The 72,089-nt window shown below is 39.7% G+C and overlaps 1 long non-coding RNA gene across 1 annotated transcript; it reads left to right on the top strand.

Annotated features, from left to right (window-relative positions):
• The first annotated feature begins 30,237 nt into the window (after window positions 1-30,237).
• Window positions 30,238-67,352, top strand: LOC130679853 (uncharacterized). Its single transcript, XR_008992817.1, has 3 exons — window positions 30,238-30,496; window positions 59,818-59,959; window positions 67,104-67,352. It is a non-coding gene; the product is annotated as an uncharacterized LOC130679853 (long non-coding RNA).
• The last annotated feature ends 4,737 nt before the right edge of the window (window positions 67,353-72,089 follow it).

Raw genomic sequence — 72,089 nt, 5'->3', positions numbered from 1 at the left:
CGCAAGAGAAATGAGATGAAGTCCGGAGGGAGATCACAGATGCCAGAAAGGAGATTGCAGAAATGAAACAAACTCTGGAAGGGTTTATAAGCAGAATGGATAGGATGCAAGAGGCCATTGATGGAATTGAAACCAGAGAACAGGAACACATAGAAGCTGACATAGAGAGAGATAAAAGGATCTCCAGGAATGAAACAATATTAAGAGAACTGTGTGACCAATCCAAAAGGAACAATATCTGTATTATAGGGGTTCCAGAAGAAGAAGAGAGAGGAAAAGAGATGGAAAGTATCTTAGAAGAAATAATTGCTGAAAACTTCCCCAAACTGGGGGAGGAAATAATCGAACAGACCACGGAAATACACAGAACCCCCAACAGAAAGGATCCAAGGAGGAAAACACCAAGAAACATAATAATTAAAATGGCAAAGATCAAGAACAAGGAAAGAGTTTTAAAGGCAGCTAGAGAGAAAAAGGTCACCTGTAAAGGAAAACCCATCAGGCTAACATCAGACTTCTTGACAGAAACCCTACAGGCCAGAAGAGAATGGCATGATATATTTAATACAATGAAACAGAAGGGCCTTGAACCAAGGATACTGTATCCAGCACGACTATCATTCAAATATGGCGGTGGGATTAAACAATTCCCCCACAAACAAAAGCTGAGGGAATTTGCTTTCCACAAACCACCTCTACAGAACATCTTACAGGGACTGCTCTAGATGGGAGCACTCCTAATAAGAGCACAGGACAAAACACCCAACATATGAAGAATGGAGGAGGAGGAATAAGAAGGGAGAGAAGAAAAGAATCTCCAGACAGTGTATATAACAGCTCAATAAGCGAGCTAAGTTAGGCAGTAAGATACTAAAGAGGCTAACCTTGAACCTTTGGTAACCACGAATTTAAAGCCTGCAATGGCAATAAGTACATATCTTTCAATAGTCACCCTAAATGTTAATGGGCTGAATACACCAATCAAAAGACATAGAGTAATAGAATGGATAAAAAAGCAAGACCCATCTATATGGTGCTTACAAGAAACTCACCTCAAACCCAAAGACATGTACAGACTAAAAGTCAAGGGATGGAAAAACATATTTCAAGCAAACAACAGCGAGAAGAAAGCAGGGGTTGCAGTACTAATATCAGACAAAATAGACTTCAAAACAAAGAAAGTAACAAGAGATAAAGAAGGACACTACTTAATGATAAAGGGCTCAGTCCAACAAGAGGATATAACCATTCTAAATATATATGCACCCAACACAGGAGCACCAGCATATGTGAAACAAATACTAACAGAACTAAAGGGGGAAATAGACTGCAATGCATTCATTCTAGGAGACTTCAACACACCACTCACCCCAAAGGATAGATCCACCGGGCAGAAAATAAGTAAGGACACGGAAGCACTGAGCAACACAGTAGAGCAGATGGACCTAATAGACATCTGTAGAACTCTACGTCCAAAAGCAACAGGATACACATTATTCTCAAGTACACATGGAACATTCTCCAGAATAGACCACATACTAGGCCATGAAAAGAACCTCAGTAAGTTCAAAAAGTTTGAAATTCTACCAACAAACTTTTCAGACCACAAAGGTATAAAACTAGAAATAAATTATACAAAGAAAACAAAAAGGCTCACAAACACATGGAGGCTTAACAGCATGCTCCTAAATAATCAATGGATCAACGACCAAATCACAATAGAGATCAAGCAATATATGGAAACAAATGACAACAACAACACTAAGCCCCTACTTCTGTGGGACACAGCAAAAGCAGTCTTAAGAGGAAGTATATAGCAATCCAAGCATATTTAAAAAAGGAGGAAAAATCCCAAATGAATGGTCTAATGTTACAATTATCGAAATTGGAAAAAGAAGAACAAATGAGCCCTAAGGTCAGCAGAAGGAGGGACATAATAAAGATCAGAGAAGAAATAAATAAAATTGAGAAGAATAAAACAATAGCAAAAATCAATGAAACCAAGAGCTGGTTCTTAGAGAAAATAAACAAAATAGATAAGCCTCTAGCCAGACTTATTAAGAAGAAAAGAGAGTCAACACAAATCAACAGTATCAGAAATGAGAAAGGAAAAATCACGACGGACCCCACAGAAATACAAAGAATTATTAGAGACTACTATGAAAACCTATATGCTAACAAGCTGGGAAACCTAGGAGAAATGGACAACTTCCTAGAAAAATACAACCTTCCAAGACTGACCCAGAAAGAAACAGAAAATCTAAACAGACCAATTACCAGCAACGAAATTGAAGCGGTAATCAAAAAACTACCAAAGAACAAAACCCCCGGCCCAGATGGATTTACCTCGGAATTTTATCAGACATACAGGGAAGACATAATACCCATTCTCCTTAAAGTTTTCCAAAAAATAGAGGAGGAGGGGATACTCCCAAACTCATTCTATGAAGCTAACATCACCCTAATACCAAAACCAGGCAAAGACCCCACCAAAAAAGAAAACTACAGACCAATATCCCTGATGAACGTAGACGCAAAAATACTCAATAAAATATTATCAAACTGAATTCAAAAGTATATCAAAAAGATAATACACCATGACCAAGTGGGATTCATCCCAGGGATGCAAGGATGGCACAACATTCGAAAGTCCATCAACATCACCCACCACATCAACAAAAAGAAAGACAAAAACCACATGATCATCTTCATAGATGCTGAAAAAGCTTTTGACAAAATTCAACATCCATTCATGATAAAAACTCTTAATAAAATGGGAATAAAGGGCAAGTACCTCAACATAATAAAGGCCATTTATGATAAACCCACAGCCAACATTATATTGAACAGCGAGAAGCTGAAAGCATTTCCTCTGAGATTGGGAACTAGACAGGGATACCCACTCTCCCCACTGTTGTTTAACATAGTACTGGAGGTCCTAGCCATGGCAATCAGACAAAACAAAGAAACACAAGGAATCCAGATTGGTAAAGAAGTAGTTAAACTGTCACTATTTGCAGTTGACATGATATTGTACATAAAAAACCCTAAAGACTCCACTCCAAAACTACTAGAACTGATATCAGAATACAGCAAAGTTGCAGGATACAAAATTAACACAGAGAAATCTGTAGCTTTCCTATACGCTAACAATGAACCAATAGAAAGAGAAATCAGGAAAACAGTTCCATTCACAAATGCATCAAAAAGAATAAAATACCTAGGAATAAACCTAACCAAAGAAGTGAAAGACTTATACTCTGAAAACTACAAGTCACTCTTAAGAGAAATTAAAGGGGACACTAACAGATGGAAACTCATCCCATGTTCGTGGCTAGGATGAATTAATATCGTCAAAATGGCCATCTTGCCTAAAGCAATATACAGATTTGATGCAATCCCTATGAAACTACCAGCAACATTCTTCAATGAAATGGAACAAATAATTCAAAAATTCATATGGAAACACCAAAGACCCCGAATAGCCAAAGCAATCCTGAGAAAGAAGAATAAAGTAGGGAGGATCTCACTCCCCAACTTCAAGCTCTACTATAAAGCCATAGTAATCAAGACAATTTGGTACTGGCACAAGAGCAGAGCCACAGACCAATGGAACAGACTAGAGAATCCAGACATTAACCCAGACATATATGGGCAATTAATATTTGATAAAGGAGCCATGGACATACAATGGCGAAATGACAGTCTCTTCAACAGATGGTGCTGGCAAAACTGGACAGCTACATGTAGAAGAATGAAACTGAATGATTGTCTAACCCCATATACAAAAGTAAACTCAAAATGGATCAAAGACCTGAATGTAAGTCATGAAACCATTAAACTCTTGGAAGAAAACGTAGGCAAAAACCTCTTAGACATAAACATGAGTGACCTCTTCTTGAACATATCTCCCCGGGCAAGGAAAACAACAGCAAAAATGAACAAGTGGGACTATATTAAGCTGAGAAGCTTCTGTACAGCAAAAGACACCATGAATAGAACAAAAAGGAACCCTACAGTATGGGAGAATATATTTGAAAATGACACATCCGATAAAGGCTTGACGTCCAGAATATATAGCGAGCTCACACGCCTCAACAAACAAAAAATAAATAACCCAATTAAAAAATGGGCAGAGGAACTGAACAGAAAGTTCTCCAAAAAAGAAATACAGATGGCCAACAGACACATGAAAAGATGCTCCACATCAGTAATTATCAGAGAAATGCAAATTAAAACTGGTATCACCTCACACCAGTAAGGATGGCTGCCATCCTAAAGACAAACAACAACAAATGTTGGCGAGGCTGTGCAGAAAGGGGAACCCTCCTACGCTGCTGGTGGGAATGTAAATTAGTTCAACCACTGTGGAAAGCAGTATGGAGGTACATCAAAATGCTCAAAACAGACCTACCATTTGACCCAGGAATTGCACTCCTAGGAATTTACCCTAAGAATGCAGCAATCAAGTATGAGAAAGATCAGTGCACCCCTATGTTTATCGCAGCACTATTTACAATAGCCAAGAATTGGAAGCAACCTAAATGTCCATCGATAGATGAATGGATAAAGAAGATGTGGTACATATTCACAATGGAATACTACTCAGCCATAAGAAAAGGGCAAATCCAACAATTTGCAGCAACATGGATGGAGCTGGAGGGTATTATGCTCAGTGAAACAAGCCAAGTGGAGAAAGAGAAATACCAAATGATTTCACTCATCTGTGGAATATAAGAACAAAGGAAAAACTGAAGGAACAAAACAGCAGCAGAACCACAGAACTCAAGAATGGACTAACAGGTACCAAAGGGAAAGGGACTGGGGAGGATGGGTGGGTAGGGAGGGATAAGGGGGGGAGAAGTAGGGGGTATTAAGATTAGCATGCATGGGGGGGGGTAGGAGAAAAGGGAGGGCTGTACAACACAGAGAAGGCAAGTAGTGATTCTACAACATTTTGCTATGCTGATGGACAGTGACTGTAAAGGGGTTTATAGGGGGGACCTGGTATAGGGGAGAGCCTAGTAAACATAATATTTGTCATGTAAGTGTAGATTAGTGATACCAAAAAAAAAAAAAAAAAAGAGCAGTTCCTGTGTGGTAACCTCCAATAAGTTCTACACAAGGATATAAAGGGCATATAAAAGTGTAGGCAAAGGGTCTGTTTGTGTTTATACAGAGGATCAAAGCCTAATTGGACTACCCCGAAAATGAACTAAGATATGATATGAAACAGAACTTCCAACATCAGCACTCTCTGGAAGACTCATGCCAGAAGATGATCATCAAAAAACCCCAACAAAGATCCACACACTGCTACAGCTGTAGATGCACTCATCCCACCAGTTCCTGGACTTGCCATGGGAATGAGGAAGGAGATATCCAAGCTGGCCTGTGCATACAGTAAAACAGCAAATTTGACTGGATCTATACTGTTGGAACTCAATCAAGAATTAGGAGAAGTGCAAATTGTAGTGCTCCAAAATCTTACAACTACAGACTATTTACTGTTAAAAGAACATAAGGGATGTGAACATTCCCCAGGAATGGGTTGTTTTAATTTGGCTGATTTCTCTCAGACTGTTCAAGTTCAGTTGGACAATATCCACCATGTCATAGATAAGTTTTCACAAATGCCTAAGGTGCCTAACTGGTTTTCTTGGCTTCACTGGAGATGGCTGGTAATTACAGATATGCTTTGGTTATGTAACTATACTCCTATTATATTAATGTGTGTGCACAATTTAAGTAGTAGCTTAAAACCTATACATGCTGATGTTACTCTACAAGAAGATATGTCAAAGAAATAATCAATCTTCCCATGTTTTCTTCCGCCTGCTACTTCTATAGCTTTTCTTCTTCCTTCCTAACTACAACCCTTAAATAGAATTCGTGCCTCATATCAAATTTACCTTGTATCATAATTCTTCCAAGTGGTAAAGATACCTCAAGACAAATGCTGGGCATAGAAGCCACAGGGCATAAATATGCAAAGAAGTAAAAAGCTAACCTTTTCAAACAGTAAGGCTTCTCTCTCACTTACCAACTTTACATTTCCCTGTATGGCCCCGGAAGATGACTGGTTAGCCAGAGACGGGTAAGATTCCTCAAGGGAGGAACAACCTACGACAGGCACAGTCGCAGGGGGGCCATCAGGTGAGAAAAAGGGGGATCAACAGAGGTGAGGCTTAGAACCTCACCGCCCCTGTTCTGAGAGAAATCTTCTGCATATGTGAATGTTTTATGGTCCTTGTCTAGCTTGGATTAACACATAGTCTACAGGCACACACCTGATCATCTACATTTGCTCTCTTACAACACTAAACTATGTTTTCTACCTTTATCTTGTATCTACCTACCACTTCAGCATTTTTTTAAAAATAATAATAATAAAGAGAGAAATGTGGTATCCACATATAAATCAAGTATAAAAATTAAATGAGTGTTCATTTTTGAACTGACTGTTTGTAGTTCATAATGCATGAGCAAAACCGAAGGTTTCTGTGATGGCTGCCCTTGTACTGTTCACCATGTAAGAACTTATTCACTATGTAAGAATTTGTTCCCCATGTAAGAACTTGTTTGTTATGCCTCAGAGGATTGGAGACTGACGAAAATTAGGCTTGGGGTGGATTAATGATTGTGCATTGAGCATTGACTCCCCTATACAGAATTTTATTGTTGTTAACAACCATTTGATCAATAAATATGAGAGATGCCCTCACAAACAAACAAACAAACAAAAAAGTACACACTTCCAATGGTAAAATAATAAGTAACCGGGATGTAATGTATAGCATAAGGAATATAGTCAAAATATTGTAAAAACTTGGTATGGTGATAGCTGGTACCTAGAATTGTCATGTATATAAATGTTGAATCACTATGTTATACACCTGAAACTAATGTAATGTAATACTGTGTGTCAACTACCCTTCAATAAAAAATAATTATCTACAAAAAAAAAAAAAAAAAAGAAGAATTACTAAGAAAGACAAATATGTTTCTCCCCAAAGAAAGCAGCTTGCAAAGTTTAGCCCTGCCCGAATCACCGGGGCAGGAGATTCCCATAGTGATGCTGTCTCCATTCAGAATGACGCAGGTGTCCAGGGATGGGTCAGTGCTCCCAAGCTGGGTTTCTATTCTCCTTCAATTCTTGAACACACACACACACACACACACACACATTGCGATAGAAGTCCCCCACACCCACCACTTCAGAGAACAAGTTTGAACTGTGCTAAAGTCTCCAATGGGTTCCTTCACTTGAAATTTTTGAAATGGCCATTCAAATCAGTTTTAGTATCGCTTCTCCTTTTAACTGTTTGTTGCTCGTAACTTGATTCAGGTCCTTCGGTTTCTCAGCTTGCAGGATCCAGGTGAGGGTCTTTTGGTCTGCTGGTATTTACTTTTTGGCAACAGGTTAAGGATGAGCTTTGCCTAGCACAGTCTGATTTTTCCTTATCTGCTTTCTCAGCTTGAGCTGGAGCCCTTATTTCTGTGATCTACTGAGACTTGTGAGTGATGCTCTTAGTCACAAGACACACCTTCCTCCGCCACAGCCCGCTTTTGCCCCCTTTGTCCTTCCCTCTTACACCTACTGCACCTCTTTTATCTCAGTTTCCAATATTCCTATAGGAGCTAAACAAACCCATTTTTCATATTCCATGCTACCTGTTTTCTCATTTCCTCTTCCAGCTATAGTAGATTTTGTTTCCTTTCTAAAATTACCTTCTACCAACTATATAGAACTTCCTCCCAAACATGGCTGTAAGCTGGTATCTCCCAGGAAGAAAAGAACCGCAGCTAATATTCCTGTAGTGACCTGAAGTTCACAAAACACTTTTATGAAGTTATTGAATGAACCTCTTTTAGCTCAGTTCACCCTTTTCCTTGGTGATTCCTCAGAATTTAAACACTCAGCACCATTGTAGCTTGCATTTGAGATATTATCTTGTGGGTTCTTTGTTATTTATTTCTATGTGTAAACTCAATCTCCCCACAGAATCGGTAAGTTTCTTGAGAACACAATTATTTCATTTATTTTAGAAATGCAAACATTTTCTACTCAGTTAAAATCATCTTCTTAATGGCGGTAGTGAAGGAAGGTCTAAACAGACAATGGTGAGGCAGGGACCCTGAAGAGGATGGTGTGACACAGAGCGTGCATGCCAGTCATGAGAAAGGGGTTTGGCTGGCCCGTGTGATCCTAGTTCAGAGAACTGCCCCTAAAACAGTGCCTTGCAGCCTGAGGCAAAAGGGGAAATCAGTCAGCTGTTCCTAGCTTTATTGAAAATTGTGTAGTTTGTTCATCATGGATTTTTTGCATTAATTTTAAATTTTACAACATTGTGCCAAAGTTATTACCTACCTTGATTACTGCATGTTTTGGCATCTGACCCCTCACCCTAGTGCTGACCTTATGCTGAAACCCTGTTATCAAACAAGGGAGTCTTTTGTTTGTGAATTTATGTGTCTTCTAAAACATAGAGATCCACTGATTTACAGCAGTAGCTATGGAAGTTCAGCAAGCATGACTCACTGAGAGGGCTGGCTAAAAAGGAGTGCTGGGCCCTGCGCCCTGACTCGGGCAAGGTTGGGCAAAGCTGAGAATTTGCATTTCCCAAGCCCTCTGAAGCTGATGGTGCTTTGTGGGCTATATGCCAGGAGCCACATCAGTATTCCTCTCTGCCCCAGATTGTTCAGGCATAGAGAAGGTGGGTACTCGAGGTGGGCACTTTATTTAATCTCTGAGTAACTTTTTATTTCCTTTTCTTTTGTATATGTGTGTGTGTAATAACAGTAATAACGTAGTAATGAACACAGTTATATCTAATTTTATATAAGACAAATCCCAACTTTAAGTTTTTGGCGACTTTTTTTTTCAGGGAAAAAGTTGTTTCTTAATTAGCTCTATAAAGGAACTTGATATATTTTTAAAGTGTTCAGTCTGATATGTTTTTAAAAATTAACAGACTTTATTTTTTAGAGCAGTTTTAGATTTCAAGAAAAACTGAGTGGAAAGCACAGAGTGCCCACAGACGACTCTCCCCAGCCCCCCAACACAGTTTTCCCTATTAACATCTTGCATTAATGTGGTGCATTTGTTGCAGTTGGTTATTTAATATTAAGATTGATGATGTCCATATGTCAATAATGTCCATAAGTTTACAGTAGGGCTTACATTTCATGGGCTTTGACAAACATATGATGTGTATCTGACATTACAGTATAGTACAGAATAGTTTCACTGCCTTAAACATCCCTTATGCTACACCTATTCATACCTTTTTCCTTACCTCCCTTTGGCAACCACTGATCATTTTTACTGTTTCAATAGTTTTGTCTTTTCCAGAATGTCACATAGTTGGGATTATACAGTGTCTTGCTGATGGGTTTCAGCCCCAGGCGAGTTCATTATGGATTCAGTGAGACCAAAGAACAGTAGAACGTTCTTGGGGTGAAAGGGTTATACCCAACTTTATTCCTACTGTAGCAGGTCAATCACTAGAATCCTGTCCACTCAGAGCGAGTCTGCACGCAGCAAGCTGGTCTCTGCCTCTGGGCTTCTCTGTCCCTGCAGCCGTCTCAGCCTCTGTCCTTGGTGCTGCCGCCACTTCAGGCTCTGCTCTCCTGCAGCTGTATGGCCAGGCTACCGTGTTGCACCCAGAGCACTGGGTGGAGCTCTTTATATAGATTCAACAACCATGTATTGCCCACAGGTGTGTAGTGAGCTAGCCGACCAGGGCCAGGTGAGAATCCTGGCCATAGGAACCTTCACTTTATCCACATACGGTATGTAGCTTTTTCAGATCGGCTTCTTTCACTTTAGCGATATTCATTTCTGATTCCTCCATGCCTTTTTGTGGCTTGATAGTTCATGTTTTTTTACTGTTGAAAACTATTCATTTTTGCATGTTACACGGTTTGCTTACCCACTCACTTACTGAAGAACTTCTTGGTTGCTTCCAAGTCTGGCCATTAGGAACAAAGCTGCTTTAAATATTTATGGGCAGGTGCTTATGTCAACCTGTTTTCAAATCATTTAGGTACATACTGAGGAGCTACAGTGAATTTTAAAACCTTCCAAGACTGTGATTTTGATAGAGAAATGGTGGGAGGACACAATGAAAGTTCTTGTGGCCAGGATTCTCACCTGGCCCTGGTTGGCTAGCTCACTGCACATGTGTGGGCAGTATGTTGTTATTGACTCTATATAAAGAGCACCGCCCAGTGCTCTGCAAGGCATGGTGGCAGGGCTTCAAGGCTGCAGGAGAGCAGAGCAGAGGCTGGAGTGGTGGCAGTGCTGAGGTCAGAGACCCAGAGGACGGCTGTGCAGGCAGAGAGGCCCAGGGGATGGCTGTGCGGGTAGTGAGGCCCAGAGGCAGAGACCAGCTTGCTGCATGCAGACTCGCTCTGAGTGGACAGGATTCTAGTGATTGATCTGCCACTGTGGGAATAAAGTTGGGTATAACCCTTTCACCCCAAGAACATTCTATTGTCATTTCTTTGGTCACATTGAATCCATAGTGAACTTGCTTGCCCAGGGCTGAAACCCATTGGCAAGACAGCACCTTAAACTGGGTACTACTATTGTAGTGACTACTGCTTCCGAGTTTTTTATGGAGTAAATGAGTTTATTCCATTGAAAGTACCCAGCATAATGCCTGGCAAATAGTAAGCATGCAGCAAAAGTGGGTGTCATCATCATGGACATCAGCGGTAGGTTCTAGGCCCTGTGCTGGGTCTGCACGGACTTTCTCTCTTATTCTGAAAGGACTTGCCAAGTTGGACTCCTTTTTCCTGCTCTACACATGGATACCTGAGGTTAGAGAGGTTAAGTGACATGTCTAATGTCATATAACCAGACAGTGACAGATCCAAGACAAAAACCCCGCTTTTCCAATGCCAGTGCTTTCAAAACGCTTCCATGGGAAGGGGAAGGCAGTTTACTAAAAATGGTAGATAGAAAGAAAGGATAATCCCAATAATTAAATAGACACTGGAATTTTTTTGAAAGGTATTTTGAAAAAATCCAAATCCAAATTAATTATATGAACCCTTGTAAAATATTATGCTGTAATTAATTACATGCTATAATCATAGATCTCAATATTGTAAATAGTTCATTACGCATATTTGTACAAATTACAAAATGAGTTGTAATTATTTCCATGATGTAAATAAATAACAAGTGACTAAACCTGCCTAAGAAATATAATGGAATGACTTTTCAAGTACGTTATTCTTATTAAAGTTACAGGAATTCTGCCTCACCCAAACAGTAGCATTCCAGTCATAGCCACACCTTTCTAAACTGCCCTGCCTGTCTCTACCATTTCATGAGATTAATACGCTCTTTTTCTATTTTGTCTCACGGTCCCAGGTACTCCACATTCAGTATAAAGCAGTGATTAAACACTTAGGCTCTAAGGACAGAAGGGTGTGGGTTCAAATCCTTTGTCCATCTTTTATTAGTGGCGTCTTAACATAGGACACATTACTGGTAGGCCTTGATTTTTCAGATGTGCAGTGGTGATACCTGGTACCTGACTAATGCATTTTGTGAAGATAAAGTAACACCATGTGTGATAAATACACACATGCACACACACACTGAGCACATGGTCTGGAACATAAAAAGGAACAAGTACATGTTGCTACAGTTGTTGGGGCTAGATTCAGTGCTCTCCAAATACTGAGTCAAAGAATCAGTTCATTGGGGAAGTGAGGGTGAATGTGTATGGAAACGAGGCACATTTCATATCATATTGCAGGGTAGACTGCAAATCATCTTCTTTTTTAAATTTATTAAACACTCATTAAAAATTTTGTGCTGTCCTGGAGAAATAAAAAAACAGTAAGACAGGTAACCTGCCCTCACAGAACTCACGTTCTGAGAGGGGGAAGATAGACGTTGAAGCATAAAAACTTATAAGCAATACTTTGAGTAAGGTACAGACACTGAGGTCCTGGACAGGTTTGGTCCCTAGCAGTAGTAAACCACGTAGGAGCAGTTAAACCTGCTCACAGACATCTGATAGAGATCTGCAGCTGAGTTCAGATCAAAGTACAATGAAGACCGAAGGACGCAGAGCCAGTATTCCACCTGCACAGAGCTGGTCAGTGTAGCTGCCAATCCAGCTGGGAATGTAGGTGCAAAGGCTGTAACACGGGATGCGCAGCTGGGGTCACAGCCAGGTTCATGAATTGGCAACTCTAATTTCAGTTATTGGTGTCAACTCAATAGAAACGAACACTGTTACCAGTATCAAAACTATGTTTTATGCCTCCAGGGTCACATCTTAAAACTCCATTAACCAAAAGAGCCAAATGACTCCTAGCTAACTTAAAAATTAACCTAATAAATCAGTGCAAAAATGGGAAGATGAGAACCACAGGCCAACTGTGAAAGATTCCTGTGGCTCTCAAGAGATGGTGAGATCCTTATTCAGATACAGAGACTCCTGTAAATTTCTTGCAAGCTGCTTTTCTGTCGGTGTCCCTTGGTTCCTACCAAATGTCCTGTCACAGTCTAGTCAAAAGTTTGCTGAATCTAAGTGAATTAAACTATTAGAGTTCAGAGACTTGCAAAATACTGAGTTGTCCCATAAAAATTAAAATACAAAATGCCTATGATACAGAAATAAGAATTAGTCTACGGCCATACCACCCTGAACGCGCCCGATCTCGTCAGAAATAAGAATTAATACCTGGGTAATTCAATATTTTTAAAGTACTGTAAATTAGCACTGCAGAAAGTCCCTTTGGCTAAGTGCTTGCTAATATATTCATTAACAATAAATACAGTTAATAAAGTGTAATAAATAATAGTATTTTTCCTTTTTATAGAAATAGAATGCTAACAACTCTCTGTAATGTTAAGTCTCTATCCATGGGGGAAATTGTTTAATTTTTTTCTTTCAGAAGTGATGAACAGCATATTGCTCAACTACTTACTCTCTTGACCAGTTCTGCTTAGTTTTACTATAACTTTGTGTTATTTTTTAATTTTTAGAATATAAAAATTATAAAAATTAATACTTGGCTGAAATAAATATATAAATTAAAAATGAAACTCTTTGCTTCCTTCACCTACTTCTCTTAATTTTGACTTTTTGGTGTATATCTTTCTAGTGGTCTTCTTATATATGTGTAAACCTACATCCATAATGCATACTTTTATATTTATGTAATATTTTAACACAAAACTGGCCATATTATGTATTTGTTTTCTGCAACCAAGAGGCCTTTTCCTAGGACTCTGTGTTCAGAAGTCCTAATGTAACTATACATTTATTTTTATGTTTATGTATTTATTATCTTCTCTATCAGACTGTAAGCTCCACAAGAGCAGTTATTCCCCAATATATACCCAGTACTTAACACATAGTTCTAGGTGCATAATAGTCCCTTGATCAATATTGATAGAATAAGTGAAGGAAAAACCTTTTCACCAATATCACATTGTGGACCTCACTCCGTGGGGGCCTGGAGCTCTCCGTCTGTCTTTCCTGCATCCTCCAAGATTCACTGCACGAACACATCACCATCTACTAGAGGATGTACCAATTCCCTGTTGGTGAGGGCCCACCTTCATTTTATTTTCTCATTTTAAGCTGGTCTTTTATAAAAATTAAGGTTTTGTCAAGGTATATGTCTTAGTCTGTTCAGGCTGCTACAAAATACCACCAGCCGGTTAACTTACAAACAACAGTTTATTTCTCACAGTTCCGGAATTCTAAGATCAGGGTGCCGGCCTGATCCGGTGAGGGCCCCCTTCAGGCTGCGGACTGCTCACTGTCCTCCCGCGGTGGAAGGGGCTGGTGGGCTGGTGGGGCCTCTGAGTAACAGCGCGGATCCCATTCACGAGGGCTCCACCCTCATGACCTACTCACTGCCCAAAGACCCCACCTCCTAATAGAATCACCTTTGGGGGGTAGAATTTCAACAAATGAATTCGGAGGGAATGCAAACATCCAGACCATCACAGTATAGTAACATTTTTCAAACCACAAGGAAAAAATATATAAAATGTCAGCTTTCCCTACCCCAATTCTCCAATTCCATTTCTCAAAGAGAGTTCTAGTACTTCTGATTTAGTTTTATATCTTCTGACACTTTCCTTTATAATTTAAATAAAATATTTATGATTTATAATTCATAACTCACAATTCGGATTGCACCATTTAATTCTAACTATGAAAGATGAGGAACTTAGTTCATATAGTACCTTAACCACAATGCTTTCAGTCACCTGTTTTTTAAAAAAGGTTTTATTCTTATTTTTCATGGTCAAAATTTATAACATTCACAATATGATCTTTAACTGTGTAATTGTACATTCCCTGGATTATCTTTAAATTGATTCTAAAAATTTTAAACTAAATAAAAATAATATTTACAGTATTAAAATACTGTCAGGCTTTCTTTTTGCTCTAAAAAAATAAAGAACTATAATGCTCTGAAATCTAACTACTGGGGAAAGAAGTACCCCTATTGCCAAAGACTAATGGATTTGCATCCCTAGTTTTTTTCTTTTCATAATACTCAGTTGTCATGGTTCCTTGTATGTCATGTCATATTCTCTCTTGCATTCCTTTTTTGTTTTGCTGAGCTTTTTCTAGAGAAATTGAAGATTTCTCATTCTTTAATCAGTTCTCCCATGCAGTCTTCCATTCCTCCGATCTTTCTGAGGAATTTACATATAATTTTGGTCAGGTCAGTATTATGTGTTTATGATTATGACCATGTAAACTTTATTCAAAGCTCTGCTGCACTCCTTTTTGCTCTCTGTGGAGTTCTTTTTTATTTTACTTTTTCAAATATATTTATCACTGATTTATATCTAAACTTTCTACTAATTTTTAAGTTATCCTTTTGATATATATTTGAGCACATGAGTTATGCAATCGACTTTGTCTTTTGGAAAATTCTTTACTGGATATTTCTGAATTTCTCTACTATGGACCTGTTTCTTCTAAGGGTTATTGCATCACTGTCATCCGAGGGTCTCATTTCACCTTTATTTTGGGAATTTTATTACCTCATTTGGGTTGAATTCCCTTTCCAGAATCTCATATTTTATTTCTTGTTTTGCTTACTCATTTTGGAGGAACACTTCCCTCGGCAGCTTCCTGAGACACAGTGCGTGGGCTAAAGTTATGACTCCTTATAATTCTGCAAACATCTCTATTTTATCCTCATATTTAATTGATGATTAACTGGTTTTGAAATGAGTTCTGTGTTGGAATCCATTTCCCTCAGCATTTTTGAAGGCATTGCTCCATTCTCTTCAAGTCTCCTGTTTTGCCTTTGAGAAGTCTGATGCAAATTCAGTTTTTTTTTTCCTTTTGCATACAACCTGTTTTTACCCTCTGAAAGTTTTTAAGATTTTCTTTTGGTTCCTAGGGTTCTAATAGTTGTCCAATATATATCTAATTATAAGAGCTCTTTATGCTCTGAATGCTTCTTTTATATATATATATTATTTATTTATTTATTTATTAAGGTATCACTGATATACAATCTTACAAAGATTTCACATGAACAGCATTGTGGTTACTTCATTGACCCATATTATTGACTTCCGTCCTGCCACGCAGTCACTGTCCATCTGTGTAGTAAGATGCCACAGAGTCACTACTTGTCTTCTCTGTGCTACACTGTCTTCCCCATGATCCCCTCACACCATGTGTGCCAATCATAATGCCCCTCAATCCCCTTCTCCCTTCCTCCCCACCCACCCTCCCCCACCCTCCCCCGCCTAACCCCTTTGGTAACTGTGAGTCCACTCTTGGGTTCTGTGAGTCTACTGCTGTTTTGTTCCTTCAGTTTTGCTTTGTTGTTATACTCCACAAATGACTGAAATCACTTTGTACTTGTCTTTTTCCACCTGACTTATTTCACTGAGCATAATACCCTCTAGTTCCATCCATGTTGTTGTAAATGGTAGGATTTCTTTTCTTCTTATGGCTGAATAATATTCCATTGTGTATATGTACCACATCTTCTTTATCCGTTCATCTACTAATGGACACTTAGGTTGCTTCCATATCTTGGCTATTGTAAACAGTGCTGTGATAAACATAGGGGTGCATATGTCTTTTTGAATCAAGGAGTTTGTTTTCTTTGGGTGAATTCCTAGGAGTGGAATTCCTGTTTTAAATGGTATGTCTATTTATAGTTTTTTGAGGAACCTCCATATTGCTTTTCACAATGGATGAACTAATTTACATTCCCACCAACAGTATAAGAGGGTTCCCCTTTCTCCACATCCTCCCCAGCATTTGTTGTTCCTTGGATTTTCAATGATGGCCATCCTAACTGGTGTTAGGTGATATCTCATTGTGGTTTTAATTTGCATTTCCATGATAATTAACAATATGGAGCATCTTTTCATGTATCTGCTGGCCATCTGAATTTCTCCCATAATCTGAGTATGTTCTCCCATAATGTAGGATGCCTTTTTGTTCTGCTGATGGTGTCCTTTGCTGTACAGAAGACTTTTAGTTTGATGTAGTCCCATTTGTTCATTTCTGCTTTTATTTCCCTTGCTCAAGGCGATGAGTTCAGAAAATTGCTCATATTTATATTCAAGAGATTTTTGCCTATGTTGTCTTCTAAGAGTTTTATGGTTTCATGACTTACATTCAGGACTTTGATCCATTTTGAGTTTACTTTTGTGTATGGAGTTAGACAATAATCCAGTTTCATTCTCTTACACATAGCTGTCCAGTTTTGCCAACACCAGCTGTTGAAGAGGCTGTCATTTCTCCATTATACATCCATATTGTATATTAAATTGACCATATATGCTTGGGTTTATATCTGGGCTCTCTATTCTGTTCCATTGATCTATGGGTCTGTTCTTGTGCCAGTACCAAATTGTCTTGATTACTGTGGCTTTGAAGTAGAGCTTGAAGTTGGGAGGGTAATCCCCCCAGCTTTATTCTTCCTTCTCAGGATTGCTTTGGCTATTTGGGGTCTTTTGTGGTTCCATATGATTTTTAGAACTATTTGTTCTAGTTTGTTGAAGAATGCTGTTGGTATTTTGACAGGGATTGCATTGAATCTGTAGATTGCTTTCGGCAGGATGGCCATTTTGACAATATTAATTCTTCCTATCAATGAGCATGGGATGTATTTCCATTTACTGGTGTCTTCTTCAATTTCTCCCAAGAGTAACTTGTAGTTTTCAGAGTATAGGTCTTTCACCTCCTTGGTTAGTTTTATTCCTAGTTTTATTCTTTTTGATGCAACTGTAAATGGAATTGTTTTCATGATTTCTCTTTCTGCTAGTTCATCATTAGTATATAGGAATGCAACAAATTTCTGTGTATTAATTTTGTATCCTAGAACTTTGCTGAATTCAGTTATTAGTTCTAGTACTTTTAGGATAGATTCTTTAGGGTTTTTTATGCATGATATCATTTCATCTGCCAACAGTGACAGTTTAATTTCTTCCTTAGCAACCTAGATGCCTTTTATTTCTTTGTGTTGTCTGATTGCCATTGCTAGGATGTCCAGTACTATGTTGAATAAAAGTGGGGAGAGTGGACATCCTTGTCTTATTCCCAATCTTAAAGGAAAAGCTTTCAGCTTTTCATTGTTAAGTATGATGTTGGCTGTGGGTTTGTCATATATGGCCTTTATTATGTTGATGTACTTGCCATCTATACCCATTTTGTTGAAGGTTTTTATCACGAATGGATGTTGAATTTTGTCAAATGCTTTTTCAGCATCTATGGAGATGAACATGTGATTTTTGTCCTTCTTTTTGCTGATGCGGTGTATGATGTTGATGGATTTTTGAATATTGTACCATCCTTGCATTCCTGAAATAAATCCTACTTGATCATGATGGATGATCTTCTTGATGTATTTTTAAATTCGGTTTGTTAATAATTTGTTGAGGATTTCTGCATATATGTTCATCAGGGATATTGGTCTGTAATTTTCTTTTTTTATGGCGTCTTTCCCTTGTTTTGGAATTAGAGTGATGCTGGACTCATAGAATGAGTTTGGAAGTGTTCCCTCCTCTTCTACTTTTTGGAAAACTTTTAGGAGGATGGGTATTAAGTTTTCTATAAATATTTGATAAATTCAGTGGTGAAGCAATCTCATCCAGTGGTTTTGTTCTTATGTAATTTTTTGATTACCAATTCAATTTCATTTCTGATAATTGGTCTGTTCAGATTTTCTGTTTCTTCTTGGGTCAGTCTTGGAAGGTTGTATTTTTCTAGAAAGTTGTCCATTTCTTCTAGGTAATCCAATTTGTTCACAAATAATTTTTCATAGTGTTTTCTAATAATTATTCATATTCTTTTTCATGTGCATTGTGATTTTTCCTTTCTCATTTCTGATTCTGTTTATGTGTGTAGATTCTCTTTTTCTTTTGATAAGTGTGGCTATGGGTTTATTAATTTTGTTTATTTTCTCAAAGAACCAGCTCCTGTTTTCATTGATTCTTTCTATTGTTTTATTCTTCTCAATTTTATTTATTTCTGCTCTGAACTTTTTATGTCCCCCCTTCTACTGACTTTGGGCCTCATTTATTCTTCTCTTTCTGTTTTCTTTAATTGTGAGTTTAGACTGTTTATATGGGATTGTTCTTTCTTGAGATAGGCCTGTATTGCAATATTCTTCCCTCTGAGTGCAGCCTTTACTCCATCCCACCGATTTTTCAGTGTTGAATTATTATTTTCATTTGTGTCCATATACTGCTTGATCTCTGTTTTTATTTGGTCATTGATCCATTGATTATTTAGGAGCATGTGGTTAAGCCCCCATGTGTTTGTGGGCTTTTTTGTTTACTTTGCATAATTTATTTCTAGTTTCATACCTTTGTGGTCTGAGAAGCTGGTTGGTACAATTTCAATCCTTCTCAATTTACTGAGGCTCTTTTAGTGTCCTAGTGTATGATCTATTCTTAAAAATGTTCCATGTGCACTTGAGAAGAATGTATATATGCTGCTTTTGGGTGTATAGTTCTGTAGATGTCTGTTAGCTCCATCTCTTCTAGTGTGTTGTTCAGTGCCTCTGTCTCCTTACTTATTTTCTGTTTGGTTCATCTGTTCTTTGGAGTGAGTGGTGTGTTCAAGTCCCCTAAAATGAATGCATTTTATTCTGTTTCCCCCTTTAATTCTGCTAGTATTTGTTTCATGTATGTAGGTGCTCCTGTGTTGGGTGCATATATATTTATAATGGTTAATTCTCTTATTGGATTGACCCCTTTATTACTATGTAATGTCCTTCTTTGTCTCGTGACTTTCTTTGTTTTGAAGTCTATTTTGTCTCATAAAAGTGCTGCAACTCCTTCTTTTTTCTCCCTATTATTTGCATGAAATATCTTTTTCTATCCCTTCACTTGTAGTCTGTGTATGTCTTTGGGTTTGAAGTGAGTCTCTTGTAGACAGCATATAGATGGGTCTTGTTTTTTTCCATTCTGTAACTCTGTTTCTTTTGATTGGTGCCTTCAGTCCATTTACATTTAGGGTGATTATCAATAGATATGTACTTATTGCCATAGCAGGCTTTAGATTTGTTACCAAAGGTTTGAGGATAGCTTCTTTACTATCTGTCTAACTTAACTCATTTAGTACATTATTTCAAACATAATCTAAAGGTTGTTTTTTTCCCTCTCTTCTTTTTCTTCCTCCTCCACTTTTTATATATTAGGTGTTATATTCTGTATTCTTTGTGTATCCCTTGACTGACTTTGTGGATAGTTTATTTAAACTTGCATTTTCTTAGTAATTAATTGGTCCACTACCTTTACTGTTGCTTTATTTTCTCTGGTGACAGCTATTTCGCCTTAGGAGCACTTCCAACTATAAATAGCAGTGCCTCCAAAATGCACCATAGAGGTGGTTTGTGGGTTGTAAATTCCCTCAACTTTTCCTTATCTGGAAGTTGTTTAATCCCTGCTTCAAATTTAAATAATAATCTTTCCGGGTAGAGTTTTCTTGGTTCAAGGCCCTTCTGTTTCATTGCGTTAAATATATCATGCCACTCCCTTCTGGCCTGTAAGGTTTCTTCTGGGAAGTCTGATGATAGCCTGGTGGGTTTTTCTTTGTATGTGATCTTTTTTCTCTCTCTGGCTGCTTTTAATACTCTGTCCTTGTCCTTGATCTTTGCCATTTTAATTATTATATGTCTTGGTGTTGTCCTCCTTGGGTCCTTTATGTTGGGGATCTGTGCACTTCTATGGCCTGAGAGAGTAATTTGTTCCCCACATTGGGGTAGTTTTTTGCAATTATTTACTCAAAGACACTTTCTATCCCTTTTTCTCACTCTTATTCTTTGATACCCCTATAATATGAATATTGTTCTGTTTGGATTAGTTACACAGTTGTTTTAATATTCTTTCATTCCTAGGGATCCATTTTTCTTCTTTCTGTGCCTCAGCTTCTTTGTATTCCTGTTCTCTAATTTCTATTTTATTTACCATCTCCTGTACCTCATCTAATCTGCTTTTAAATCCCTCCATTTTATGTTTCATTTCAGATACTGTATTTTTCTATCTCTTTCTTGAAGTTGTCCCTGAGATTTTGAATATTTTTTTGTAGCTCCATGAGCATGCTTATGATTTTTATTTGAAATCTTTATCAGGAAGATTGGTGATTTCAGTTTCAATTAACCTCTCTCTGGTGTTTGTGGGATATCGATTTTTACTAGGTTCTTTTGCCATTATATGTTTGTAATGATTACATGGAATAATAAGTTTGTATAGGTGGGATCCTCTAATGCCCTAAAGCTCTACTTTCTGGAGCTGCCCAGCACCAGTGGAGTGATGGTGGGGATTGCAGGTGCATAGCTCCCATCCCTGCCAGGAGGAAAGAGTTCTTTCCTGCTTCCTTGCTTCAATGCCTGCCTCCACTGCCAGGGCTAGTAGGCCAAGCATGCAGAGAGGAGCCTCTGTTTATGCCCCTGGTAGCTGCTGTAGGTGGGGCTGTCCTCCAGCTGGCCTGGCATGATGGCAGGTGCTGCAGGTCTGTGAGCAGGTGCTGGTTTGCAGGAAAGAGTGGCAGGCTGTGTATCATGGGGGAACTCAGTGCATGATGCCAACCAAGGGGATGGATTGCCTGAAGTTCCTGAAGGTTCCCAACTTGCTGGGCTGAGTGTGCTTGGATGATTTTGTCCACCTGTCCTTCCTCTTGAGCAGCTAGGTCTGTGTAATCCTTGCCCCTTTAGCAGCTCTCTTGCTGTTGGAAAGTCTTTCAAAAGCACCTGCCTTTGTTTTGTCCTGGAGCGGTTTGTTGTGGGTACCTGTTCTCCTCAAGGGGAGGGAACCTCAGTCTCTCTGAGTGTTCTGCCTGTCTTTGCTTTTCAGCCCCTCTAATCTCCAGGGCACCATGTAATGTGGGTTCCTGCTCCTGGAGCAGATCTCTAGGGCTGGGTGTTCAGCAGTCCTGGGCTTCAGATCCCTCCCCACTCTATTTCTGTTCCTCCCACTGATGAGCTGGGGTTGAGGGAGGGCTTGGGGTCCACTGAATCGTGAACCTTGCTACTTTACCCTTTTCTGAGATGTCTTCTCTTTCCCCCAGATGTAGGCAGTCTGCTGCAGTATTCTTTCTGGGCTCTCTTTCAGGATTAGTTGTATCTGCTGTTTTTTTGTATTATATGTGGTTTTGGGAGGAGGTTTCTGTCTCACTTCTCATGCCGCCATCTTTAAGCCTTCAAGGCAGCCTGAATGCTTCTTATTAAAAGTATCCTCGTCTTCTTTTAAGGTTATAATATGTTTTTTATTTCTCTGGGAATATTAGTGATAGCATTCTTAAAAGTTTCCTTTTAAATGGAGTTTCCTCCAACTTTCTTTATTCTGACTATGCCTTTGATCTTTCCTATTAGGCTTTCCTCAGATATATATTGGTCCTTGGTTTTATGCTCATTGAAGAATGTGGCACTAAAACACTGATGAGAATTTTTGTAAACATTGTTGGGGCTGTTAACTGTTGGCTGTCCAGCAGGGAGGTTGACCAGGCAGCTTAATTGGGGAATTCCTACTGTTAGTATTCTTAGTTCTGTTCTTTGGAGCTGTTCTTAATTCTCCAAGATGAATCTCCTTGTGTTCTGTCTGGTGGGTTAAAAACATCACTGAGAACATTCTGGGATCCAGCAGGCAACAGGCAGAGGTCTCAAGATTCTGTATGAACTTAAACTTTCATTTACTCCTGTGTTTTATTATGGTAACCCATGCCTTCGCTTTATCCTGTGTGCCCCAGGGCAGAGACTTTGTTTTAGTCTCATATATACTAAGTTAGTAACCATTTAACTTTCTGTTTCTAGCTTCCAAAGTTGTGTCATAATCATTGTTCTTTTTATACTTATTAGATTAATGTCTTTTATTTTAAAGGTTTTTAAGTTCATTCATATTTATTTTAATTAGTGATAAGTATAGATTTATTCTACCTGCTATCTTACTTTTTTTTCTAGTTGCCATATTTTAAAAACTTTTTTTCCTTTCTTTTTCTCTTTCTTGGATAGATAATTTCCCTATTCCATTTCCACCTCTATCATAAGGTTTTGAATATTTATAATCTTTACATTATATTTCTAATCTTTTGGTGGTTGTTTGGTCTTTAAATTTTAATAGTATTAAGCATAGTTTTCTCTTTAATAGTGGCATTATTAGGCACTTCTTTTTTTAATTAAAGTATCAGTGATAGGCAATCTTATATTGGTTTCAAATATACAACACAGTGGTTCAAAAGTTACCCATATTATTAAATCCTCACCCCCTCTAGTGTGGTTACTATCTATCAATATAGTAAGATATTACATAATCATTGACTACCTTCTCCATGCTGTACTGCTGTCTCTGTGACCAACTTATATTATGATTGAGAATTTTTGTGCCCCTTTGTCCCCTTCATCCTACCCCCTCCCTACCCTAATGCCCCCCTCTTGATAACCACTACTCAGTTCTTGGTGTTTATAAGTGTATGTTATTTTGTTCCTTCTGTTTTGTTTTGTTTTTATACTCCACAAATAAATGAAATCATATAAATATAGTTTTTTTATCAACATCATTAAATTAATTGCTTTCTATATAATTTCTCCAAAAAAGATAAGGACAGTAGAATGCTTATATATCTTGCTTCATTTCTGCCTAGCTATGTTGAGATTATCTGAGATTTTAATTTGGTTAGAAATATTTATATTCTTGACATATTATTTTATTTATATTTTTATATTTTGTATACTATATATATATAATCTATGTATATAATAGATATTATATTTTTTATATTATTATATTATTATATATACTATGATATGCATAATGATATAGTATGTGTATTACTAAAATATTGTTTATACTACTATTTTTGCTTATCATTGCTGTTTTGGGATTAGACTCTTGGATTTATATTTTGTTTGCTAATTTTTTGCTTTTTGGATTTTTGCTAAAATACAACTTAGAGGACACTGAGAGAGAGCTCATAAATTTAAAATGTTCTGAATCTTTGTGTGTTCAAAAATGTCTTTATTTTGATCTACTCGAGTGATAATTTGCTGGGCATAGAATTCTTGCTCAAAATAATTTTCCCACATGATTTTTAAGAGACAGCTCCAAGAAGACACTTTTGCATCTACTGTGAATGTTCAAAAAGCTTATGTCAGTCTAATTCTTGTTTCTTTATTTGGAATTGGGAAATTTTTCCTCTATGCAACAATTGAGATTTTGCCTTTATCTCTGAAGTTCTGAATATACACCAGAATGAGTCTTTTTTCACCCTGTTTGGCACTTTGTGGGTCCTCTGTGTGGGAGATACCTGTCTTTAGTTGTTGAAGATTTTCCTCCATTATTTACCTTGAAAATTTCTTCCCTTCTTTTCTGGGATAATAATTAGATAAATTAGATAAATATTAGAACCTCTGGTTCTAACCTCTGAGTCTCTTAACTTTTTTTTTTTGTAGTTGTACACTGAGGCTCTCGACGTGAGTGTGGAAGAATTCTTCAGTCTGATCATCTAGCTAATTAATTAGTTTTTCATTGTCCATTTCCTACTTCGCTTAACTTTTGAGTTTATTTTTCGATTTAAATAATCACATTTTTAATTTTCAAAATCTACACTTGCTTCACTTCATGTATAGCATATTTACTTTTATATTGAGGATGTTATTTATATCTGTCCTAAAGGTTTATTCTGTTTGTTCTATTTACTTAGAATGCAAATCCTTCTGTTTGTTGTCCGGTGATTTTCTGAATCAAATATTAGTGCCTCATGGTTCTGTGCTCTTTGGGTTGGGGCATCATCCCTACTGGCTGTCCATGCAGCCTGCTTTTGGGAGAGGATGTGTGTGTACTGTCTGATGAGGTGCACCCCCCAGTGGCTGGAAGAGGGGCAGAGATGCTTTTACCCAGAGGCTGTAGGCAGTTTTCTGGGTACAGTGGATATAGTTTCTCCTTCCTTCACCCAGGTCCTTGCTGGGTGTCACTGGCCCAAGTGCTTCATAGTTCTCAGAGGCCAGAACTTCGGTTGCTCATTAGCATAGCTCAAGGGCAGGGTGGGGCACAGTTCCCTTAGCTGCCTCAAGGCCCACTTCTCTCCCATCTGGGCTTTAAGCACCCTAGGCCTCCTTTTTATTTTCTGTAGTCCTTTTTGACATAAGCTTTGGTTTCCCCTCTTTTATCCCCTTTGATTTTGTCTTTCAGCAGTCTGGAAGTTTCAGGCATTATGAAGGCATTCCTTGCTTTTCACTGTAGAAAGGAATACTAAGAATATTTTGTTGCTGTTATTTCTGGGGATTGTGCAGGAAGGTAAGGTGGCAACTTTTGCTCAGAATGCCTTCCTAAATCTGAAGCCTCTCAATTTCACAAAGGAGGAGTATTCGATGGACCTGCAGCAGGGTAGTGTAGCATGGCTGTTAGAAACATGGTTTCTGGAGCCACACTGTTCCTGGGCTTAAATTCCTGCCCTATCACTTACTAGCCATGTGGCCGTAAACAAGTTCCTTACACTCTCTGTGCCTTCTTCTTTATTTACAATAAAGATAATACCAATACCTACTTCAGAGAGTTGTTATGAAGAATCAGTGAGTACCTGGCTTAAGTCCTGAATAAGTGTTAACCATTATAATTACAGAAATTGCAAGGGGCCAACTGACTCAGCTGTTCTGCATTCAGTTCTTTATTAATTACCTTGATGAGTGTCCCAGGTCACATTCCTGCGTTTTGTATTAGCTGACCTAGATTTTGCAGTTTCATGGAGTGCTATAGTTTTGAAGTGTGTTTATCCTTACTCTGTTTTCTTCGTTCATATGATCATATTTGCTTTTTTCCTGGTTTCTTGGGCTTTCTGTTGTGCTCGATTCCTTTCTTGACAGCATTGTTAATAGGTTCATTTAAAAAACTAGTAACTTTTCTATCATTTCAATAGGACACAGAGGAAGAAGGACAGGTTGATGCATGTGCTGGATCTTCTGGCTTGAATCTGAGTCCTGTCTTATGAATTCCTAAACTCTCTGGCTAACCCTGGGGTGTAATCTGTGGACCCTGGCATGAAACAGCATTTTATCCCTGCACGTTGCACTGAATCACAGTTTGTTTTTTCGTTTTTTTTTTCTGAGTTTTCGTGTATTTGTTTGTTTTAATTTGCTTGCATTTCAATGAGTCACAGTTTCTCCTTTCTGTGGCTAATCACACAACAGCATGGATATTTATGAAACTCAGCCACCCGTTCAGACCAGAATATTGGCACTTTCAGGTCTTTAGCCATAAGGCTGAGCAGCAGGTTCTGTTTCCAACTCAGCCCTCTTAGTGTCTCACAACCCCGCACATTCTGTTTCTCTACAGTTCACAACTAGGAAAACATGATTCTTTCAGGAAATTTTTTTTGCATTTCTCCAAGAGCAAACACAAACTATAGAACTAAATAAACCTCTTTAGTTTAAGCATTAAGATAGAAAAGGGCAAAAAAAAAGCTGACTAAAATTCAGATGAATTTGAATTTATTAGATTAGAGCCTCTCACTGATTTGAAAAGGCTTATTTTCCAAGAGACTGAAACAAGCTATGTTAATGGATAACACTGTGTGAAGGCAATAGTGCAGCTTGTGTATTATTAACACTTGCCTATTATAAACAGGGTTTGCATGAAAATGAATTTATGAGTAAAAATAGCCATATGTATTATTTAAAGAAGAGCTTCATTTGCAAAGTGCTGTGTAGTCACTTTCACTCAATAGTTAAAATGGTTTAACTGTGACGAGGAGTGGTGCTGGGGAAAATGTTGGAGCTACAGAAGATTAATACAAATACCCTTCTGTCTGCTTCCAACCAAATAAAGAGAGTCTTTCTCCTTTCTGAAATGTAGTAATCTTAGATTTAACTGTGTGGGCACGTTTATGTAAGTACAGATATCACAGATAGTCAATCTAAAGAGAAATACAAATAGCTACTGGAAAGCTATTATCCAGATCCTTAAAACTATGGTTTTAGACAGAACTTTCTTACAAAAGACATTGCTCTCACATCTGTAATTACTAAAGTATATAAATAGCCCCCAAATTAAAGCACAGCACTTTATTCCTTCCGCTTGAGAGGTTGAAGTAAACTCGACACCGGGGCAAGGCCTCGTCTCTGATACTCTCATGTCTCTGTGTCCACTTGGCTCAGTTTAGACCCAAAGGATTGTATCTATCTTTGTAGCTTTTTGAGTATGTCTGCAAGTAGGTGCTAACCATGAAATGAGTTTAGACCTGCAGAATATTGAATCTTACAGTTTTGCATTCTATGCCTAAATCAGAAATATTTATTTCCATTTATTTCACTCACCACCAAACCAAAACTAAGGATGCACTAACAAGTTAGGTTAAAATGAATCACACCATGAGCCTTCACTAATTAACTGAGCCAAGATAGTTTTAAAGATCACAAGGATTTGAAATGAAGTTAGGGGGCAGATCCCTCAGCCCAGGGCAAAATACCTTTGAAAGCTAAATCAGGTAAAGGGAGAAATAAAGTGGGAGAAACCTGTTTATTGCTCACAAGCAGTCGTCCACTTCTGCTCCCCTGTGTCTCTGCAACTGGACTGCAAAAAAGGAGTCCACCTAACCTCTCTGGTCCAGATATTCCCTCAGTCCCCCTTGTAATTAATTACCTATTGATATGGAGATGGACTACTTCTCTCCACCCCTTAGAAACACCTGCTGATATGGAGATGCACTAAGGCCAGGGGAGAGATTCTGGAAATATTGAGTGCAATTTTACCCACATCTGTTTAGTTGAGACTTCTCAATAGGTGGTGACTCCATTGACAGTCAGCATCCTGATTTTCCCTGTATTACATGTATGTTCATTTGGCTGATGAAAGATCAGGAGCATGAGGGTATAGCAGATTGTTCTTGGTGGCTTTCCTACCCTAGAATGGGAAGGCTTATTTAGAACAGAAGTTTTCAAACCATCCTAGAGATTTCTGGAGGTTATCTGGGGCCTTTGGGGATGTAGAAGAGATTAGTTGTAAAAGAGAAGGCAAGCTGGTTGGAGGTCAGACCCTACTCTGTTCCAAACTCACACATCTTCACTATTAATAAATACAGGCTTTACTGATTTTATAGAGAAGTGCTTCAACGTAAAATTTCAGTTCAGTAAAGACTGTCCTCCTTAAAACAAAATAAACAGATAAACCCTCCTCATGTTTGGAAACTGGTGCTTTTGAACAAAACAGGTGATTATTTATGAGAATGAAATTGTGTCTGAGAATTTTGAGGTCTTCTGAAGGAAAGATCAGTCAGATGGCTTGAAAACCTGCTATTCTCTGAATGCTACTCTAGGGACTTAGGTTGGGTGAGGGCTGCAAGGGCATTGGAAACCTTCAAGGATTGGACATTTCTAGCTTCAGGTTCAATTCAGATTCAGATTCAACCAACATTTGCATAACTCTTATTGAAAGTCTAACTCCATAGTGTAAGTTTTTATCTATCTTATCTTGCCCATTCCTTACAGAACTTTTGGAAATATATATTATTATCCCCACATTGTTATTGAAGAAAGAAAAGCTCATGAAGGATAAATGTTTTGTGCAAAAGCACACAGCACATATTAAGCTTTAAACTCATCTCCTCATAGCTTTCTAGTAAAACATGATTTAGGTGTTAGACTCTAAAACTCTGAGAATTTACACATTACATACTACTTCCATATTTGCACTTTGTGATTAAAATTATATTATTATACTTCAGCAGGTGAATGGATAAATAAAATGTGGCATATCCAGAATATGGAATATCATTTAGTGGTGAAAAATATGAGCTATAAACTCATGAAAATACATGGAGGAACCTTAAATGCATATCACTAATAAGCCAATCTAAAAAGGTTACATATTTTATGATTCCAACTATATGACATTCTGGAAAAGGCAAAACTGTAACGACACTAAAAAGATCAGTGGTTGCTAGGGTTTAGGGCAGGGGCAGGGAGTGGGAGGGATCAAGAGACATAGCAGAGAGGATTGATGGTGCAGTGTGAATACCCAGTATGATGCTTGTAAGGTTGGAGGCACCGGAGGGAGGGGTGAGCACGTCCGACACTGATGGCATGCCAAAGTCCCCGGCTGCTGCCCCCTCCCAACCTGAAAAATGTGCCTTAGGCTAGCCAGTCCTTGCACTGCTGTAAATCTAAGCTCTGCCTCCCCCTACCTTCTTTAAAAACTCGCTGCCTGCCTTGCTGAGCGTGACTTCCCCGGCCGGTGACTAGTCAGACTGGGGAACATCGCCCAAGATTGCGCTCAAATAAACTGCTTAGCTCTTTGTTGTCTCTTGTCACCTGCTTATTTCAGTTAGAATTTATCTTTCAATGTTGTAATGGTAGACACTGTAATTATACATTTGGCCAAACTCATAGAATTTACAACGCTTAAGTAAACTATAATGTAAACTATGGACTTTGGGTGACCACAATGAGTCAGAATAGGTTCATTAATTATAACAAATGTTACAGTTCTTGTGGGGGATGTTGATAATGCAGGAGGTTGTGCATGTGTGCAGGCAAGGGGTATACAGGAAATCTCTGTACCTTCTGCTCAATTTTGCTGTAAACCTAAAACTGCTCTAAAAAATTAAAGTCTTAATTTTTTAAAGTATATTTAATACTAAATACTGAAATTATATTTAGTATAGGAAATAAAATTCTAGTTTGGGTGAAATCACTCATTTATACAGTGATTCCCTGGAGATGACTTTGCAGTTCCCAGGCCTTTCTATACTTAAAATAAAGCTTTTAAGAGGTGGGCAAGTTTAGAAAGTCAGTATAAGGACCCCCAGGTTCGTGAACTCATGGATCAAGGAAACTTGCAGCCCACCCCCAAACCTCCATTTGGAGGGTTTTCAAATGAGCCCAATATTAATAAAATGCATTTTAAAGGGCTATTAATTTTAGCCTGAAAGAAATTATCCACCTCATTTGCAAGCTGGTTGTAATGAAAGGTAGATTTTATTTATGAATGTTTATTTAGGTTCTAGTAGAGTTTTCTGACATCTCAATAAGATTATATTTGATAATGTCTTAGGGGTGTATGTGTATTTCCTCAAATTCTAAGATAACAATTATCCAAACTTTACCCATAAAAGTTCTTTTCTTATACATCAAACAAATTATGATGCTTTTCAGTATTATTGTGTGTTCTTGCTTTCTAAAAAATTTGTATTCTTATTTTGTGTTTATAAAACACTAAGCACAAGCTGGCTTGTTAAATATAAGAACTATAGCAAATATTCCTTTGAAGAAATAAAAACACTGAGTCAGCAATGCTGCAGCCAAGGTGGAGGCTGGGTTTGCTTTTCCTCTCCTTTCACATCATTGAATGGCCTCTGCTTTGTTCTTGAATGTCCCCTGAATGTCACTGGAGATTTTCCATAAGTAAGCTACCTACAATTTTCTTAGGCAAAAAATTTCATAGTTTAATATAAAATATATGCATATGTATATGTTCATACATTCTTGTGTAAAGCTGTGAATCATCCCAGTCAGACCATAATTTCCTGCCCACTGTGAGATGATGAGAATTATGTCAGTTCTTGGCCACCAAAGCCAGAAAATAAAGCAAGTCTCATAGAGTCATCCTCTGTGTTACTAAGAAATATATTTCTTGGGTTAGTGAAAAGTGTCCAGGCAATCCAGTACCCTGAGTTCAAGGTCTAGCTCTGTTTTTTATTAATTGAATGGCCTTGGGCAATCCCATCCTCTCTTTATGTCTTGGTTTCCTGTTACGGAAAGAGAGGCCTCCTACCAACAGCTGCTGCTTAAGGGGAATTTTTACCATAGCAGCTGCAGTGGAAATGCTCTAATACATTAGATCATTTAATCTTCCCAACAGTTTTTTGAGGCAAGTATTCTTATCTGACCTCTGTAGTTCTCCAACCTTGCCCAAGGGCACATGGGGAGAGCCTGCATGAGCTGCAGACGCAGACGCCCCTCTCTGGGCTCCCGAGCCCCTGCATCAGGGCAGCTGTAAGACTGCCTTGCCAACTGGAAAATGTTATCATAGGTAAGACATTTTCTTTCGGAAAAAGGGAGAAAGAGAACAAGGAAGGTGGAGGGGAGCAGAGAGGACAGGGGACAAGAGAAGGAATCCGGGAGCAGGACTAGAGCAGGGCCTCTCGTTTCTGTGTTCACGCCCTGCTCACAAACTTGAGGGAGGTGTGGGTGCTGGGCGATGCCCACACTTAGGTGTGTGCCCATGTTCACAGTGTGTTAGGATAGTTTCCTCCAGCACCCCCTGGGCACCTCGGTGGGCAGTTAGCCTCTGTGGGAAGTATACTAAACTCTTCCAGTTAATCCGGATCCCAAGCTGCTGGGCCCCCCCTGCCAGACTTTCGTGAAGGTGTTACTCTTACTTCCTCAGAGAGTCCAGTTGAATAAACAAGACCCTTGGAAAAGGAAACATTGACAAATCTCCTGCCTGCAAAGGAAACCCGTTCATCAGAGCCCCATGTGGGAGGAGACGAGGGGCCATGCCCGAGAGCTCCATGCCTGGCGCGCTGTGGGACATTCACACAGTGGATTATTTCCAGTACCTCTAGCTCTCCCAAGATATTTGAAGTTCTAGTGTATGGTCAGTTTGTTGTAAATTGGCCACCTTGGCCAAAAATTCTGAAGATTCTTGCAGATTACTCTATTAAAATTTTCTTGTGATCTGCTTAAATGTTCTTTGCCTTTATCCATTAAAAAGACCCCTACCTAAGTGTTTTCTCTGCTTTACTTCTCACTCCAAAAGGAAGTGGCCCCTTGAAGAGTGATTTCCATTTATAGAAGGGGGTGGATTTTTGTTTCTTTCCATTGCAGTTCAGGACCACATCAGTAATCAAGCCTTAACAAGCTGAGTAAGCAATTGTTAACAACTGGGTATTTTCTGTGCACATGGAGGACCTAACTGAATTGCAGCATTTTACAGAGACTAGGAAGTTATCTGATAATAACAACTAATAACTGATACTTATATAATAGTATTGAATTTATAAAACATTTTTACAAGTCTCATGTATTTTTGCTTCCAGAATTTGATATGATTTTAAAAATAGCTAACATTCCGTGAGTCTTATTATGTGTCAGTTATATTAAACCCATTCCATGTGTTATTTCATGAATCCCCAAGGCAAACTTATGCTTCCTTCATTTCATAGATGAGGAAACCGAAGCTCAGAGGAGTTAATAACTCACCCAGTCAGTCATCAGTGCATGTGGCTTGCTGTTTCTTCACACCCACACTGCCTGCAGAATTCTCTTGTTGAATCATTACCCGCGAGACTAATTCCCACCTCTATATGATATTAGGGTTGCCTTGAGGGCAGTGAAGAGTGACAGGCGTCCTTTGCCTGTTTCACCATGTGTTCTGTGAACAGTCAGTTCTGCAGGGTGCCAGGTGTTGTTTGGAAAAAGGCTTTGTGGTCAAGAGAGTTGTTGAATTATTGTATTAAACGAAAGCAAACAAGCATTTTGCTTTTTAAAAAACTTGCTTCTCATGAGAACTCGGGCTTCCTCAAACAATTTGGGCAAATGTAAACTTGGTTTATTCCCCAAAAAGAAAGAGGCTCTAAAGGCAGAGCTACAAGGTGAGTCACTTTGGTCTCCCAGAGTCGGATTCCTTTTTCTATCCTAAAAGATACTTGGAAAAACATGGAAATGAAAGTGGTTTCACTTAAAGAGAGTTAGTTTAAAAAGGTTGCTGCGCAGAACCGTGGGCGCGTACTGAAAGCCTGAGCCAGACACTGCTGCCGTTCCCGCTCCAGCACTGGCCCCAGGGCCCCGGCCAGAGCTCTCTGCTGCCCAGCCCTCCTGGAACCAGCTGGGGGCGCGATGTGGGACGCGGAAGGTCGAGGGCTTTGGGATCCAGGCCCATCTCTACCGCCCTCCCTACAATGACTTTAGGTATGTTATTTACCCTCTGTGCTTCCATTTCAGTATCTATAAAATAGGAATAATAATATTTCATATAGTGTTTGTGCAAATTAAGATTATATAAATAAGGCAGCTAGAATGAAGTCTGGCACACCGGGCAGGTCATCAATAAGGGTAGCTGTTCTGCCAAGCTAGAAATAGGGCCTTCAAAATAAAAGCTGATCTTTGCTAAGGCCTTGGCCCTGGCATACAAAAGGTTTTAGTGAATATTTGCTTTGCTGGCTCCTGCTTGCCTGCAGTGTACATGGAGTAGCATTCAGCAGTATTTTATATTAGCCACAAATCTCCATATTTTCCCTTAGCCAATAAATTTAAAAATGTAATGTATTTCTCCCCCCCCCAGCAGTAGGCTCACAGTGGGAAGTCCTATGGGAATCCTTCTGTATGTCCTTAGCATTACAGTGTATTCAAGGGAGTGTAAGAGGAATATGAAGTAGAACAATCCTACAGCACCACACCATTTGTAAGCACTTTTCATTCTCAGAGCCACACACTACTGGTCCCTTCTACGGAGGTGAAATCTCTCTCCCATGGAGCCTCATCCTACTCAGGGTCTTTAAGGAAAGGCACTGAGCCCTCTCAGGATATACCTTCCCATCTCTGACAACTGGCATGCTCTCCCCACTTGCAGCCAGAGCAAGAAAAGACACCTGGTTATTAGAATGTTTCCTAGCTAACCACCCTACCTCCTGCACTTACACCTTTTATACCTGTTGCCATATTGGAGGCACTTTTCTAGGACAAAGAAAAGCTCTGGCTCTTCTGGATCCCCGTGGCCCACTGAAAGAAAGCAAATCCTCGGCAGAGTCTGCGCAGTTTAGTCACAGCCTTTCAGATTACTCCCTCGGGCCCGCTTCCCCTCCCCTCCTCAGCCTTACCTACCACAGTAGACTCATTTCCCCTCTGAATATGGCATATATTTTTATGTATTAGTGTTTTCTTCAGGCTGCATTCTCTGACAAGATTATTTTATTCCCCTTTTCTTCCAGGCATGCTCCTCTTCATTCAGAAAGCTCAGCTCAAAATTCTCATCCTCCAACTCTTGCAGGCAGTTATTTGTGTCTTCCTTGTATATCACCATAGCATATGAGCACATCACAGCAGGATGTTATAGAACTTATAACACCCTAACTCAGTGATTTGGTTTGTGATTGGTCTATCCCACTAACTGTGAGCACCTGGAAGGTATGGGCAAAGACTTACTCATCTTTGTACCCCAAGCACTTAGTGCAGCGTCTGGGACAACTTGGTAGATGCTTCATAATTACTTGGTGAATGAACGAATGAAGGGTGGAGGACTGAAAGCATCCTTCAACATCATTAACTGACCAATTCAGCAGGGGCTGGTCGGAGTCAGCAGAGGCTGATTTGAGACTTGCATGTTCTGAGTGGAATCTCTAACGGTAGATAATTGCTTCCCAGATCTAGCAATACCAGGAGAATTTGTGGGTAGAAGTAAGAAATGAAGGGAGAGGTGATTATGTCCTGTACCATATCTTTGCTGGCTGGGAGGACGAGGAGGAGGGCCAGATGCTACCATGAGGATGTGTACAGAGTGGTGGCCACAGGAGTATTGAAGCTTTTTGAGAATTAAGACTTTGGGGCTCTCTTATGCTGCACAACCTAGCCTTGCAAATTTCTGAGGACTTGGAAAGTAAGTGAGCCCCCAAAAGATGAGCCAGACAATCAGAGCAGAAAGCTCACTGACATGGAGAGGAAGTTACAGGATTCCCTGCGAGAGGGCCAGCCTCCCTGGGTCGGCGCACCGTGGATCTGCACATTCACCCCAGCAAGTGATCCTGGAATTTGAAACAGCTCCAGCTGCCGCAGAACAAAGCAGGTTTTGAGGGACCCAAGGGCACCTGAAGAAATGAGGAGAAAGCAATTTCATGGGAAGTATGTAAACAGACTTTCTCATTTGATGAATAGGCATGTCTCCAAGTGGTCAGGCAGGGGGATTTGTTACCTTGGGGGACGCTGTGGAATTTTCTTTCCTGGGGATTTTAACAGCAAGTTACATTTTTATCTGTCTAGAATTGTTCAGTTGTGCACCATCCTGGAAGCGGAGACGGAGTGGCAACTAGGAGAGATTAGCCTCCCCTTAATCATAGAAGCTGCTGTCGAGGTCTGAGGGGAACTGGGCATGGTCTATAGATATATTTTTACCACAGGCAAGTTTTCCTTTCGTTAGACATAGAGAAGCGAATCATGTTCTATGATGACTCAGAGTTCTTGGGATTTGGCACCTTAAATAAGCTCCTTAATCAGTATCCAGAATAGTATGAGTTACGGAAGATGAATAGATAGATACAAACCAAAGAAGTTGCTTTAGCTCATCCTGTAGACTAAAAAGAGCTTTTAAAAAGGTTAAATTGGTAAGATTATAAACAGGTTGTTAAAATAAGTAACTATATATTTAATGTGAGAGGCAGCATGGAGCCAGACTTTAAGGTTCAAATCTTAACTCATTCATTAGCTGTTTGATCTTGGGCAGGTTTCTTAACTTCTCTGTGCCTCAGTTTCCTCTTCTATAAGAAGGAGAAAACAGTAGTTCCTACTTCATATGGATATAATGGATATAAGTTTTATGCCTTAGTATAATGCCTGGCATATAAATAGTATGAAATAAAGTAAAACATGTTACATGCTGTTGTTTGCAAAAATATTCATATATACTACCCCTCTAGTGTTTTTCCCCTCTTTTTTATTGAGATATAATTGACACACATCACTGTGTAAGTTTAAGATATACAACCATTTGATGGTTTGACTTACAAATATTGTGAAATGATTGTAGCAGTAAGTTCAGTTAGTATCCATCATCTCATATAGATATGATAGAAAGAAAAAGAAAAAAAAGAAAAAATATTTCCTTGTGATAGGAACTCTTAAAGATTTTCTCCCAACAACTTTCCTATATGACATGGTAGTGTTAAATACAGTCAACCTATTATATCCCAGTACTTAAAACTGGAAGTTTGGACCTTTTGATCCCCTTCCTCCAAGCCCCCCTCCCTCACTACCTGCTTCTGGTGATCTCAGTGGGATCTCTTATTCCATGAGTTTGTTTTACATTCCACATATAAGTGAGATCATACAGTATTTGTCTTTCTCTGTCTGACTTATTTCACTTAGAATAATGCCTTCAGGGTCCATCTATGTTGTTTAAATGTCAGGATTTTCTCATTTTTTATGACTGAATAATATTCCATTGAATGTATATACCACCACTTCTTTATCCATTCATCCATGGATGGACATTTAGGTTGTTTTGATGTCTTGGCTGTTATAAATAATGCTGCAGTGAACATCTGGGAACAGACATCTTTTAGAGTTAGGGTTTTGGTTTCCTTTGGATATATTCCCAAAAGTGGAATTGCTGGATGATATGGTAGTTTTATTTTTAAATTTTTACTGTTTTCCATAGTGGCTGCAGCATTTACATTTCCACTACTAGTGTACAAGGGTTCCCTTTTTTCCACATCCTCACCAGCATTTGTTACCTTTTGCCTTTTGAGGATGGCCATTCTAACACATGTGTACCTCTATGTTTGTGTGGCCAAATTCAATTTGAGTATATTAAAAGTATGGAAATGATTATCTTATATTCCTACACTGAGTAAAAAAGTCATCAGCCATGACTAAGTGATTTGTCAAATTTTTGTAAGCATAACTGGTAAGCATTTGTTAAAAAAAAATCCAACATCTTCAAATGAAGCTTCATATCCCATTCCTTCCCTTGTTGCCTTATGAACTTCAGTCTGATTGGGCTGTTATTTTCCAGGTGGCATCATACCCTTTTCTTTCTTCAATTCTTTTTTTCAGTTTATTCTACCTTGGAATCCCTTCTTCTCCTAACATATTTCTCTGCTTATTAAAATCTCACCTATCCTTCAAGATCCCCTCAAATCTTCCTCTTCCTCCATGTAGCCTTCCCAGATCTCTCCAAGGAAGCAGTTTCCTCTTCCTCCACATCTAATCATCTTTTTATATATTTTTAGGGAAATAAAATATATTTCTTTCTATATTATCTTACAGTTTATTTCTGCATTTGTCTAATTTTTCCTAGTAAAGGGCAGAAGCCTGTGCACTTGGGCCCAAATATAATACTGTATCATTCTGGTCAGTATATTTTGACACTGGACATTGACCAAGTAGGATATAGTCTAGGTTAGTGTCCTGGGGCAATAAAGGGCCTATCTCTTCATTGGATAGAAGGAAATTTCTGGAAGTTGGAAATGTACAGCCTCAGTGAAGAAGGCTATTGGTGCCTTCAAATATTTGAAAAGCCATCATGGTAATGATGAGGGGATACACTCTGAGATGCTCTAGAGGACAAAGCTGGAACCGGTGCGTGGAAATCACCAGGAAGCGGACTCAGCCCAGGGCTGGAGCTCTCTGCCAACTCCTGCTCTTCATCCATGGGAGGGGCTGCCTTGAGCAGTGGGAAGCTCCCCAAGGGGAGGTTTTTGAACTGAGGCTGGACAATCTCCTGGCTCTGGGAGTACTGTGTGGCAGGTTAGGTGTCATGACCTCCAGGGCCTCTTCTACCCCTAAGATTAATTGATTTTATGGAAATCTGTGTCTGTGCAAAGGGTGGTAGGATAAATATCCTGCCTTGTACTGCATTTTGGATGCTGGCTAAGTTAGGGATAAAGAAGTCAGTGGCTTATTTCTTTGCCGTTCACACAGAAAGGAATATAAGCTTTCATTCAGGGATTTTATAAAATCCTTTCTAGTTTGATTTTCTTGTCTCATGGCTTAAATACAAGGTGGCACTAGCCAGATTTTCTACTTGGTGGCAGGCTAAACTGTGTTGCCGCAAATTATTTCCTGTGAATCTTGTTTTCAGTTCATATTTATAGGTTTTCCTTCATACTAAGAATGCTTTCTAAGGCTTGAAAATTAGTGCAAAGATGCTCAGGCTCTGCCTGTGGCGGGAGGACAGAATTGTTTGTAATCTTGTTCTCACCAGAATTGCCCGAGTGACTCTAATGGTTTTCACGCACTTTCTACTCTCCTACAGATAAGACGTTGCCAGCTGGCTCCCGTGCTGTTAATGTATTCATGTGTATTTTGTTTAAGACTAAAAGGAGTGCAGTGTGTTAGCTGAAGTTGTCTCTTCATTTCCTCGTCCTCGTCTCCCAGACAGCACAAGTCCTTCCTGCCATTGATAAGGACTGGGATTTGCACTTTCAGAGTAATTAGCAGGTAATTCTGTTGCATTTTTTTCAGTACTGCTTGCAGCTTACTGTCACACCATCAGATGCAGAGCTTGTGTTTCTACCTGATATTGACTAAATCATGTACATCCGGAACTCATGAGTCCCACTATAACCTTACTGCCGGGCAGTTTGTACTAGACATCTTCCCATTAGCTAGGTTATTGGAAAAGTGGGAAGCATTTCCTAAATCTGATTTAAAAGAAAACCATGTCCCACTCTATCACCAGCTCTGCACTATCTCTGGGCTCCCTCTTGAGTGAGTACAAAAACAGTAAGAATATTGCGGAAATGCTGGGGGCCTCAGGACAGTCGGAAACAGGAATCGGCTTTAATTAAATTTAAACACAAGCAGTCTGTTGGCAGAAGGGTGTTGCCCTTGCTTTTCACCTGCAGCCATCGCAGCAGAGCAGACCGACCGCCCCGCTGCCCTTAATCCAGGACAAGCTTTGTTGCTAGCTATGTTCTGATTTAATTGAACTGAATGACCCAAAATGACATTCAGTGCATTTAAGTAACAATGGGGGATATTATATATATTAATAATATTTGTATTAATTTATAGTATATTTAGAAGCTGTTCTCCTTAAAATAATAATTACTGAATTTTATGAAAACAGCTGTTGAACAAACAAAAACACCTCAAGCTATAAACACAGAAGGGAAAGCCGAGGGACCAAGAGCCTGTGGAACCGCCCACCGATCACGGCTCTCTGTTCTCTGCTCTTCTTGGGAGTGTTTTTTTTTTTCTCAAATTCACTCACAGCAAAAATAGGAAGAAAGGATGTTTTTTCCCCCCATCTCCTGCTTAAATTAGTGAACAAAAGTTGCTGCAAGAAACAGGCTTAATTACCTAGTTCTTCCTCAGGATCAGGAGCTAGCCATATAGCTCCTGCTTTCTGCACTTACATTTTGTGCTGTACTCAGTGTTTTATTTTGGATGTGATTGATTTAAATACCCCCAGACAGAGCAGAAAGATAATTTCCCCAGGAGGTCTCCAAGCTATTAGGATATTATTATAGAAACAGTCTGTCAGCACTGACATTCTCACACATCAAAATTTATTTATATAGAAGATGAACTATATAAAATCATCCTGATTGCTTGTCCCCACTAACTTAGCCATTGTCTGATTTGGATTTTGGTGCCATTTGTACAATTATTTATTCCAATAAATTAAAACTGGTAGGTTTCTCCTCGCTTATACATTATATTTGCAGCGTGTGCTAATGCGGTCTGCATACAGAGAGCCTGAAGAGTCTTGCTCAGCTTCTGCAATGTGATCAGAAGTGCCATTAGTTTTATAAGTGTTGGATCATGTTACCTGAACTTCGCTTAGATTTTTATGAACAAAGTTGGAAGCTCAGCATCACCAACTTAAATTCTTGGAGGTCAGGGCTCTCATCCACATGGTGTCAGTGAGTGTTTGGGAGGCAGGTTATCATCTTTGCAATAAAATTTATAAGGCTTTAGAAACTCTTGGTTTAACTATTAAGCTCAGATTTATATACTTACTAAATCATAATGGCTTTCCCAGTGTCAATGTGGTTTTAATATCTCTAACTAAGGGAAAAATTCAAAATGATACTTTGGAAGTGAAAGCTGGAGCAGATAAGGGCAGGTGAATTAGGATTTCTACCATCTGGTTTACAAAATCTAAGATGTTTCTTAAAAAGGATGATGTCACTATTCCTTGTTTGCTGAAATATGTTTTTTTCCCCAGTGACTTCTCTTAGCATTTTTAGCATGGTACTGCATTTTTGGCAATGGATATTCTGCTTTGTGAAAGTTAAGCTTTTGGCAGACTGTACAGTAAACAGAAAGAGGGGCTCTCAGGGAGAGAATACTTCCCACTGGAATTACTGGCATACTTAGAACTCTGTAACAGTACCACTCTTTGTGGTTGACATTGACATAACAGCACAAATAGCTAAATATGTCATACACAATAGTTGGATCAATTTTTCCAATGATCAACTTAAAATACATGAAAGAGAGTTTTTCTGACCCCCATTTCTAAGATGCATATCATCTGTCAGGAAGTTGACACCATCCAGGCCTCATTTAATCCATTTATCCTATGAGTTTTTGCTGAGAAACTGTCAGCAGTTGCCAAGTGTCACTTTTGCACTCAAAGTCTGAATTACTTATTGCTTGAGGTGGGGTGGGTGGTTTTGGGAACAAAGGATGTCAAGATTAAGACCTTTCATTCTTTGTCGAGTGTGAACACCATGTACCTTGTAGGTACAAGAAATAATACTAGACATGTGCACAGAGAATGGCTCAGAGAATGTTAGGGGGAGTATATGAGACTGAGAAGGAAAACCTAAGGGATGGTGGAGAAGAGGACACAGGATACTACAGGTGGGGACAAGCAAAGGAAGGCAGGGGCAAATCCAGGATAGAGCTGCCAAGGTTTAAGCAGCAGGAGATCTCGGCCCTTGTTTGTTCTCAGAGAGAACCACCCTGCAAGCGGTGATGTTGGCAGTGTTTGTCTCCGGTGTCCAGACCGGCCATTTCCATGCCCTTTCCTTTCTTTGGACTGGGATTCCTCCCTCTGGCGGGCTGTTCCTGGTGTCCCAGTCCAGTGCTGTCAGCCCTCCTCTGCCCCCGCAGCCTTCCTCACATCCCCTGGGGGAGGAGGGGGAGCAGTGAGGAGAGGGACCAGCCTCCAGCCCCACACTTGTTTTTCAGAGGAGTTCCTTTCATACATGTTCTCTCTCCTCCCTCCTTCTTCCCCACCCCTTTTTGTTATGTTACCCTGTTTTGTGAGGAGATTTGGAGATTCACAAATTCTCCAGGAAGCCCTTTCTTGTACCTCTCAGAAGTCCCCCTGTATTATCAGGGCTCTCAAGAGAATAAAACTAATAGGATATAATTAATTAATTAATTATAGGAATGGGCTCATGTAATTATAGAGGCCAAGAAGTCCCATGATTTGCTGATTGTAAGCTGGAGAAGTTGGGAATCCTGGAAACCCACCCTGAGTCAGGAAGCCTGAAAACTAGAAGCCCCGTTGTCCGCGGGCTGGAGGGGATGGTGTCCCAGGTCAAGCAACGGGAGTGAATGGCCCCTCCCTCTGCTTTTTGTTCTGTCAAGGCTCTCACTGGATAGATGATACCTGAATTGGTGAGGGCAGTCTTTTTTACTCTGTCCACCATTTCGAATGCTGATCTCTGTGGAAACACTCTCACAGACACATCCAGAAATAATGTTTTCCAGTTATCTGGGCAGCCTAGTCAAGGTGACACATAAAATTAACCATCACACCATCCTTCCCCTTGAGGTTGAACTCTTTCCTTCAGGGTTTCTTTGATGGGCCTTGTACTTCTTTGATGACTCCAGCAAATTTTTATAGTTCCCTTGTCTAATATCACTTTTGTACATAGTCATCAAGGACTGCAACCTTAGTCTCTTTCCCCACACTTTATCTGGGCAATCTTTACTACACCGACCATGTTTAGATGTTTTTCTCTTTGGTGAAGATTTCCCTGATACATATCCAACTCCTAGTTCTCTGCTAAACTTAGACCTGTGTTTCATGTTGCTGAGCAGATATACAACAGGCGAATAAATTTGGAAAATTCCAAAACTAAACTCTCCAGCTCCCCACCAAAAACTATTTTACCCTAATTCAGTGGCCAGAATCAATTTCTCAGGAACCGGGTAGTCATTCTGGATTCTTCCCTAGATTCTTCTATTCTGGCAATATCTCACTTCTGTTAATTCTAGCACTGCCATGGTTTGAATGTTTGTGTCCACCCAAAATCCATACCTTGAAATCCCCAATGGGATGGTATTAAGAGGTGGGGTTTGGGAGAGGTGATTAGATCATGAGGGAGAAGCTCTCATTAATGGGATTAGTGCCCCTAAAAAGAGACCCCAGAGGACTTAGCGTGCAGCATAGTGACTATAGTTAAAAATACCTTATTGTACATTTGAAAGTTGCTAAGAGTTCTCATCACAAGAAAAAAATTTGTAACTATGTGAGGCGATGGATGCTAATTTGACCTATTGTGGTGATCTTTTGCAATATTACATATACTGAATCATTGTGTTGTACACCTGAAACTAATACAATATTATATGTCAGTTATATCTCAATGAAACTGGATTGAATTCAGAAAAAGGTAAAAGACTGAAATAGAAAAAGAACTCTACTGTTTAAGTTAATATTACATAGATGATGAAGTTAATATTGCCTTATACCACTAATGCCTAATACCATTAAGATAAATTGGATCTTTACATATTTTGAATAAATGTATTTATAATAAAGGCTTAGTAAGCTATTACATTTATATAAAAAACTGAGCTAAAATCAACAAAATTTTATAAATATCATTAACTTTTCACATTAATAATTGTTTTTACAACATATAATTGAGCAATGCTTCAAAAGCAATGTCTTAGTTGAAACTACTAAAGGCAAAGGAATTTAACAAATAAATGAAATAGTCCATTTATTAACACAAGATGAATTTTTCAGGAAAATATTGCTATATTCGGGATCAGTCTGCTCTACACTATTGTGGGGAAATTTTTTGTCCCTTCATTTATTTTCCCTTTGCTTTCAATTTTTCTGGCAGCAAAACACTGTTCAGAAGCTCACTATCAGGAAATATTTATTTCTGATCTTTTTCTTCCCTGAATCAAGAAGAGCTTATATGTTCCTCTCTGACATTTCCTTCTCTTAAAGCTCTATTTGTAGCCTCAATTTCCTTACATTTGAATCAGTTTTTCTAAGGCAGAAGTATATATTTTTCATTTCTACACACATGCAGTCCTTTTCCAATATATGAAGAAGCTCTTTCATTTCATTAACATTTTGGTTGATATAAGGAAACTCTTAATCACTAGCTTTTTTGTTATGAAATTTACAAATTTTTCTCCCTCAGATTCTCCCACTGTGTTAAAGGATAGTGGGTCTCTACCTTTATTCTGAAATAATTTAGTATAGTACATTGTTTGTAATAATTCTAACATTGTTTAACTAAGAAGGCTTGGTTGGTACCATCATTAAAATATGAAAAGTGATGTTTACAGGTAGCTGCCCTGTAATGGCTTCGATATTCATTTAGTCTTGATATTTTAACATTTTAAATATGCCTTTTAAGGTATTTCTTTTATTCAGCTTTAAATTATTTTTTGTATTGATAAAGGTATAAAGCATTTTCTCTTAATTTAAGTAATATACCTCTTGTTAAATGAGTATTGCTAAAGCAGTTGTAATCTCCTGCCATCTCAGAGTTATGGAAAGGAAAACTATTCTAACAGTTTTTGCAGAGAGAAGAATATTTTCAAATAGGCCAAATTAATTTCAGAATGGAAATCAGCTACTACAAACATTTAAACATTCAATATTGCTTTTCAGAAATCTGATGAAACCTCAGCAGAGGGGTTTCTCTTTAAACCTCTTCTATTTAAAAAGTTGGGATATTTTAAATTCTTCTCTAATAATTGGTGGTACTAAATTTTTTTTAATGAAAGGAACATCTAGTGAGGCTTGCTTAAGATATGTTAAAGATATGCATCTGGTTTTTGCAAAATCTACATCACACAATTACATAAAAATGCTATTGTAGAAGATGCATATTCCTGCAATTCAGTTGGCCTGACCCTTAAAAGCTTCAGGGCTCACTCATTACCAGGAATTTGGCTGAACCAAACTTTAACTGCTTACTTACACCAGGGAGTACATTGGTAAGAGCTAAAACTTTCCTTGTGGAAATGCTTATAATGTTCTTCCTAGGAGTTCCAAGCATGGCCAGATGTGTCTTTCCTCAAATCTTTAGAATATCTGTAGAGATGCCTTATTTTATGGTGATACAATATCACTGCAGGGAAACATTTTAAGCTTTGGATTCACAAAAGAGAGAAGATGTAATTTATAGCTCAGACAGGGTGGGGCTTGGGATATGACCAAATGAATGTTAAACAGAAAAGGAAGGCAAGTGTGTCGAAAAGTGTTGTTAACATTATTTTTATGATTATTTTTACATCAACTTCGGATTTCTTCCCTAAAACTTACTCCTCTCTTCCCTACTCCCACTGATGGACTCCATCTCACTAACACATACATACGTACAACCTTGTTTGAGTTACCACTGAGTCTTCTTTCTTTCACATCTCACATCTAATCCACCAACAAATCCTATTGCAGTACCTTCAAAATATATCATGAATTATCCATTCCTTACCTCTTCCATCTCCACCTTCCTCGTCACCATAATTGTTTCACCAGGACGACTGCAGTGGCCTCCTAATCAGTATTTCCTATTCCGGCTCTTCCCACTTCCTAGCTTTCTTGTGCCACCCAGCAGCCAGAGTGATTCTTTTAAATGGAAATCAGATCATTTCACTCTCCTGCTGAAACCTACCACACCTTCCCATATTTAGTACAAGGCTCCACATCAGTGGCTCTCAAACATGTCTCCACATGAGAATCACCTGGGGAATACTGATGAAATGGGGATCACTGCAAGCCAACTGAAATCAGATCTCTGGGGTTAGGACCTGGACATCGGTGAATTTTAAAAACTCCCCAGATGTTTCAGAGGCATGAGGAGGGTTGGGAGTCTTCTCTGACTGTCTCCCCATCACCCTCCCCTTTGCTCCCTCCAAGGCAATCCCACTATACTGACTTCCTTGTTGCTCCTCAATCTTACTAAAGAGACTCATGACGAGGGCCTGTGTACCTGCTGCTCTTCACTCCAGCGAGCTGCGCAGCTCATTCCCTCCGTTCAGATCTCTACTCCTACACCACCTTCTCAAAGAGTCCGTTCCTGACCATCCTGTCTAAAACAGATGAACAGAACTCAGCTTACTCTGTCTTATTGCCCTCTTTACTTTTCTTAAGGGAGGTTTCAATATTGTATTACAAACTTTTTTCCTTCTGTCTCACCACTAGAACATGAAATCCAGGATGCCAGGGAATTTGTCTAATTTCTTCATTGCTATATTTCAAGTTTGTAGAACAGTTTCTAGCACATAGACATTATAGGAGCTTGATAAATATTTATTTATTATTTTTACTTTTATGTTCTACTTTTTTTAGTTTGGTGAGTGGCAGGAAGGATGTCACTGACCAGGGATCTGTGGCTTGAGAATCTGACCTTGCCTCCTTCTGTCTTCCTGCTTCATTTTGACCTTTCTCTGGAATTTCCCAATGTCCCTTTGGCTGTGGAGCCAAGCTTCCCCAGACCTGTGTGAGGGAGACGGGGGTAGGAGTTAGACCACAGGAAGGACTCGGGACAAAAGCCCTATAGTTTTAAATCCTGTTGTTGCCCAATTATTTCAAGATTCTGTTCAAAATGCAAGGGAAGTAAAATGGAAATTAGTTGTGTTTGCTTATAATGAGGTATAATTGACAGAACATTTTATTAGTTTCAGGTGTACAACATGATGATTCCATATGTGATATTGTAAAAGACTAGTTAACATTCATCACATCACAGTTACAGTATTTTTTTTCTTATGAGTGCTTTTAAGATTTACATTCTTAGCAACTTTCAAATATACCGAACAATGTTAGTCATCATGCTGTTAATTATATCCCCAGGATTTACTTTACAACTGGAAGTTTGTTTCTTCTGTATCTATTAGTTCTTCTTTTTTTTAGATTTCACATATATGAGACCATACAGCATTTTTCTTTTACTGACTTATTTCACTTAGTATAATGCCCTCAAGTTCCATCCATGTTGTCACAAATGGCAGGATTTCCTTCATTTTTATGGCTGAATAATATTCTATTATAAATACACTCCACAGCTCTATCCATTCACTGCTAGGTGGACACTTAGGTTATATGCATGTCTTGGCAATTGTAAATAATGCTGCAGTGAACAGGAGGGTGCATATATCTTCTTGCATTAGTGTTTTCATTTCCTTCAGATAAATATCTAGAAGTGGAATTGCATCATATGGTAGTTCTATTTTTAATTTTTTTGTGGAACCTCTGTATTGTTTTCCATAGTGGCTATACCAATTTACATTCCCTCCAAGAGTGCATAAAGGTTCCCTTTTCTCCACATCCTCACCAACACTAATGTTTAATCTTTTAGGATAACAGCTATTCTAACAGGTGTGAAAGGATCATGAGATTTTGGTTTGCATTCTGCTGGTGATTAGTGACATTGAGCACCTTTTCATGCTCCTGTTGGCTATCTGTATGTCACTGGAAAAATGTTTATTCAGACCCACTGCCCATTTTAAAATAAGATTATTTGTTGTTTTTGCTATTAAGTTGTATAAGTTCTATATATATTTTGGATATTAACCACATATCTGATAGGTGGTGTGGAAATATTTTCTCCCCTTTGGTAGATTGCTTCTTGTCTGCTAATTCTAATATCTGTGTCAATTTTGGGTCAGTTTCATTTGCCTGATTTATCAAGTACTCATAGTGGATTGTATTTTTCTGTTTCTTTTCCTGCCTTATAACTTTTGATTAGATGCTAGACAGTAAATTTTGCCTTGTTAAGTTCTGGATATTTTTGTTTTCCTATGAATATTTTTAATTACTATTATTTCTTAAAATTTTGGTATTATTAATGTACAATTGCATGAGCAACATTATGGTTACTAGACTCCCTCCATTATCAAGTCCTCACCACACACCCCATTACAGTCACTGTCCATCAGCGTAGTAAGATGCTTTAGAATCACTACTTGTCTTCTCTGTGTTGCACTGCCCTCCCATGTCCTCGACGTCCACACCATGTGTGCTAATCGTAATGCCCCCTTTCCCCCTTATCTCTCCCTTCCCACCCATCCTCCCCAGACCCTCTCCCTTTGGTAACTGTTAGTCCATTCTTGGGTTCTGTGAGTCTGCTGCTGTTTTGTTCCTTCAGTTTATTCTTTGTTCTTATACTTCATATATGAGTGAAATCATTAGATACTTGTCTTTCTCTGCCTTATTTCATTGAGCATAATACTCTCTAGCTCCATCCATATTGATGCAAATGGTTAGGATTTGTTTTCTTCTTATGGCTGAATAATATTCCCTTGTGTATATGTACCATCTCTTCTTTATCCATTCATTTACTGATGGACACTTAGTTTGCTTCCATTTCTTGGCTATTGTAAGTAGTGCTGCAATAAACATAGGGGTGCATATGTCTTTTTCAAACTGGAGTGCTGCATTCTTAGGGTAAATTCCTAGGAGTGGAATTACTGGGTCAAATGGTATTCTATTTTGAGTTTTTTGAGGAACCTCCATACTGGTTTTCACAATGGTTGAACTAATTTACATTCCCACCAGCAGTGTAAGAGGGTTCCCCTTTCTCCACATCCTTGCCAACATTTGTTGTTGTTTGTCTTTTGGATGGTGGCCATCCTGACTGATGTGAGGTGATATCTCATTGTGGTTTTAATTTGCATTTCTCTGATGATTAGCAATGTGGAGCATCTTTTCATGTGCCTGTTGGCCATCTGAATTTCTTCTTTGGTGAAGTGTCTGTTCAGATCCTCTGCCCATTTTTTAATTGGATTATTTGCTTTTTGTTTGTTGAGGTGCATGAACTCTTTATATATTTTGGACATCAACCCCTTATCGGATATGTCATTTATGAATATATTCTCCTATACTGTAGGATGCCTTTTTGTTCTATTGATGGTGTCCTTTGCTGTACAGAAGTTTTTCAGCTTGATATAGTCCCACTTGTTCATTTTTGCCTTTGTTTCCCTTGCCCGGGAGATGTGTTCATGAAGAAGTTGCTCATGTTTATGTCCAAGAGATTTTTGCCTATGTTTTCTTCTAAGAGTTTTATGATTTCATAACTTACATTCAGGTCTTTGATCCATTTCGAATTTATTCTTCTGTATGGGGTTAGACAGTGATCCAGTTTCATTCTCTTACGTGTAGCTGTCCAGTTTTGCCAGCACCAGCTGTGGAAGAGGCTGTCATTTCCCCATTGTACGTCCATGGCTCCTTTATCGTATATTTATTGACTATATATGTTTGGGTTAATATCTGGACTCTTTATTCTGTTCCACTGGTCTGTGGGTCTGTTTTTGTGTCAGTACCAAATTGTCTTGATTACTGTGGCTTTGTAGTAAAGCTTGAAGTTGAGAAATGAGATTCCCCCTGCTTTATTCTTCCTTTTCAGGATTGCTTTGGCTATTCGGCATCTATTGTGGTTCCATATGAATTTTGGAACTATTTGTTCCACTTCATTGAAGAATGCTGTTGGTACTTTGATAGGGATTGCATTGAATAATCTGTATATTGCGTTAGGCAGTATGGCCATTTTGATAATATTAATTCTTCCTAGCCAAGAACATGGGATGAATTTCCATTTATTAGTGTCATCTTTAATTTCTCTTAAGAGTGTCTTATAATTTTCAGGGTATAGGTCTTCACTTTCTTGGTTAGGTTTATTCCTAGGTATTTTATTCTTTTTGATGCAATTGTAAATGGAATTGTTTTCCTGATTTCTCTTTCTGCTAGTTCATTGTTAGTGCATAGGAAAGCCTCAGATTTCTGTGTATTAATTTTGTATCCTGCAACTTTGCTGAATTCAGATATTATTTCTACTAGTTTTGGAGTGGAGTCTTTAGGATTTTTTATGTACAATAGAATGTCATCTGCAAATAGTAAGAGTTTGACTTCTTCCTTACCAATCTGGATGCCCTTTATTTCTTTGTTTTGTCTAATTGCCGTGGCTAGGACCTCCAGTACTATGTTGAATAAAAGTGGGGAGAGTGGGCATCCCTGTCTTGTTCCCAACCTTAGGTTAAAAGCTTTCAGCTTCTTGCTGTTAAGTATGATATTGGCTGTGGGTTTCTCATATATGGCCTTTATCATTTTGAGGTACTTGCCCTCTATACCCATTTTGTTCAGAGTTTTTATCAAGAATGGATGTTGAATTTTGTCGAATGCTTTTTCAGTATCTATGGAGATGATCATGTGGTTTTTGTCCTTCTTTTTGTTGATGTGGTGGATGATGTTGATGGATTTTCAAATGTTGTACCATCCTTGCATCCCTGAGATGAATCCCACTTGATCATGGTGTATGATCCTCTTGATGTATTTTTGAATTCAGTTTGCTAATATTTTGTTGAGTGTTTTTGCATCTATGTTCATCAGGGATATTGGTCTGTAATTTTCTTTTTTGGTGGGGTCTTTGCTTGGTTTTGGTATTAGAGTGATGCTGGACTCATAGAATGAGTTTGGGAGTATTCCCTCCTCTTCTATTTTTTGGAAAACTTTAAGGAGAATGGGTATTATGTCTTCTCTAAATGCCTGATTAAACTCAGCAGTGAATCCTTGTGGCCCAGGGGATTTGTTCTTGGGTAGTTTTTTCATTACCGATTCAATTTCAGTGCTGGTAATTGGTTTGTTTAGATTTTCTGTTTCTTCCTTGGTCAGTCTTGGAAGGTTATATTTTTCTAGAAAGTTGTCCATTTCTTCAGGTTATCTAGCTTGGTAGCATATAGCGTTTCATAGTATTCTCTAATAATTCTTTGTATTTCTGTGGTGGCTGTCATGATTTTTCCTTTCTCATTTCTGATTCTGTGAATGTGTATAGATTCTCTTTTTCTCTTAATAAGTCTGGCTAGGGGTTTATCTATTTGTTTATTTTCTCAAAGAACCATCTCTTGGTTTCATTGATTTTTTTTTATTGTTTTATTCTTCTCAGTTTTATTTCTTTGATCTTTATTATGTCTCTCCTTCTGCTGACTTTGGGCCTCATTTGTTCTTCTTTTTCCAGTTTCAATAATTGTGACTTTAGACTATTCATTTACAATTGTTCTTCCTTCTTTAAATAGGCCTGGATTGCTATATACTTTCCTCTTAGAACTCTCCCAGAGAGGTTGGGGCTTTGTGCTGTTGTTTTCATTTGTCTCCATAAATTGCTTGATCTCTGTTTTAATTTGGTCATTGATCCATTAGTTATTTAGGAGCATGTTGTTAAGCCTCCATGTATGTGTGAGCCTTTTTGGTTTCTTTGTACAATTTATTTCTAGTTTTATACCTTTGTGATCTGAGAAGTTGGTTGGTAGGATTTCAATCTTTTTGAATTTACTGAGGCTCTTTTTGTGGCCTAGTATGTGGTCTATTCTGGAGAATGTTTCATGTGCACTTGAGAAGAATGTGTATCCTTCTGCTTTTGAGTGTAGAGTTTTGTAGATGTCTGTTAGGTCCATCTGTTCTAGTGTGTTGTTCAGTGCCTCCATGTCCTTACTTATTTTCTGTCTGGTTGATCTGTCTTTTGAAGTGAGTGGTGTGTTGAAGTCTCCTAAAATGAATGCATTGCTTGCTATTTCCTCCTTTAATTCTGCTAGTATTTGTTTCACATATGTAGGTGCTCCTGTGTTGAGTGCATAGATATTTATAATGGTTATATCCTCTTGTTGGACTGACCCCTTTATCATTATGTAATGTTGTTCTTTATCTCTTGTTACACTCTTTGTTTTGAAGTCTATTTTGTCTGATACAAGTAGTGCAACACCTGCTTTTTTTCTCCCTATTGTTTCAATGAAATAGCTTTTCCCATCCCTTTTCTTTTAATCTGTGTATGTCTTTGGGTTTGAGGTGAGTCTCTTGTAATCAGCACATAGATGGGTCTTGGTTTTTTATCCAATCTATTACTCTGTGTCTTTTGATTGGTACATTCAGTCCATTTACATTTAGGGTGATTATTGATGGATATATACTTCTTGCTATTGCAGGCTTTGGATTTGTCATTACCAAAGGTTCAAGGGTAGCTTCTTTACTATCTAACCATCTAACTTTAACTCTCTTATTATGCTATTATAAACACAGTCTGATGCTTCTTTATTTCTCTCCCTTCTTATTCTTCCTCCTCCACTCTTTATATGTTAGGTGTTTTATTCTGTACTCTTTCGTGTTTCCCTTAACTGCTTTTGTTGATAGCTGACCTTATTTTTTGCCTTTAGTTAGTATTTGGTTGCTCTGCTTTCTGTGTTGTGATTTTATTTTCTCTGGTGACATGTATTTGGCTTTAGGAGTACTTCCATCTAGAGCTGTCCCTTTAAAATACCCTGTAGAGGTGGTTTGTGGGAGGCAAATCCCCTCAACTTTTGCTTGTCTGGGAATTGTTTAATCCCTCCTTCAAATTTAAATGATAATCGTGCTGGTTACAATATTCTTGGTTCAAGGCCCTTCTGTTTCATTGCATTAAATATATCATGCCATTCTCTTCTGGCCTGTAAGGCTTCTGTTGAGAAGTCTGATGATAGCCTGATGGGTTTCCCTTTGTATGTCATCTTTTTTCTCTCTCTGGCTGCCTTTAATACCCTGTCCTTGTCTTTGATCTTTGCTATTTTAATTATTATATGTCTTGGTGTTGTCCTCCTTGGGTCCCTTGTGATGGGAGATCTGTGGGCTTCCATGGTCTGAGAGACTATTTCCTTCCCCAACTTGGGGAAGTTTTCAGCAATTATTTCTTCAAGGACACTTTCTATCCCCTTTTCTCTCTTCTTCTTCTGGTATCCCTGTTATGCAAATATTGTTCCATTTGGATTGGTCACACAGTTATCTGAATATTCTTTCATTCCTAGAGATCGTTTTATCTCTCTCTGACTCAGCTTCTCTGTGTTCCTGTTCTCTGATTTCTATTCCATTAACAGTCTCTTGCACCTCATCCAGTCTGCTCTTCAGTCCTTCTGTTGATGGTTTCATTTCTATAATCTCCCTCTGAACTTCATCCCTTAGCTCTTGCATATTTCTCTGCAGCTCCATCAGCCTGGTTATGACTGAATTCTTTTTCAGGAAGATTAGTTATATGTATCTTGCCAGACCCTATCTCTGGCTTTGTTTGAGTGATTTTGGACTGGACCAGGTTCTTCTGCCTTTTCATGGTGGTAGAAGTGATCCCCCGCAAGTGGCACATTTGTGAGCTGGAGAAACAAAGTACCTTCCTGCTTGCCAACCACCTTGCCCTTCTCCGCTGCTTGTGCTGGTTGACCACACACAGCAAGCAGTCTCTGGGTTAATCCCCTGAGCTGCTGTGGGCAGGGCAGCCCTCAGGATTGCCTAGCGCACTGCCGGGGGTCACAGGTGCGTGGCATGTGTTCTCCTGTGAGAATGGTGTCCCTTCATGCCTTCCAGACTTTCCCCTGGCTTCCTCTGCCTGTGCTAGGCAGCTGTGTGCTGACAGCAACCTCTGGTTGTGGCCCAATTAGCTGTGCGCTGGGAGAAGACTCTGTGTGGTTGCTGTGGGTGGGGCTCTTCCCCAGCTGGTCTGCAGCAATGGCGGGTCAGCAGTTTACTTGCAGTGCTGGCCAGGGAGAATGAACAGCAGGCTGCTTATCGCTGCGAGGGCTTTGGAGCTGTGTTGCCACCCAGGCGGTTAGGGCACCTGAAGTTCCTTAAGATTCCCAGCCTTCTGGGCTAGGTGTGCTGGGACAATTTTGTCCACTTGTTATACCCTTGTACCTTTAAGACTTTTAAAGTGCTCTCACATTCCTTTGTCCCAGGGGAGCTGGCTGTGGAGACCTGCGCACAGCCTCTGTCTCAGATTTTACTTTCCCATTTCTTTAATGTCCAGTACACCATGCAATGTGTGTCTGTGCTCCCGGTGCAGATTACTAGGGCTGGTTATTTAGCAGTCCTGTGCTTCCACTCCCTCCCCACTCTTTCCTCCCACCAGTAAGCTGGGGTGGGGGGAGTGCTCGGGTCCCGCTGGGTCACAGCTTTGTATCTTACCCTTTTTGTGAGATGCTGAGTTCTCACAGATGTAGGTGTAGACTGGCTGTTGTATTGTATCATCTGGTCTCTCTTTTAGGAATAGTTGTATTTGCTGTATTTTTAAAGTATATATGGTTTTGGGAGAGATTTCCACCACCCTACTCACACCACCATCTTCTACTCTCCTCCTCTTCCTATAAATATTCTTGAGCTTTGTTTTGAGCAGTTAAGTTACTTTGTAACAGTTTGATCCTTTCCAGTCTTGCTTTTAATATTTGTTAGGCTGCATGAGAGTTGTGTTTAGCCTAGTGCTATTATTTCCCTAAGAGGCAAGACTCTTCTAAGTACCCTACCAATTCCGAGAGTTAGGTTTTCCAGTGTGAGTGGTGGGAATAGGCACTCTTCCTGGTCCTGTGTGAATGCCTATTCCAATTCTTTCAAGTGGTTCTTTTTCTGCTAGTTTCCACACACACATGAGCTGGTCAATGCTCAAGATTTGAGCTTTTAGACTTCTGCATGAAGCTCTCTCTCCTATCTGGTATTTTACTCTGCAAACTCTAGCCTCCCTTGTCTCCCCAGACTCCCACCTCTGTCTCTTAACCTCAAGGAGTCCACTAGACTCCACCCAGGTTCTATGTGTCTGTACCACTGCCTGGAAATTCTCTCAAGGCTGTAAGCTGGTTAATCATAGGGCTTGCTTCATTTGTTTACTATCTGTCAGAGATTACTGTCCTTTACTGCCTGATGGCCAGTGTCTTGAAAACTATTGTTTATACATTTGCTTAATTTTTTTGTTTTTTTGGTGTTGTTTCAGGCTTGATCACAAATCCATTTCCTCCATCTTAGCAAGAAGAAGTCTATTATTGGTCTTTTGACATATAATGGTGTATTGAGATGCACTTCTCATACCTAAAAACTATACCTTGTTATCATACATATATAGCATGTATTGGACTGTGCATATTTATAAAATTATTTCTATGCTGTTTTGACATCCAAATAGAAACATAAAAATATTTGAATTAGATGAAAGTAGTCAGTAGAAGACATTATAGAGAAAGGTAAGTTGTAAGAATGATCTGGAATTGGCAGTGTAAGAGATGGCAACAATAAAATGATGAGAAGGGAGGAAGACATATTGTAAAGACAATATACAGTGAGGTTGTAATGTAGGAGGAGGAATGGAAATAAAGATGAAGAGGGACATGATTATTCTTGGAAGGCAGTTCTTATGTGATGAATATGTCTTTTCATATAGAGAGAAATAAGGCTTTTGTTCTTTCTCTCTTTTTTTTTCTGTGTTTTTTACTCACGTCTGTACACCCCTTTCCTACATGCATCTACAGGCATACAGCTATAAATAAATGATATGACAAATGAGGACAGTCATTCATTCCTTCAGTAAGCAGTTTTTATTATATGCTCTAATCAAGGCACTGGGGTATGATAAAAGGTGTTAAGTTTAACAAGGCAGACACAATTCTTTGTCCCAAGGATGATATAGTCTAACAAGGGGGACAGACACAGACCATAAAGACAAAAGTTAGTTGATCAGAGTAAACAGGACACTAGCAGAGCCATAGAATGCCACCTATCTTGGAGCTGGGGTGAGGCTATTCAGTGGAAGCATCTCTGAGGTGAAATTTGAAGGATGAAGAACCAGCTGAATAAAGGAGGGAAGAGAGAAAAGGAAGGGTATTCCAAGCAGGACCACCAACAAGTCCAGCATCAAGAGAGAATGATTTTGCAGAATGGCAACCTCAGTATAGCTGGAACATGAACTATAAGGGGAAAGGGAACTTATTGGGAGGTTTGAGAAATATTGGGATAGATTTGGTCCTTTTCGGGTGTTGGTGTGATGGCTACAGACTAAAGAACACCTATACCTAGGGATTCTTGGCTGCATATTTCTTGGATATATAAACCTGTCTGCAGAAGAGGCACAAAGTGAGAGTTGAGATTTCTTCCCTGATTTGTTTTCCTGGGTGAATCCCTCTCATCTCTTATAGCCAGGGTCATACTTATTACATAGAAAGATGGGAATTCTCAAAGACTGTATTCTGACAGATTGTAAAAAATCAAGAAAGTGCTTCTTTTTGCTCCAAATAGCTGGGTATGTTGCCTGTGACTTTCATAAATAAATAAACAAAATGAAGACCAGGCAGAATGAAGCCATAGAAAGGTAGCTACATCTTGGTAGTTTTATTTTCAGAAAAATATTGGTTGTCTTTTGAGCTTCAAGGCAGGGCAGCTGAGTGCCATGAGCACTTGTGCCTTGATCTGCAGGCATAAAGAAGAGAGGGTGAGATAGCAGCCATGGTATAACAAGCGAGAATGTGTCATAGCAACCCACATTTTGTCATTTTAGAATGTAAACCCAGCAGTTTTTAATTGTCTAAGTACACGCAGTGCAAGGAACAGGCTAAATTACCTTCTTCTATCCCTTGAGCAGTTATAAATCACTGATGAAATTTTTGAAGTACTGTTTGTTATTTACAGAAGGCTGATAACTTTTAATTTGCATAATACCTCACAATAGTTCACTGAAAAATGATGCAGAGTGTAGGAAGCAATATATCATTTAAATTACTTGTAAGTAAAGCCATTCACCTTCACCAGACCTGTGTTTTATTAGAATAATTTTGCTCATAAAATAGTATTTTCTTTAAGAATACTTGTATGTACAATTTTCTATTTGTTTTCAAAAGATGAGCGGGGGGGAAGGAAAAAATAACTTTAAATTCTTTATCCTTTGGTGTTTGTTCTCCTACACAACATAGAGGCAGTATTTGTGTGATGATCTGGATTCAAATCCCAGCCTTGCAACTCTAGCTGTACAAACTTGAGCAGGTTATCTAAACTCTCTGAACATCAGTTTGCCACCTGTGAGATAATTATCTCAATATTTTTATCATAAATTGCATTGAGAATTTAGCTCATTTATGCTAGTACTAGACACCTATTAAAGGCTCAGTAAATGTTGGCTATGATTATTAGCCTTTAGGAAAGGGGCTAAATGCTTTGGTTCCTTTTGAAATTTTTATGAAAATTATGAATGTTCCCTTAGAAAAAATTACTTGTATACAGGACATCTTGCATGTATTTTCAGAGTCTCAGCACTCCCATGAGGCTTTTTCATAATTAAGAGCAGATAAGAGGGGGTACAAGAATAAGGACAGTTGATATTTTTGAAATAATTGGTAAATTGGATAATGGGAGGATATGGAATTTTCTTTTGTTTGCATCTATTTTCTCATTGAAGTAAGAAGCAAAACCATTGGTTGAGAATGAGGAGGGTAGAAGTATTGGAAGCTTAAGAGGGAAGATGTGAATTAATTCTCTGGGAGAGTGAAAAAATGAATTGCTTGGAGGAAATGTAATAGGATTTCCAGGTAACACTGGGACCCACTTGAGGCTTATGATTGCAAATTGAATTAGACCTGGCAACTGCTTGAGCACAAACGCAGAGCAGGATACCTGAGTGTACCTGGTTTGGGTTTTACCGGATGAGCACCACGGAAAGAGAGGCAAGGAAATTGCTGTGTGTGCTACTGTTTCTCATGTGACTTTGTCTGTCCCTGTTCCAGCCTCTGGAGAATCATGGGCCGGGTGGAGACAGGCAGACCCTCTGTTACTGGGATGTGGCAGGAGACTCACCGTGGGAGAGGCAGGAGTGCCCTCCCCTCCCTTCACCTCCCCAGCCCCTCTTCCTTATCAGGAGCCACAGGACTCACATCTTTTCTGTTGCCTTGTCGGGACGAGGTGCCTTCTGAGATGGGGCAGAGAGGGAATCTGTCCTCTAGACACTCCTGCCTCCTTCCACCGCTTACTACCTTAGGACACTGAATTGATTCTGCCGAGTCCACCTCAGGGAGCTGCACTTCTGACAGCAGAGTGTTCTGTTGGATTATTGAAGCATTCTTTGGCAATCAAGGTATTTATGCATTTAATGAAGAATTTTCCAAGAAAAATGTACTTTGTGTATAAAAAGTCACATTCATAATGAATTTCCATGACTTTAAGGGGGGAAATATGTGCCTTATTTCCCTTGCCTTAAAGGCAGGAACATTTTTAAAAAAATGAATTTAAGGGGTGTGAGTTTCCTTGCTCTTTTTGAAAACATCTACTAGACTTTCCTACATATATGCCTTCACTTGTAGCATTTCATTTTCTCCGTCAACTTAATTCTGCTAAGCCCTTGAGAGCAGGAGTTGCTAGCAATTTCCTTCCCGTTACACCCAGAATCTGCACTGTGATGAAACATGACCAGGGAAGCCACATACAAGAGCAAAGGCCAGTGATTCCTGCCTCCTCTGCCTCCACAGGGTCTGGGGTTCTCCTTGCATGACTGGGTTCCAGGATTTTTTTCACTTATATATAGACCTTTGTTTTTCAAGCAAAAGCTATTTTACCACTGGTGTGAGATCCAGGGCAGACCTTACTCAGGCAGGAAGTTAGTAAGAGTACGTACTCTTTTCTGCTCTTTATTGTACAGAGGCAGCAAGAGGTAACAGTGGGAAAACATAGGTTTTCAAAGTCAACCAGATCTAAGCTGGAGTACTGAGGCATTGCAAGTTGCAGTAATTTTTCTGAGACTTACATACAATGGAAGCTTTGAGTTTCTCTTCTTTTGTTTTCTCTCTTCCTTTTCCAGGGTGTTCTAGCTATGTACGGCAAAAAAAAAAAAAAAAAAAAAAAGCTGGTTTCAACTATAAGCGTTTTACTGGTTTTTGAAACTGGGAGTCCTAGGTAGGGTGGCTTCTGAATGACATAGAGTCTGTGGTCCTTGCTCCCTATATTTGTATTTCTTTTTTTTTTTAATATTTGTATTTCTTTAGCTCTTCTGTCCTTAGTGGATTTACTTCATTCCCAGGTTGGCAGCTGTTCTGGGCCTTGCATCACAAAGAAGAATTTTTTGGGAATGTCATAAATGCCTCCCAGAAGGTGGAGAAGAACTTGTGCAGAAGCCCTGGGGAGCCTCTCCCTGGGCTCAGTGGGTCATGTGACAATTTACCGACTCCTGGAAAGGAGGATGGGGCTCTCATAGACGGTTAAGACCTGCCTTAAGAACTGAGGACGAGGTAGGCTTTCTCTGAGGCTGCATAGGGAAAGAGACGTGGGAAGAAATTGAGATTTTGTTAGGAAAGAGGAAGGAAGGAATGGATTCAGGGCAGACGGCCAATACTCCAATCTGTCCAGAGCTGGTGCGCCGCTCTCCCTCCTCTCCTTACCTAGAGGTAAGCTCCCCAGAGTCCCCTCTGCCATTCAGAGGAGCATTTCCCGGGAAGTCCCTCCCTCTGCACATATCCTGCCCCGCATCTCGGACTCTCTGCCTTCTTCGTTTGCCACTTTTTTTTTTTTAAAGCAAAGTATCTTTTTACTGATGTGTTTTATACATTCATATGCCCAAAGCTGTACATTTCCATTTAATTCCCAATTCCCCTTCCCACAACATGCACCAATTGGATACAAACTCTGGGAAACATGAAATGTACCAAACATCTAACACTTCAAAAGAATGCATTAAAATATTTTTAAGAATTGTTTATTTAAAAGGTGAAAAAATATAAACAAGGAACTGATTCACTCCCTTACTTCAAGCACCCATAAACTAAACGGAAAATAAAGTTTAAAATCAAGAACAAACTACCACTGCAAGTTTTTGTAGGTCCATTTTCTCTGTATATGCAAAGTCCTTAACTACTGAAGGAAAAATAGAGTACAATCTATGGTGTCAGCTGATTTAAAGGGGAGAAACAAAGCCGTCATTAGATGAATATTACATTTTTATACCCATATTTGAGATGCTTTAAGAAATGTCATCAGTGATTTTGAACTGCTAAATTCACCTCTCCCTCTGTCTGTGATTTTCACTCATTCCTGAAATACGATGTTCCATTAGCAATTGACCCAAACCTGTCCTACTCCTCTTATTTTATACTAAACCCACTAAATGCAGTACTTCTGCTTTGTCACTCATTCTTTCTTTGTGCTTTTGGTGGCCTGGCTGTTCCAAACAGGGTATTTCATTTTCTTTAATTAACCCTCTCTTTGGCCCCCTCCCTAGCTGACGTTTCCGGGTTCCCATCCTCTATTCCTGTGCTCTGCCTAGCAAACTGTCTCTCCCAGGAACTCCATCAGGTCTTTTTTTGTTACTGACTTTGGTATCAGCTTTGGAAGATCTAAAACCCAGCTGTGTTTGATTAATTTCCATCCACTATATACCAAATTGTTTCAATTCCCATTTTATTTTCATTGTCATCATCCAGGGGCATGAATGGAGTAGAGGAGAAAATGTAAGGATAGCAGCCTGGTCCTGTTTAGCACCAGCTGCTGTTGAGAGGGACAGTTAATGATTTTTTAATGCAACAAGAACGTGAAGGGCAGCTGTCATGACTCGCAGGTGGGAGCCTGAGGCTCCAGGGCCCCCGTCTGCAGCAGGATGAAAGCGTCTGCCTGCTCTGTTCTGGGGAATTGCTGCCACTGAGAAAAGGGAAAGCACTATTCCCTTGTAATCACATCTTCACCAATGAATAATTTCAGAGAATTCTAAAGCACAGTCACAATTTTTCAAAAACACAAATTAAAAACTGATTTACAGCAAGGTGGTTTGTCACCCCTGACAGCAACTATATGTCAATCTGTCAAACTCTTTCTCTCCAGGAAGGAATATGGGCTGCGATGAATGAAGAGGGTGAAGTGGGCTCCTTTCCTGTATTTTCTTCCTGAGACAATACTTTTCTTGTTCCTCTGAGGGAAGAGTGGCACTAACTTGGCCCTTACAGATGCAAACTTTAAGACCTTTTACTTATGTTCAAGACTCTTATAAAAGGGTCAAGGATCCAGGTGACATCATTATCATATTAGCCAACTTTAACTGAGTACATACTATGTGCCCAGTATTAAAATATAGTGGTTTATTTAGTTTTTACAAATTGTTATGAACTTAAGTGCTATGATTAATTACCTGCTGAAGCTACAGCCCAGAGAGATTAAGTAATTTATCCAAGTTAACCAAGGTGTTAAACAGTAGAGCTGGATTCAGATTTGACATTCTGTCTTCAAAGCTCTTGCTCTTAACCATTTGCTCCTTAGCTGGAAGTCTGTTTGCCTTCCTTTTCCAACACATTCCTTGCATGCCAGCACAGTGTGTGACTTCTTTTACTTTGACGGCTACCCCTTGGTTGTCTCTTTCCTTGGCTTATTTTCTCTCTCTGCTTCTCATGATTTCAGTGTCCTTCCCTTGTGCAGGGAAGTTCATGCCAGGAAGGAGAGGCCTGGCCATGGGGTCTGGGCCTGAGGGAGGGACTGGCCAGGGCTCATCTGATAGATGGATATGGGACTGGATGAATTCCGTGAGTAATAAGTGAGTCCAGGTGGTCGGGAAGATCCCAAGGGCCTAGAGTTCCGTGTGAAATGATGCTAGGAGGAGGCCCCTGATTTAAAATTGAATGAGACTTTCGTGGCTGCCTGCGATGGGATGCTATGTTTGTCTAACAAGCCCTATATTTTCTCTTATGTTCCCATAGTCCTCGGCTGTAGGAGATCTGAGGCAGAAGACTGTGAGAGCAGAGGTTTCAGAGGCTGGGGGCACCCGGCCTAAATGCATCCTGACAGCAAACACTGTCTCACCTTCTCACAGGTGCACCTGTGCGGAGCGGCGAGGAGTGGGTAAGTGATGGGGGAAGGCTGTGGGAGGAGGTTAGAGATTTGCTGCTGCACGTTTTTATATTCTGGTGAAAATATACAATTACATGGTGTGCTGATTTAAATTCATTTTAGCATTACAGGTAAAATTCTCAGAAGCAAGATTATCAACTTGCTTGTTCATTAAAAATTAAGCAAGCTGTGGCTGAAACTTGTGGGTTCTCTCTCACTAACGTCAGTGCGTGCCCCGCTGGTGTGAGTGACACCTGTCTCCTCTCTGGCCTCTGCCCTGCCGGCTTACGGCCGTCATCCATTCTCAAGGGAAAGCTGTGAATGAGAAGGTTGTCCCTTGGAAGCCCGGGACTGATAGTCTGTCCCTTTTGGTCCTAATTCTGAAAAACATCCACGAGCAAACCAAGCCTGCCTTTTTGCCGGTGAAACCAATGTGAATCTCATGTTTTCATTTTGTTTTTTCACCTTTCACAGCCTCAGTTTCCTTATCAATAAATGGGGAAACTAGATTCAGTTTCCTCACAGCCCTAATCTCCTACAGCATCTGCGATCTGACTATTCTGGGTGGAGGACAAACGGAGACCACCAGTGAGTGGGGCACCTCATTTTAAGCAGCAAATGAGTTTCTGAGAAAACATACATGCAGTAAATTAAATTTTAAACATGCCAAAAAATGGTTTTTGAAGGCAATTTTTAGTGACCTCCTTTGGAAAGTTCTTTTCTCCAGCTTTACCTAATTTAATGTGTTTTGATAGCTTGACTTAAACACTTACCTGTTGTTTTCTGTCTATAAAATATGTGCTTGTTTTGCCATGTGCTTGTTAAATGATAGACGTGCCAGTGAAATCCTCAGTTTCTGTGGTGCTGTGTGGAAATCATCTGAAGGGAGTTAAATCATCTGAAGGGAGTACTTGCCTCTGGGAGAGTGTGTGTGATGCAGCCGCTGAGTGTATAAATAAACAAAGGACAAAAACCAAGTTAAATTACAATATTTTAATTGAGTACTAGGAACAGTAAATATATCAAGTGATATATGGGGTGAATTTTTATGCAATGGAAGGAAGAAGCCATCATCATCTCCTACAGTTAATTAAAGAGCACAGCTTGAAGGGCATCAGAATTTATAAACCACAAGGGGAAGGGGAGCCGCCACATCAGCTGCAGGAGAAAAAGGCTCAGGCATCTGGTGAAATCTGGAAGACAGATGCGGGCTTCACTCATTTGGAAGAAGATCCAGTTTTCTTTTCTGTAGTAGGTGAAATAATGGCACCGCAAATGCTCATGCCTAATCCCCACAGAACCTGTGAGTGTGTTGCTACCTTTTGGCCAAAGGGACTTTTGCAGCTGTGGTTAAAGTTAAGGACCTGAAACAGGAAGGTGGGCCAGCCTAATCACATGAATCCTTAAAATCAGAGAACCTTTTCTAGAGGTGTGTTCACAGAAAATGGGTCAGAAATGGGACGTTGCTGGGTTTGAAAATGGAGGAAGGGTCTGTGAGCCACAGGATGCTGGCAACTTCTAGAAGGAATGAAACAGATTCTTTACTAGAGCTTCCAGAAAGGAATACAGCTCTGCCAACACAGGGATTTAAGCTGACGAGACCTGTACTGGAGTTGTGACCTGCTGAACTGTGAGATGGTAAACCTATGTTGTTTTAAGCAATTAAATTTTGTGGTAATTTGCTACAACAGCAATAGAAAAGTAAAACACTTATATTTATACTTAACATAAATAAAAACCCTGACATCTCAATGTCAAATGACTTTCCAAAAAAAAAACCAAATCAAAATTTCACCCTCAAAATCCCTCCAACAAGAAAGTGTTTACATCCTGCCATGTTGGAACTAGATCAAAATAACAAGTGGGTGCTTCTTCAGTTTCTTTGACCACCTATGGTCTTTGCTCAGTGCATACAGGCTGACCTTTAGTTTTTTTGCCCTTTCCTTAGAACACCAAGCTGTCTTTTGGGGATGGTGTTTCTCTGACTTTCGTCATTAACTTGCCCTAAAATCCCTTCAATTTGTACCTTGCCATTTGAATTATTTTTGCTAACTGTTGCAAGATATTAATGGAGAATACAACATTCCAATCTTTTCCTTGAGAATTCCTGTTTTAATTTATGCTTATTATTTTTAAATGTATTTTGAATGACCTCAGTTTGCTGAGTCTTTGTTCTTGCTCTTTCTGACCGCATACTCTTGGCTTTGAATATTGAATATTGTATCTGTCTCAGTTGAGAACATTTTGTGTGATTTCATGTGTAAATAACTAGTCATTATAGGGAATCCCAGGTATAGAGGCCTCCAGGCAAGTATATTCTCCAGCTTTCTTCTGGGTCTAAAACTATAGGGAATTTGTGCAAACCCATGTTACCCCTCCCTCTTGATGTAAAAGAGGAAAGAGAGCAAACTGCTTGTCCTGACCCAGCTTGCCATATCAACTGAATGCTAGGAGCACGGAAAACATCCATAGGCCATAGAATTCCATTTCTGTGATATACACAGACCACCCAGTTCAGTCACAGCTATTTTATATGGTCTGAATATTTGTGTCTCCTGCCCACCAAATACATATGTTGAAATTTTAATGCACAGTGTGATGGTATTAGGTGAGGCCTTTGGGAGGTGATTAGGTCTTGAGGACTGAGCCCTCATGAACAGGATTAGTGCTTTTATAAAAGAACCCCCATACAGCTCCCTAGCCTTTTCCACCACGTGAGAACACAGTGGGAAGTCTCTGACCTAGAAGGGAACCCTCACCCAACCATGTTGCCATCCTGATCAGGGATTTCCAGCATCCAGAACTGTGAGAAGTAAATTCCTATTGTTTTATAAGCCACCTAGTCTATGGTATTTTGTTATAGCAGCCTGAATGGACTAAGACATCGTCTCAAACTATCTCAGTTTTAAAAAGTGATAAGGTTACAGAGACATCTTACAGAAATCCTGAAAATGCTGAACCTTTTCCTGTCCTTGGAAACACGTCCTTGGAAAGAGCAGGCACTGTGGTAGCAGCAGGGAGCTCAGCTATCAGCCCCTGGGCTTTCTGCTACTTCCTCTCTCAGGCTTCCTCTTTGTCTTGCAACAGTCTGAGACTCTTAGCATCCCAGTGCAAATTTCTAGAAGACTGTGATTTCCTCCGTCCCCACCCAGCCCCCGTGGTCCATGGGAAGTGTGGAATAAGTGTGGCCATCTAGGGCTGGCCCGTAATCGGGGGCCATGGTTGGGAACAGCTCCTGGAGAAGGTGCTTCTGTTGAGCACGACACATCTGGCCCACCGATTCATATGACCCACTCCTACTGTTCTCTTCGTACCTTGGCCCATATTTTAGTGTTTTGCCCCTCAATTGGCATATCATTTTTTTCTTTGTTATCCTGCTTTAACTCTATCACCCTTTTCAGGATACAACTTCAGATTTTCTCTGTAGCAATTTGTGACCACAATCAAGAGACATCTGGCCTATGTTTCACCTTGGATCATATGTACGAACAGACTGGCTGGCCCTATTTTTGTCCTTAATACCGCCAGAATCATAAGGAGCAGGTGACATTTGATTCCTTTGTTTCTTCTAGTAACAGCTCCTCCATTCTATAGGTTATGACCTATTTTGCATCATAAATTGATCATACTCACTGCTATGTCATGAAGGTAAGCCATAAAGGAACAGGAAACAAAGCAGTGTGACCATCTTAGAGGTTACACCAGTGATCCAGAGGAGAGGATTTAAATAATATCTGTGTGTAATTCCTAAATTTATGACTCCAGCCCAAACATTTCCTTTCAACCCCAGAATCATGTAAATAACTTCCTCAACATCTCAACTTGGGCATTGTAAGGGCATCTTGAACTCTTTACTCCACTTTTTGAGCACAGCTTGATATTTTAGTGAACTTTAAATATTTTCTGTCTTTAGATCATACTGGGACCCTCTCTAAATTTCTTAGACTTTTAGTGATATAATCTCACTGGCTAGGGTTTTACTTTAGCTATTATATGTCAGATTTGGTTCATCCAAGAAATGCTGTTGGAGAGCTTTATTAAAAGTTTCTCATCCAAGGCTCTCCTATAACTAGTCTTCTGAAAGTGTGCTCATGTAGAAGTAATATAATTGATGACATGATGTAGTTAATACCTTCACCAGCTGATTCTGGTAAAATTTAAATCTCTTCATTGTGACTGTTGGGATTGGTAATAGATATTTGATAATCTCATTGTGGGGAAGTTGGGGTTCCTATGGCCAGGATCCTCACTGAACTTAAACCACCTGATGATGTAATCGGCCTGTTGCTGGGCTACTGCTTCCTCACCTGTAGGCACTAAGCTATTATTGCACTATATAGAGAGCTCGGCCCAGTGCTCTGGGTAGAGGCAGAGACGCTAGTGCTCAACCTACTGCCAGGAGAACAAGCTGGGTAATAAACCCTTTCACCCCAAAGAATGTTTTGCTGTCAATATCTTTGGTCACACTGAATCCATAGCGAACTTGCCTGGGGCTGAAACCCATTGGCAAGACAATTGGCATAGTCGGCAGGGTTCATTGTTGACCAAGGAAAAAGACAGGCTGCCCTTATGGGAGGGGTGCTTCAGCGGGCTGCCCCTGTGAATGGGGAGACAGTGGACTGTCCCCCAGTGGGTATGTGTCTGAGGTGGCTTGCCTCCTAGAGGACTGGGCCCCACCCCAGGACTGGAGGCAAGTGGAGGTGACACCTGAGGCAGAAAGGGTGGCCCTTGGTATAGTAAGTAGGTCTTTTGAGAGAGAGAGTGCCCATGAGGCAGTGGGGACTGTGGGTTGACTGTTTCTCACAGTATTAAAAAAGTCTACAGAAGAGAAGGACATTCTCCTGAAAAAGACACAAGAAATGGCAGCACCAGAATATGAGCTGCAAACTTCTGTGGATTCCCTGAAGAAGAAAATGGCATTGATGTGAGAGGAGACAGCATGAGAACGCCAGCAGCAAGGTGCCATTGAAGAGGTAAAAGATTCCTTACAGAACGAGACAGCAGTGCTACCAGGTGCTCTGAAGGAGGAAAAGGCCATCAAGGAAAAAGACAAACTCCTGAGGGAAGCACAGGAGGAGGCGGCACGAGAATGTCAGCTGTGAAGCATTGAGGTGAAGGTCAGAGAGCTGCTGAAGACTGAGCTGGCATTGCTGCAAGGCACTGTAGAAAAGGTAAAGGTTATAGCAGAGGAGGCACTTGGGGGAGTGGAAAGGTGCCATCAGCCCCAGAAATGGAGGAGCTGGGGAAGGATGAGGGGGTGGTGCCGGAGTCACTGAACCCTCCTGTATTGACAGCACACCCACTGGTTGTAAAGAAAATAAAGACCCACAGCTGAAAGTTCCCCCAGGAGAGGAGCAGCCCCCTCCCAGGTCATGGAGAACTCTATGCACTGCCCCTATTCTCAGGCTGAGCTGGTGGATTTGGGCTCCCGGTTTAGGCAGAAGCTCTTGGAGTCAATATCAGCTTGGCTCCTATGACTGTGGCACTTAGGGGTGGATGGAATTGTTCTGTCTGGGTCAGAGATGGGAAAGTTGGCTTCCCTGACAGTGCAGCCTGCCTTGAGGTAGCAATTACAAAATGCACATCAGACCCCAGGGAGTCACTCCCTCCTCGATTGGCTTATGGCTGCACTTCATGCTGTGTGGCCCAATCTGGGTGATCTACCATCCTCTCCTGCTAGATGGCAGACAAAGGCTGAGCTCCAACAGGTGTTATGAGATCTAGGCATAAGAAACACCAGCTATAGTCCAGAGAATTATGGCCCAGATGAAGAGATTTTCACTACTGAGATGAGAAATATTGTGCTTCAAATGGCTCCCACATCCTTCTTTGGGTCTCTAGTGGCCATTCTTGCCCCTCACTTAGGGCAGAACATAAGTGAGGTGACACGTACAGCAGCAGACTTAGGAGAGGGTGAAGCAATGACAACACAGAAAGAAATTAGGTCTGCTGCTCTCAAGAAGAATTTAGAAGGCCCCATGATGGTTATGAGGATGCAGATGTGGATTGATTTAATAGGGGCAGGAGCAGACACAAGGAAATTAGATGTACAGTAGCAGACTTAGGAGAGGCTGAAGCAATGACAACATGGAAAGAAATAAGGTCTGCTACTCACAAGAAGAATTTAAAGGGCCTCATGAAAGCTGTGAGGACACAGATGTGGGTTGATTTAATATGGGCAGGAGCAGATGGAAGCAAATTAGATGGGAAGTCACATAGGATCTTACTAGAGATATGGCAACAGCTGAAACTAGAGCAGCAGTTCCAGCCATTAAGACCAAAGATGCAGAGTCTGACTTCAGACAGACGACAGAGCCACGAGTCCGGCCTGTGTGTTTGCAAGACTTCCTGCTGGAGAGTGAGCCAACCTCACTTGAGCCCACACAGGAAGGTGATTGGAGAACATGGTTTGACTGAGGGGAAGGTTGAAGTATCTGTCCTGAGGGACCAGGGGGGCCTGGAGGCCACATGTTGAAACAGCTATCCACTGGACCCCAGTAAACATACAACGTATCCTGGATCTGGTAGACACAGGGGCTGAATGTTCACTGATTCATGGTAACCCTGAGCAGTTCCCCAGGACCCCCACTATCATAGATGGATATGGGGGTAAGGCTATCAGAGTGAAAAAACACCCAAATCCCTTTGGGAATAGGGCATCTACCCCCAAAAGAGTATACCATATACATATATTCTATCCCTGAGTATATTTTAGGGATTGATATCCTGCAGGGTCTATGGTTGCAGACCACTGCAGGTGAGTTCAGACTGAGAGTACGTGTGGTGAAGGCAGTTCTGAGGGACCATGCTAGGCACCCGCCCATAGCTTTGCCTGTGCCTCAGCAGGTGACTAAAACCAAACAATACAAACTGCCTGAGTGGCATAAAGTGATTGGAGAAACTCTCCAGGAGCTGGAAAAGGTGGGTATTATAAAGCCCACCCATAGTCCTTTCAATTCCCCAGTGTGGCCAGTAAAAAAGCCAGATGGCTTCTGGCGTGTGACTGTGGATTACAGAGAACTGAAAAAGTCATACCCCCTATGCATGCTCCTGTCCCCTCTATTGCAGGCTTGATGGATACCCTCAGCCATGAGTTAGGAACATACCATTATGTGGTAGATCTTGCTAATGCTTTCTTTTCCATTGACAAACCAAGGAAGAGTCACTGAAGCCAAGGTTTGGCCACCAGAATATCTTGCTGCCAGCTCCAACTGCACTGAACCCCAGAGACTCCATTGACTGGACATGGCCTTGGACCTTTCGACACATGGACCAACAATGGCTGGCTCTCCTGGCACCTTGGGGACAAGGCCTGGAAGCTAGCCTCCTGTGTATTCCTGGAATAATAGCAGAGAGGCCGCCAAAGGTCACAGTACTATATCCTGGACGTCCAGAAAGTAGGAGCATCTTACTGGCGAGTTTTGTTTTATCATTATGGCCAGTGCATGCACCTCCAGTAACACTATATATAGACCCTTCAGTAACCCCCATGGGGAAAGGAGTAAAAGTATGACATACTAGACCTGGAAGGGACACCCTTCCTGCTGCAGTCCTATCATAGGACCACTCTCTTGCACGCATCCTACCTGATGGACAAGATTTGCCTATCTTGGTGTCATTAAAACATGTGTCTTATCGCCCCTAAAGTCTTTGTGGATTGGGAATTCCCTCTGGTTTGAGGATTATAATTTTTGTTATTAGGAACCTCCTCTGGCTTGAGGATTGTTATAATTTTTGTTACCTGTATCAAAATCTAGTTGTATCTTAATTTTTGTTATTATCTCTAAATTGTTATCCTCTGTTGCTATTGTGGAATCTGGTTACACTGCTCCAGCTTTCTTGCACAGGGACCATTGCGGAGGATTGAAAGTGTGTAGATTGTAAGGTGAAAATCCTGGAGGGGTGTAATGTGGGTAATTTGGGGTTCCTATGGCCAGGATCCTCACTGAACTTAAACACCACTTTATGATGTAACTGACCTGTTGCTAGGCTACTGCTCCCACACCTTTAGGCAATAAGCTATTATTGAGTTATATAGAGAGCTCGGCCCAGTGCTCTGGGTGGAAGCAGAGATGCTAGTGCTCAACCTACTGCCGAGAGAACAAGCCGGGTAATATACCCTTTCACCCTAAAGAACGTTTGCTGTCAATTTCTTTGGCCACATTGAATCCATAGCGAACTTGCCCGGGGCTGAAACCCATTGGCAAGACACTCGTCAAATGTCCAGATCTAGATCCGCACTCAATTTTCCTCTCTTATTTATATACTTTAATATTGAATGAAGTATTTTCAGCATGTGAATCCCAGGAGGCAGCATGATTGGTAAGAACTATTTTTTAAAAATTAGTTTGATAACTTTTCTTCATTATAGATGCACCATCCTGTTCATATTTGAATTTCACAAGGTTTAAGTTTAAGATAGATTTCAAAATATGATTCCCAGGAGACACCCTATTTGCCAGTGTTGTGGGGGAGAATCCACATATTCCAGGATTCAAATTCCAGTTCTGTCACTTACCAGTGTGGGCACTTAGGCAAGTTGTTTAATTTCTCTAAGGATCAGTTTCCTCTTCTGTATTAAGGAGAGAATAACTGCTCTTGCGGTGAGGATTAAATCAGTTGGAGTATGTAATAGGCTAGCACACTGTACCACCTTTGTTTTCTGCACAAGTCCTTTTATACTGAATTTGTCAAATTTCCATGTGGAGTTTCTTAGAAGATATTTGAAACTAGGTATCTACTGTCTACTGTTCAGCACTCTTCTTTTTAAATAGTATCCCAATATTTTTGACAAATAATAATCAATATACATTTAAGATACCTTGAGTAGAGGGGCTCCAGATTAAATCTAAATTATTTCCTCCCTAGGATTCAAGGGGGTTTTGATGGAGCTTTACTTTATCAAACCGAAGACCTCATAGGAAAGAGTTCAATCTATGAGCCGGAGAGATGGGGGTAAAAGTCTGGTTTCAGGTCGGGGGGCTAGGGCTCCAAGGGGCCAGGAACAAGCTGTGTGTGGAGCTGTGCAACCGGAGCTTGGTTTCAGTCAGGGAAGGCTTTAGTCACTGCATTTTTTAAAAGTTTTTTTTATTAGAAGGAGGGTTTCACATGTCAGAAAAGTTTGACTACTACTTCCCTTTGGTACATAATCTTGGCTCCTGAAGATAATGTAACTCACAGTCAGAATGAATAATCCTTATGCTAATACCATGCTTCTCCCCTCACATGCCTAATGTTTGACAGGATGTAAGACATTTCTTATCTGACATTTGGTAGGATTCTTGTTTCTGTTTAAATTTATAGGTCATGACTAATGTTTTTCAACCAATTAATATGCACTCATGACCTTGAAGATAGTTGAGTTCCTGTCCATACTTACATACTTAAATGTATTTTTTAAGGGATCATTAATATGCAATCTTATGAAGGTTTCACATAAGCAACACAAACTTACATGTTTTATTATTAACCAATGATATTTACATTTTCATTAGACACTGTTGCTGCATTGAAATGACTTTCTTGCATGTGCAAAAGTTTGTGTTTATTTTCATTTCCCATTATTACTTCTGAGAAAGCATTCTTTTGATGTAATATCTCTACTTGTTGTGAAACCATTTCTTTGCTTCTTAACAATTGCCTGGGTTAAAATATCCTACTGCTTTAGATATCTATTAGAAATATACAGAGTTCCTCACATATACGCCAATGTATCAGATACATACTCAGAAACTGAAAAGATAAATTAGGCTGTACAATGAACTCATCAGGAGCAGAGGAGGACCTGCATCCTTCAATACTAGCCCTCAAAGCAATTTAAACTTATCAGTTGTATTCACAAAGTGGGATTAAGCAACAGGTTCTCATGTTTCTTTTTCTTGAATGAAATAGAGTCTTGGTGACCTCAGGAGGTGAGCCATGTTAATTGATATTGACCGAGGTCACCATGTGCCTACTTTTATACGAAGAAGGGGAAGCAAGGGTTGCATGAGGTCCTGGGAAATCCTAGCTACATGCTTTAATACAGTGGCAGAGTTGTTTCCCTCACTGAGGTCTCTCCTGAGTAGCAATAGTTCTCAACACTTACAGACTCCTGCGGAGCTTCTGATCAATACTGATGCTTGTGCTGTACTCTGAGCAAATCAGAATTCAAATCAGAATTTTCCTATATAATCCTAATATGCTGCCTGGCTGAAGGGCACTAAATTTACGGGTTGAATTCAACATTTATTCATTTCTGAAGAGAGCAGGTGAATATAACTTACAGGGCAGCTGGTGGATTTTTCTACATAAAGCCTGGTTGCTTGCCTGAGAAATTCAACAATTTAAGCAGAGATGGTTCCAAACACTTATTAATGGGATCTGCTGAAATATTAATTTTAATCCTAAGGAGGGCTGCTGCTAGTAAAACAAATATAATTTATAGTTTTTTGTTTTTTGTTTTTGGCATCTCATTCACTTGGTGAATTCAGATTCACGCCTTTGGCCGTTCACCCATATAATGGACAACTGGCGAGAGAAAACTCAAGTTATGTGTTCAGTTAACAGCTGATCTGAATTCTGGCAGTTTCTTCAAGCTGCTCTGGAGACTGCTGTGTTCTGTCACGGGAGGTTTTTCAGCCAAAGATGTTAATTACAGCTCATTAGGAGAGTCAGAATGGGCTGTCTGTTTTGCTTCCACCTTCACTCTCTTGCAGCTCCATTAGTTTTACAGTCACACAGTCTCAGCAGCCAGTTCCTGACTCTTAACTTTTGTTTGCTTACCTTCTGCTCCTGTCTGCCAGCTTCGCCCCTGCGGAAGTCTGCGTGCCGCTCAGCAGCCCACCTCGCGTGCGCAGCGTCTGGCCCTCCCCCTCCTGCACTATTTCCCAAACTTAGGACCCCATTCTGCCATTCTTGCTCCTGTTGCTCGCTTGCCGACCTCCTTATCTATCCTGACACTCATCTGTTCTGATGTCCCTCTCTCAAGCCCCAGTTCTGTGTCTATTCCCTCCCTTTACCTCTACTCACCTCTGCTAGCCTCCATTCACTCAGGAGACCATTATCAATTTCTATCAGATTATGTGAAAAAAGGTTGGTTTTCCTTTCCTAAAAGTTATTTTAATTGAGCTCTGGTTTTTGCCATTGCTGTGAAGGCCTTTAATATCTATGCCTGCCCACGTTTTAGTAAAGTAACCCACTGGCAGATAAATGGAAAATTCTCTATCGTGTAACTAGAGTATAATGTAAAATTACATATACTCAGAGAACACTGGGGCTGCACGGAGCAATCAGCATGCAAAATATAACCTGCAATTGTAAGTAATAATAATTACATATAGGAGTATTTAATTTTTCATGTCTTATAAAATACAGCAAGGAAAATAAACCTGAAGCTGAAGTGTTAGGCCTGTAAGAAGTTACATCAACCTTAATAAGCATCAGTTTTTGGATTATTGAGATTTTTAATAAAAAGCCTAGATCAATGAACACTTCTGCAGACTAAGTAATATTTTCTGCCCTTCTGAGCATCATTTCTGTCTACTGTACGGCTATATCAAACTCAGGCTTGTGGATAGATCTGAGGAGCTCTGGTCAGACATTTTATCAGGAATGTAATGTGTAGTCTGGCTGAGAGAGGCAAAGGCATGCCTTTGTAGCTCAGATATTGTATATCTGAATTCCAAAACATATTCAATTATGTATAATTGGAATTAATGGCTTTCAGGGAGCTTGAAGGACCAAGGACATTTGACCATTTAAATTTCTGAGTAGTGAGCATTCACATAATAATCAGAATATGAACCATCATAAAGTAAACCCTTTTTATTTACAGTGATGCAACGAAGTTTGTGTGTCTTTGACTAGATGGATAACTAATAGAATTGGAAATACAGCTTAGGAAAGTTAAAGAATAACCTTTCCAAGGCAAGCTATGGCCCAACATGAATATTAAATAAACCTATTTCAAAGTAAAAAAACCCTCATGTTTTTATAAATTTTCTTAAACAAATCTGGATTTTTTTATTGTGCCAGGAAAACAAGGCAAAACCTGGTCCCTTTTGGTACTTGATATAAGGTGAGAACAGTATTATTTTATTTTGTTTTGTTTTCCCTGCAGGGGTAGACAGATAAAAGGGCAGTCTCAGATTCTCAACAGGGA

The sequence above is a fragment of the Manis pentadactyla genome, chromosome 12, assembly GCF_030020395.1.
Source record: "Manis pentadactyla isolate mManPen7 chromosome 12, mManPen7.hap1, whole genome shotgun sequence".
NCBI lineage: Eukaryota > Metazoa > Chordata > Mammalia > Pholidota > Manidae > Manis > Manis pentadactyla.
Note: the sequence above shows the minus strand (reverse complement) of the source record. Positions and strands in the feature narration are given on the sequence as shown.